The 72,089-nt window shown below is 45.5% G+C and overlaps 2 protein-coding genes and 1 pseudogene across 3 annotated transcripts in view; all 3 read left to right on the top strand.

The window, feature by feature from the left end:
* Positions 1-2,468, top strand: part of endou (endonuclease, polyU-specific) — a gene marked incomplete at both ends in the record, with an annotated part of 4,601 nt that extends 2,133 nt beyond the window's left edge. Inside the window, 6 exons of the mRNA XM_083661541.1 lie at positions 628-811; positions 1,235-1,440; positions 1,541-1,654; positions 1,746-1,852; positions 2,022-2,164; positions 2,354-2,468. Of these exons, the coding sequence (XP_083517667.1) occupies positions 628-811; positions 1,235-1,440; positions 1,541-1,654; positions 1,746-1,852; positions 2,022-2,164; positions 2,354-2,468 (869 nt within the window). The remainder of the gene's footprint in view (positions 1-627; positions 812-1,234; positions 1,441-1,540; positions 1,655-1,745; positions 1,853-2,021; positions 2,165-2,353) is intronic.
* Positions 2,469-10,847: 8,379 nt separating this feature from the next.
* On the top strand, positions 10,848-11,831 carry LOC310799182 (neurogenic differentiation factor 4 pseudogene; annotated as a pseudogene). Its single transcript has one exon. The product of its transcript is annotated as a neurogenic differentiation factor 4 pseudogene (transcript).
* A 1,643-nt stretch (positions 11,832-13,474) lies between these two features.
* On the top strand, positions 13,475-68,451 carry LOC310799353 (zinc finger protein 385A-like; the record flags this gene model as incomplete). The annotated part of the gene is made up of 9 exons (XM_083661945.1): positions 13,475-13,550; positions 22,259-22,315; positions 47,133-47,278; positions 51,137-51,247; positions 63,454-63,628; positions 65,475-65,801; positions 66,293-66,480; positions 66,809-66,895; positions 68,191-68,451. 9 exons carry the CDS (start codon positions 13,475-13,477, stop codon positions 68,449-68,451), a joined length of 1,428 nt encoding a protein of 475 aa, XP_083518071.1.
* Positions 68,452-72,089: the final 3,638 nt, after the last annotated feature.

The following is a 72,089-nucleotide window of genomic DNA, read 5'->3' as shown; positions in this document are numbered from 1 at the left end:
ACACTGTCCACAGCTGTGATTGTCAAATCCCCTTTCAGCATGTAGCCAGTGGGTGTCGCTGTTGTGCTGCATAATATATATTATTAAAGCCAGATAATACTACTTATTGGTTTTCTGTAGCACCATAGCTATTGCGCTCAGCCACATAGCACCTGCCCCCTCACTGTCTTACCAGCTCTGCTCCAGAGAGAAGCACAACAATCACTTCTATATCACATTTTAACAAATGTCTGTCAAATACTCTGTGTGTGTGTGTGTGTGTGTGTGTGTGTGTGTGTGTGTGTGTGTGTGTGTGTGTGTGTGTGTGAGTGTGTGTGTGTGTGTGTGTGTGCGTGTGCGTGTGCGTGTGTGTGTGTTATCTGTGTGTGTGTGTGTGTGTGTGTTATCTGTGTGTGTGTGTGTGTGTGTGTGTGTGTGTTATCTGTGTGTGTGTGTGTGTGTGTGTGTGTGTGTTATCTGTGTGTGTGTGTGTGTGTGTGTGTGTGTGCGTGCGTGCGTGCGTGCGTGCGTGCGTGTGTGTGTGTGTGTGTGTGTGTGTGTGTGTGTGCGTGCGTGCGTGCATGCGTTCATGCGTATGCATGTGTGCATGGCGTACATACATGATAATGTGTCTGTCTCTCTCTACAGGTGGGGGCAGTGGTGGTGGTGGTGGTGATGATAGTGTCATCAGTGATGCTGAGATCAAGGCCATCTCTGAGACTCTTTACGCTCTGGACTCAAACAAGGCTTCAGCCTCTGAGCTGGTCATCGACCCTCAGGCTCTGGTGGCCGACTCCCAGACGAGCTCCCAGACAGATCGCTCCCCTCTCCCGTGAGGACACACCCTTTATCGGCACATTATAGAGCTGAACAGTCACGTGACATCTGTTGCCCCGGAAGTGAGTTTCCCATTCATTTTCTCCATAGACATTTAAAAAAAAAAGTTTGAAAGCTGGAACCAAGCCAACCTGTAACTTACTGAATCGTGAGTGACCATAAAACATTTCAGTTGGAGCAAAAATAAAAACACATTTTCAAATGTTCAGTAGGTCACAGGGTGGCTTGGTTCCAGCCTTAAAACTTGTTATATAAGGTTTTTTTGAAATGTCTATGGAGAAAATGAATGGGAAATTCACTTCCGGGGCAAGAAATGTCACGTGACTCTTGAGCTCTATTGGCACATATTATACTGTTCTTTCATTCTGATTACAGCTGTTCATGTAACATGCCTCTCTGATCTTTTGTGTTGTCACAGCTTGTTCCGCTACCTGGACGAGGAGGCTCTGTTCACCAAGCCCACCTACGCTGCCTTCCTGGCTGTACTGGACAACTACCAGAGGATGACTGGCCAGGCGGAGGACTTCAGCCCCCAGCAGCTGGCCGAGCAGGAGGCCTTCCTCAGGGAGACCATGTCCAACACTGAGCTGGGCAGGGAGCTCTTCTCCTTCCTCTACACTAAGGGTAACGAGGCACACTTCTAACTGCTTCAGCACAACTCACAATAACATATAGGTTATCTGACATTATAGTGTTTGTACTGGATGGTGTGATGGGTTCTCAGGCCGCTATGCATCAGAGGAAGAGTTCATTCAGGACCTGAAGATGATGTGGTTTGGTCTCTACTCCCGCAACAACAACAAGATGGACTCCAGTGGCTTTGAGCACATCTTTGCAGGTTTGAGAGACCTAGATGTCTTTGAAACACAATATGTGTATATGTTGTATGTTTTTCTTTGTGTTTATGAAGATAACATATTCTATAATAGGAGAGGTGAAGGGTGGGAAGGTGTCTGGTTTCCACAACTGGATCCAGTTCTATCTTCTGGAGAAAAATGGCCTCCTGGATTACTACAGCCACAGCTTTGACGGGCCGGTAAGCATCCACAATCAACATGTTTGTTTATGTTGTGAGGTGCACTACTGCCTTCATTAACTTTCATCTTTCTTTCTTTCTTTCTTTCTTTCTTTCTTTCTTTCTTTCTTTCTTTCTTTCTTTCTTTCTTTCTTTCTTTCTTTCTTTCTTTCTTTCTTTCTTTCTTTAGTGGACTACCTACCCTGATGTTCTGGGAATGCAATTCAAGTGGGATGGCTACTACAAGCAGGTGGGCTCTGCTATCATTGGCTGCAGTCCTGAGTTTGATTTAGCCATGTACAGCCTCTGCTACATCACTCGCCCTGGAAAACGGTAAGTGTATTAGGCAGGCTATATACTGTATAGTGGCTGGTGTATTCTTAGCCTGCATTGTATTGATTGATTGATGGATTGATTGATTGATTGATTGATTGATTGATTGATTGGTTGGTTGATTGATTGATTGGTTGATTGATTGGTTGATTGACTTATTAATTTATTTAATGTCCTTCATTCTCTCAGGTGTCATCTAAGCCTGGGCGGAAAGGCGCTGCAAATCCAAACCTACACCTGGGATAAAACTTCCTATGGTGATGGGAAGAAGTTCATTGGCTCTGCTTTCCCCGCCACTCCCTGAAGCAGCCATCTGCTCAACAAACTACTAACAGGACACATGTATTACACGGATTATATCAATGGTTTTCAATAATGGTATCAATATAAACACTTATTTTGGTGATAAGTCAAAAGAATTATGCTGAAATTTAAGCAAAATGTTAAAAAGATGGGGTGGTTCACCTGGTGGAGCGCGTACCACAAAGGCTTAGTCCTTTGCGCGGCTGACTCGAATGTGACCTGTGGTCCTTTGCCGCATTTCATCCCCTCTCTCCCCCCACCCTTCCTGCCTGCCCAATGCCCCCCCCCCCCAAAAAATAATAAAATCAATAAATAATCTTAATTAAAAAAAAGTTAAACATTTATAAGGTATGGGATGACATAAATGTAAGGCACCTGTTTATTTTCATTATTGTAATAAAGCTGAGAGTGATATCATGACAAAATTATTATCTTCTATCATTTCCATTCAGAAGTGATCTGCCTATGTCTTTCAGAAAGTACATGCAAACTACTTGTATATAAATAAAACTCACCACCTCACTTGATGAAGTTGCAGTAAAATGCTCCTGAGCCCTGAGCAGAGCATGAGAATGCGATGCGCTCCCATAAGACTGACACCCAGCCATACACACCCAGAGAGAGAGGGCACAAGACTGACACCCAGCCATACACACCCAGAGAGAGAGGGCACAAGACTGACATCCAGCCATACATACCCAGAGAGGGCACAAGACTGACACCCAGCCATACACACCCAGAGAGAGAGGGCACAAGACTGACATCCAGCCATACACACCCAGAGAGAGAGGGCACAAGACTGACACCCAGCCATACATACCCAGAGAGGGCACAAGACTGACACCCAGCCATACACACCCAGAGAGAGAGGGCACAAGACTGACATCCAGCCATACACACCCAGAGAGAGAGGGCACAAGACTGACATCCAGCCATACACACCCAGAGAGAGAGGGCACAAGACTGACACCCAGCCATACACACCCAGAGAGAGAGGGCACAAGACTGACACCCAGTCATACACACCCAGAGAGAGAGGGCACAAGACTGACACCCAGTCATACACACCCAGAGAGAGAGGGCACAAGACTGACACCCAGCCATACACACCCAGAGAGGGCACAAGACTGACACCCAGCCATATACACCCAGAGAGAGAGGGCACAAGACTGACACCCAGCCATACACACCCAGAGAGAGAGGGCACAAGACTGACACCCAGCCATACACACAGAGAGGGCACAAGACTGACATCCAGCCATACACACCCAGAGAGGGCACAAGACTGACATCCAGCCATACACACCCAGAGAGAGAGGGCACAAGACTGACATCCAGCCATACACACCCAGAGAGAGAGGGCACAAGACTGACACCCAGCCATACACACCCAGAGAGAGAGGGCACAAGACTGACACCCAGCCATACACACCCAGAGAGAGAGAGGGCACAAGACTGACATCCAGCCATACACACCCAGAGAGAGAGGGCACAAGACTGACACCCAGCCATACACACCCAGAGAGAGAGAGGGCACAAGACTGACATCCAGCCATACACACCCAGAGAGAGAGAGGGCACAAGACTGACATCCAGCCATACACACCCAGAGAGAGAGAGGGCACAAGACTGACACCCAGCCATACACACCCAGAGAGGGCACAAGACTGACACCCAGCCATACACACCCAGAGAGAGAGGGCACAAGACTGACACCCAGCCATACACACCCAGAGAGAGAGGGCACAAGACTGACACCCAGCCATACACACCCAGAGAGAGAGAGGGCACAAGACTGACATCCAGCCATACACACCCAGAGAGAGAGAGGGCACAAGACTGACATCCAGCCATACACACCCAGAGAGAGAGAGGGCACAAGACTGACACCCAGCCATACACACCCAGAGAGAGAGGGCACAAGACTGACACCCAGCCAACCATCAGTAAGAGCATGGGTGCCTTTGACACAATCGCTTATTGTCTTTCAAAACAACAACACAAAAACTAAATGCAGCCTTTTTCAGTATGAACCATAGAAACAAAAAAGACATTAACAGATCCTGTTCTGCTTGACCTGCTCCAAACAGTAGCCACTAGCTAAACCCGTTCCTATCAGCTGTCCATAAAGCTGTGCGTGCCTCCCCAGTTGGGGTTAAGTGTGTGTGTGTGTGTGTGTGTGTGTGTGTGTGTGTGTGTGTGTGTGTGTGTGTGTGTGTGTGTGTGTGTGTCCAGCTGCGATGGGGGTTGAGTTTACTCTTTCACTCATCTAGGGTGACTAACAGGATAAATTCTGGGTCTGCCGAGAGAACAGGGGGACACACTTGCGCCCCTGTTTAAAGAAAGTATTACAGGAGATGGATCTGCCAGTGATCCCATTGTCCAGCGGTCTGTGTGCATTCATGCAAAATGAGAACATAAGACCAGTCACTTCATAGGGAAAGCCAGGCCTTTCAGTGATTCATCTGATGTGGGCCTCACGTATACTGACCGAGTAGAACATGACAATAAAGCTCGCCCAGGGAAGAATTTCTCCATTGCAATTTTGTCAGACCACATTAGGCGACATTTTCTGAGCCGGTGACTCTGGAAATGAGAAGAGTAAATCGCCTCTCCTTTCACACTCCCCTCTCTTTAAACCCCCAAACGGAATCAAATTAAATCACAGTGGGGCAAAATGAAAGAAAACAGATTCGATTGTTTCTTTTGTCGCTCGCACAACTTCATAATCGAATTATAGCTGGCCACCCGCCAGCGTGTCCTCGCATCTCCCCCGAACGTTCTCCTCCTGGCGGATCTTTGCCGGGCCACCTGACTTTTGTTTTGTAATTATATTATCCCGCTCTCCCTTTAGCGTGTTTGTGGCTAATGGCGGCGCGGGCTAGCCCAGCTGCACATGCAGAAACAAAGCTGCTTATGGCGCCAGACAATGGGCCCGTGGAAAAGGGACGCCTGAAGGCGGTCAGCCAATGAGCACGCACAACAGGGGGGCCAACAGAGGCTTTAGGGAAGGGTTAAGGGGGTTTAGTAGTTGAGGCAGAGGGGGGGGGGGGGTGCACCATGGAAGGGTCCGTCAATGAGATGGTTAGTAGGAGGAGGACACATGGTCAACATCACCCCTGTCTCCCCAGGGTCGGGCCTGGGCTGGAGGGAGGTTCAAGTTTGGCTTATAGATGCCGGCCATTTCTAAAGTTGATGGGGGACCATGAAACACAGGGCAACGTTCATTCTCCGTCGTTCAGTTTTGGTTTTTGCATGCCTTCTGCACAATCACATGGATCTATTGTCATTGCGGTTAGGGACAGAATATATTTTGAAGAAGATACAGAGACTATGCAGAGTGATAGATACAGTAGCCTACAGGTCTACTGATTCAAATTTATTAGAAGGATAAACCCCTTGATGAACCATCTCGTTTTCGAGGGGGTCCTTAGCACAAATATACATATGATAGCTGCACAATGCAATCTATCCACTTCCCCCCAAACACAAACAAACAAGCGCGTGCGCAGGCACTCATTCGTGCACGCACGCACGCACGCACACACACACACACACACACACACACACACACACACACACACACACACACACACACACACACACACACACACACACACACAACACACACACACACACACACACACACACAATGCACACACTCCTCATGCTGTGGTATTGGCATCTCTCCGAGGACTTCCAGTATGACAGATGGACAAAGCCCTGTTTCCCCCACTGTCACATACAGAAACGCTGGGGATGGAGGAGAAGGTCATGTTTGTATATGGATTCATCTGCTCCTCGTTTTTCATTCTAATAACTAAACCCTCATCTAACAAACATCCAAACACACTTAAATAGGGTGAGGGCTGTCTGAGCAATGTGAGGATGCTGAGCCAGGAGGAAATATCATCTGAGCATCTGAGCCACAGACGCGCTTAACGGGCGACCATCTGCGACAGACAGGACATTATAGTGGCAACACACATGAGGGACCTGGGGACATTATGGCATATATACCCTTCAGCACCACTTGTGGAACATGAAGATTAGACCGTCTAATTGGGTCAAACTGGAAAAAAGCTGAAAAAGAGTAGTTGTTTATCTTGCCATCATCCCTCCACGTCTGACTGCCATGATACAAGTGGTATTTAACAATTTGGGACATACCCCTCCAAACAAAATATTATACAATTTTTTTGTCTGATAATGGTTGTATAATATACTCTGATGCCACCCAGAATATGCAAAGCGTATTCCCCTGCTATCTCCACTGTGGGGATGCTAGGCCGGGCTAGTTGCTATTCCCATTCGGGGCTGCAGGTGTGGAATAGGAAAGGCAGAGCCTCCGAGGGAGGAGAGGGGGTACTGCAGGCAGCTGGGGAATGAGAAGCTCATCCTGTGGGTGCACAGGTTTGCATCCTCATCTACAATCCTACCTCAACACATGAGTGTATTTTAGCCTACTTCTGTTCCTCATGAAGAGAGGCGTCTTTTTTGTCTCTCTTTCTGATCCTCACTCAGTGGTGAAAAGACCATGAGAACATGAGACATAGGGGACAACGGATGGAAATTAGCCTCGTGCTAAATCCGGCAATTTTTACACTTTTACTATGTTCCAGGTTTTACTATCTGTTCTGTGGTTTCTGTGTTCATTAATTTTGCACTGTCCCGTCCAAATAAACAAATAAATAAATAAATAAATAAATAAACCCCCTGTTTCTACGCCTACAATACAAAGCTCCAAGTCACCCACCCACGTGTCATTGTGTCGTTGTACATCAGTGTGGTTCCATGGCAGATTAGGACCATTTATTATTTCTGGCATGAAGAAAAACAAGATTGGTGAGTCAATTTGGATCTCTTCAGACTCTTGGGAAGACAATAATTGTGTCAAACTTTTAGGCTGTTATGGTCAACCTGTTATGGTCATGTCAAATCTTTTGGTTGCTAAAAACTGATGACATGAATAAGATACAGAGATAACCTTGGTCACCAGTGCTATAATTAGTATAAGCATTCGAGCAGTGACACTTTCTTCAACTTTTACAGTGAGCTTCTATCAAGTCTTTCAGATACATTTTCCCCTTTGGTCCCACTTTGAAACCCTTCTGTTCCATTGACACAGAATTTGTGTCAACACTAAAGATAGATAGTGATTGCCACAAGATTGTAATAATGTGTTATCAAATAATGCTTAAGTAATGGAACCCTATGGAGGCCAAGTGGCACGAGGCTTGAGTGTCTGACTCTGTTTACATTTTAAAAACTGCGACAGTTCACACAACTTTAACACGACATGCATATATTAGACATCAGCTTGACCTACTTCTGCTCTCACTCAGAATGTCAAAATATAGGCGATGTGATGTATAGTTTTTGAGATATTAACATTTGTTTGGCACAAGTCATACTATGGGGTTCAGCATTTCTGGGTGGCAAGTGACGTCAGGCTGATTCGTCCTATACTCCGGAGCTGAAACATTCCAAGGTGTGTAGGCTATATGCTTTGAATTTATTTGCAACAGATGACTATAACAACAAACAAATATCTTCGATTTGGGTCCAAGAGACAAAGCCTAAATCTCATCCAGTCGTTGTCCGTGGACTAAATTGGGGTCTTTGATATGGGAAAGGTTGAGAACCACTGCACTAAAACATTCAAGAATGTGTTATTAACTTATTATTATTATTATTATTATTATTATGATGATTATGATTATGATTATGATTATTATGATTATTATTATGATTTAGGCTATTATGTAGGCTTAAGTATCCTGCAGAATGGAGGGGGAATGACTGGCCACTCTTGTAAACTAAATGAGGCTACTCGTCCTGAAACTCTAGCTATATGACTGACCATCCTCACCCCTGTACCTTCTGGTGAGGGTTGTCTCTTTTAGGTGATTTCAACTGAAATGAGCGCATGTCTAAAAGCCTATAGCTTGTGCGCACTGCGCAGCGTGCAGGGATAGATGTCTGGAAGGAAATGGCGCAAACACCTGCTCACATGCAACTTCAAGCTGTCACATATAGTTAAGCTCAGCCGACTGAGCGCGTCTCCACCGCTCAATGCAAAAGTGCGGATTTGGCGGCCGCCCTAGCAGAGCAACAAAGGCCGAGGCGAGGCCTAGACACGCACGCACGCACACACACACACGCACACGCACTCACGCACACACGCACGCGCACGCGCACGCGCACGCGCACGCGCACACGCACGCGCACACACACACACACACACACACACACACACACACACACACACACACACACACACACACACACACACACACACACACACACACACACACACACACACACACGCCGAGGGCTCGGGCCACGGGCCGGCCACGCGCAAGGATGCAAGCGGGAGGAGGAGGAGGAGCTATCTGTGGGTTAAAACGACGAGCCCCTGCAGAGTGACCCGCAGATCTGGGAGGGACACTGCACCGACACCGACGCAGGCAGCACGAGAGCACACAAGTTCTTAATTGGTTGATGGATAGAAAACAACTTGTAATCCGCTGAAAAAAGGAAAAGAAAGAAAGAAAAGAGAAAATATCTGCCAAACTATAGGAGGTCTTGGACACACCAATACGGGTATGTATCCAGATGAGTTTGACAAATTCCTAAAGTAGCCTAGTAGCCTATCATAGATTATTGTTATGACAAATTGTTGTCATTTCTCTGACGTCTGATTATATTTCAAGTAATTTGCGGAGTTGTATCGACAATGAAAACACACATTTCTTACATCAGGCATAATAATAATAATAATAACAATAATAACAACAGTAATAATAATTTAATAATGATGATGATGATGATTATGATAACATGTGATCATCATACCTGCAGTGGACCTGGATTTTCTAATAGTTTGTTCTCAAAACGCTTGCCTCTATACTGTAGCCTATATTCGACATGCAATGAAGGCTAGGCTACCTACCTCTAAAGAGAATGGTGGAAAACAGGCTTATAGTTTAATATGCTTCAGGTGACCTTTAGCAAATAGCTTCGTAAACACGCAATTTGTGGAGACATAGGCCTACGTGCATTTTGAAACGTCAGGCCTTATTTCAATTCAATCTGAGTTGTGTCACTGATCTGGGAGGTGGATCCTTGAGTTAATCCCATGGACTCCACAAGCAAATCCTGCAATGGCCCAGATTGAAGTCGCGTCCTGTCACTGTGACTTCATCTCGCTGGCATTAGCCTACTAACTACTGTAGTTCGCAAGTTCCCCGCCCGCCCGGGATTAGTCGTGTACTCACCCTGTGTGGCGGAGTGGGCCGATCGAGGCACAATAGAAACAATGTCGTTTAGAAAAAGCCACCATCTCTTTATTACTGCTGGGCTGTGCCTGTGCAGGTTTGATCCTGCGTGGACGTTCCCCTTTGCTTCAGCACCGACACCTGTGGCGCCAGCGTGCTGCGGGCGGCTGGGAGCTGTCCGGTGCTGAAAACATTGGTCCGTCTTGAAGTCTTCTCCAAACACTCACAGTTTACAACATGTTGTTGTTAGACTATTATTGTACAAGTATGATTCACCACCTCCGGGCTACATCCTATAAATAGCCTTTCTTTGATATAAAGATCATGAAAGATAAACCGATTCACTGACATGAACTCAGCTAGTCTACCCGAATGAAGCGCATAACACGCTTTGATTTGGCGAGACCTTGACAGAGAGTGTGGAGTGGGAGTTTAATACAAAGGTCGGTCCATTAGATTATAGAAGGGACAGGCAACCCAAACACTATACCAGGTGACCTGACTGATTATTTCCTTCCTCCTCTCTTAATGAAGGTGCACTAATCAGTTAATGAAGACCTGCATAGGCTACTCTTGACCACCCATGATACACGGTTGCCAATCCCTGGATTATGAGATAAGAAAGCAGTAACCTATATACTGTAGGCTCTCCTCACCAAGACAAGGGTGCCTTGGCCATGGGGGATTCCACGACATTGTCAAACCAAGTTGGCCTATATGGTGTCAGTTATACAGTATATATATATACAGTATATATATACAGTATATATATACAGTATATATATATATATATATATATATATATATATATATATATATATATATATATATATATATATATATATATATACAGTATATATATATATATATATATATATATATATATATATATATATATATATATATTGTTTTAATCAAATTTATTTATTCGATAAAATGCATTGTCTCTATTGATTTTCCCTGTGTCACACCATGCCCATGTCCTTTGTGAAGTCAAATATTACAGGCATTGTTGCCATGCAGACATTTAGAAAAACCTAGCAGGAAGTGCACCACAGTGTCAATGTTTGACAGAGATGTCCCCTTGTTTACAGAGTGCTATGATGGCCAAGCCATGCGTGAGACCAGGGGAGGGGGAAGAGGTGGTCAGCCCGCTGGAGTGGATGGACGGTGACATGAGCTCACCCGATGGGGACACGGCTACACGCTGCGGAAGTGGAATGAGCCGTCTGGGCAGGGAGATGGGGAGCGAGGATATGGAGGAAGACGAGGACGACGAAGAGGAAGGACTGGAGGATGAGAACGGGCCCAAGCGACGAGGGCCTAAGAGGAAGCGGATGACCAAGGCCCGGCAGGAGCGTTTCCGCGCCCGGCGCGTGAAGGCTAACGCCAGGGAGCGCTCGCGGATGCACGGTCTGAACGACGCGCTGGAGAACCTACGCACCATCATGCCCTGTCACTCCAAAACACAGAAACTGTCCAAGATCGAGACGCTGCGGCTGGCCCGCAACTACATCTGCGCTCTGTCTGAGGCCCTGGAGGGGGGCCAGTCCACTGAGAGCGGGGCTTTCATTGAGACCCTGTGCAAGGGCCTCTCCCAGCCCACCAGCAACCTGGTGGCCGGCAGCCTGCAGCTGGGCCCCACCGCTGCAGTGGGAGTGAGGCCCGAGGACAGACACGGCGTTCGGGGGCCTCCCGACACACTGGGGGTCGGCACCTTGAGCTACTCGTCCCCGGGCCTGCCCAGTCCCCCGTACGGCACTTTGGACTCGGCTCACCTGCTGCACCTGAGGGCGATGAAAGGCGGAGTGTACGAGAATCACTCCACGAATGAGTACAACGGCATGGGGACCCCTCCGTACGACGGCCCCCCCACACCGCCACTCAGCATCAGCAGTAACCTGGTACCCAAGCAGGAGCCGTCGCCCCACTACGTGCCCCCACACCACTACTCTCCCTCCGCTATGGACCAGACAGCAACACAGCAGGTCCTGTACCAGACAGCTGGCTATGACATTCACTTAGAGGTGCCGTATAACTCCTACCATCCACCCCGACAGATAACCTCACTCTATAGAGACTAGGGAGGATCAGGAGGAGAGACTCTGCTTTAGCCATCAATACAAGCTGAGCGGACATCTCTGCTGTCTGGTCCTGCTTTATACTGACTGACTTTGAGGTCCGATTGTTGGACTGAAATACAATGAAGGATCAATCTATCTCAGTGGACAGCCTGCTAGTGGAAGCTGTAGAATCTAATGGTTTGTTTACATATGTGTGTGTGTGTGTGTGTGTGTGTGTGTGTGTGGTGCACAGGCACTGTTTACAGTATGTAGTAGACTAGCACTGAACATTGTTAAGATCAGAAAATACTTGACTTAGAACTCTATTTTTTTTAATTGATTACCAAATAATGTAAAGCCCTTGCAGGTCCTAATGGCAAATCTTGGTTGGGCCAGGCAGTCCTGACAGATTATCTGCCATGTTCTATTATTGTAAGCACTTGTAATTTAGCTTTTGGTAACTTCAAACAGATATTACTAATAAATCCAAGTACTTTTATTTATTCTCTAATCTAATATATATGGACTTTTGTCTGTTAAAGATGTGCTGGTGCGTGTCTGGTTTTCCTTTTGTATAAATTTGTGGTCTGGTCTAGGCCTTCTCTCGGTTTACGACTTAGATTTATAGCCTATCTCTTATCTTTCTTTTGTGTCTAGTTTTCTTTGTTGTCTACTCTTTCATGTGTTTGCACTTAAAAACATTGGGATGTAGATTTGCTAGCATGATGTAGCTGCTCTTTGGGGCGTGAGATCTGCAGAGAGGAGATCCTTGTGGAGTCTAAGTAAACAAAGCGTCAAGGTAAAGAATCATGACATCACATTCTCAGGTGAAGCTTGTGAAAATGGATGTTACAATCATTGTTACATCCATTTTCACAGAAATAAAAATTGTCCAACAAATAATGGATAAATATCATTTATTATTTTGTATGTCCTCCTTTTTTGTTTAGGAAAATGGATGTCATTAAAAAAAACTCCAATCCAACTGATTCTGTGGTTGTTTGTGTTTTGTGTCTTATGAACATACTTAGTTATAGTGCCAATATATATATATATATATATATATATATATATATATATATATATATATATATATATATATATATATATATATATATATATATATATATATATATATATATATATATATATATATATATATTGGCACTATATATATATATATATATATATTGGCACTATATATATATATATATATATATATATATATATATATATATATATATATATATATATATATATATATATAGAGATATATAGATATATATAGATATAGATAGATAGATAGATAGATAGAAAGATAAATAGATGTCATTCTCAACCTATGGTACGCGTACCACCGGTGGTACTTGCGCCCCCTGCTGGTGGTACTTGGGAGGGATCCCTGGAATCTCAATGTTTTTTATGTGAAATAAACCCAACTTTAAAACATGTCGCCTACAGTAATACTATCAAAATACTAGGCTACTATTAATGAAAATAAGCTTGAGAATTTAAATGGGGTTTAAAATAACTTCCACATTGTTGTTTTTTAGATTTAGGAACAAAATAAAAAATTGTTTCTGACGGACACAACTACCTGTTGCGCGTACACAATTAGCTGCTAACGTTACAAGCAAGAAGCTATTGATTACAAGAAAGCAGGCATGTTGCAAAACTGGCTGAAAACGAACTGGAAAGAGACGTACAGCAATGAAGTTCAACAAGCGAAGAGGAGGACAGGTCAGTGAAACGAGCACAAGCCAGAAGCGCAAGAGCGGTTTGCAGCCACATGCCTTCCAGTGATAACGCTAATGGCGTTAGCAGCGCTGAACCGATTGCCACTATGCTGCTAGTGGCTCCGTCAGCAGCGCAAGTGGGGAATCCACAAACAAACGACGCAAATACAACTCCAGTTACATAGGATTCAGCTGCCCACTTGCTGTGGGAGAATGATACGGTTATGTTCTCGTTTACTGAGGTGCATTGTATGAGAATTGTGTGGAAGAGTTTGCTAGTTCTAGTGCTACCCCTTTGTACATTGTGGCTGTGGCTGACAAAAGTTAACAATAATAATGTTATTAGGAATAAATATGCCTCCTGCGTAAACTGTGCAGCTGAATAGACTGTATTTGAACGTCGGTCATATGGTGGTACTTGGAGAGCCAACTACTTTCTCAGGTGGTACTTGGTGTAAAAAGGTTGAGAACCACTGATAGATAGATAGATAGATAGATAGATAGATAGATAGATAGATAGATAGATAGCTCTTGACAGATTCAATAGACTAAATGTGCCCTGAACCCGAATAAAAGGTAGAGAGACATGGGATGTATGATACTTTATAATTGATCTTTCACCTCATGCAGTAGGCTACATCACCATAGACTCATTGGCATAGAGAACAGTCTCTAGCACCATGCGTTTACTCAGTACTTCCTCTCTGGTTTTTCTCTCTGGATCTAAAGGTTTAGCTGCACTAATCCTTTGGCCGTCTCTTAATGAAACAGTGGATGAAGGCAGGATTGCAGGATAAAGATTTGTGTGATGAACATGGTGGCATGGCCACAGGGTGCAGAGACTTGCTTCACTGACACTAGGATGGCATAATCCTGGCCTGACAGTCACTCAGACTGCAACATGACATGACACACCTACTGTATACACCTTTATGACCCTCACTATACACATGCAGGCAGTGTTGCAGTTGAGTCGAGTCTTTTGTAATAGGCCATAATAATTTTAGCCTGGTAAACCAGCCGGTCACATGAACTCACATTTCATTTCGTTCTACCAGACCGTCTGGCCTCCACCCCTGGTAGGGTGTTTTCAGAAATTACAAAGTGCTCTAGCCAATCAGGGACCCGCCTCGTATGTGAGATTATTTAGGTTAAAAAAAACAGGTCTCTCTTGAAAAAGAGATTTTTAATCTGACCTTCCATTCATTTCCCGCCAACTTTCTAGAGCTACTATGAGGAAGAGGATGAGTTGTGCTGAGAAAGAACTCTACCAATCAACATCATCATTGGTAAGTAGCAAATAGAGCTAGACTTTAAAAAATGTTGAACTATCCCTTTAATACCGTGACATTATTCAAGCTGCAACCAGGCACAAAGTGTTCCACCTAAATGTGGATTCACGCGCATGTTCAGTAACTCTGGATTTAAAACTCGGACTTTGACTCGGGTAATGACGACTTGACTCTGACTCTTTGGTGACTCGGACTTGGACTTGGGCTCGAACACTAGACTCGGGACTCGACTTGGACTCAAGATAGTGACTTGACTACAACACTTTGTTTGTTTGTTTATTTGCACATTTTAAAAACAAACAGGTTAAACAGAAAATAAAATGTATACAAAGAAATAAAATAAAAAAACATGTGCAGGTGAGATAGAAACCCACTGCATGCAGGCACATCCATAGATAAAGATGTATGAACAATACCTCCGTGGGGATTGATGGTAGTTGGAGTGGGGGGTTAAAAAAGCAGAAAACGGGCTGTGGGAGTGGGGTGGGTTCGCTCTGACCTTTCTGACCCTCTGTCCATTTGAAGAGAGGCTGAAATGGAGAAATGGAGTCAGGAAAGAGTGTGATAGATGGATCAGCAAGAAACGCAGACATAACAGACCAGGGAAAGAACTTGAAACACAAATGGGATAACACTATTATAACAACTGAATGAGTAAAAAAAAAAATCAGGCTGAAAATATATGCAAACTATGGAGAAGACAATGGGGAGCTGTGGTCCAAAAGTCGAGCATTATTTGGGTTGGTCCACGCTCCACACTGGTCTGAGTGAGGGCCACCCACTGAGAGGTCAGTTAGCATGGGTCACAAGGTCACTAGGGTCACGGCTCATTGGTGGGAATGGGAATGGTCTGAACCAGTCTTGGTGGCTAGTTGCTTGATCACCTTCTTGGCCAACTTGTCCTTGCTGTGTGTTTCTACATAATGTTTACGTCAACTTTCTGTCTATCATAGCGAGCATTGGATAAGTATTAGGCAATGTTCGAGGATAAATTCTGGATGAAACGTTCATAATCCTGATAAACATGCTGATGGACGGCCCATGCTCGACTCGCCATGGCTGGGGAGAAATATATTGCTTTGTTTTCACAAGGATTACTATAAGCCTGTGTGTGTGTGTGTGTGTGTGTGTGTGTGTGTGTGTGTGTGTGTGTGTGTGTGTGTGTGTGTGTGTGTGTGTGTGTGTGTGTGTGTGTGTGTGTGTGCGCGCGCGCACGCGCGTTTGCGTGGTATCAAGTTTGTCGTTCATAACTTATTCACCGGTATTTCCTTGAAACACAATTCAACATTTGTCCTGCTAACATTAGGTTGAGCTTGACCTTTCTGACAGTGACAGTGACCTGGATGTGGGGACATACTGGTGACTGTAAGTGCAGGGCATGATGGTACATGTAAAAAGGGGGTTTTGTTTTGTTTATTATGTGTCTCCCACTTGAGGATTATCAGAATATCAGCAATAGTCCAAAAATAAATGGAGTGTGTGTGTGTGTGTGTGTGTGTGTGTGTGTTTGTGTGCGCGTGCGTGTGTGTGTGTGTGTGTGTGTGTGTGTGTGCATGTAGCCTACAGTAGGCTATGTGTGTCTCTGGGTGCTCTCACATGCATGCATGCATGGCTGTTATTAGGGATTAAAGCGTATTAAGCAGCTGATCAGAGCTCATGTCTGAGTCGATGCATTAACTCACTAATCCTGAGGGAAGAGGGGCAGTGGAGGCTGCTGCAGTGTGTCATCTCCTCAGCTACACAACATGCCGTTTGTAAAGAGCTCTATTTCCCTTTTATTTTTCCATACTTATTCTTCATACCTCACTTCTTTTACGTCACTTTCCTCAGCTTTACTCCTCACTAATTGGTTCGTGTGTGTTCACACTTTGGCAACCTCAATTTCCTAATTGACTTCCCCTGATCACTCCTTAATAAGTGCACACTCCCTCTCGTTCCCATTCACACACCTTTGCATGGGGTGGCATCACTTAGGCAGCAGTGAGAATAGTAAGAATAGTTTATCTTACCCTTTAGTTTATAGGTCAATTTTAGTTTCAACAGAGAATATCCTACTGTACGTAACATAGATTTGACAGATTTGTTTGTTTTCTAAGTTCCAGACTTAAAGCAGCCTGTGTGTGTTTTTCTCCATGCTCCCATCATTTCTGCAATTCTTTGAGTTCTGTGAAATAAATCTTCATTTGAGAGAAGTTTCCCTGGCTTCATTCCCATGCCCATGCTGATAGTCAACCTTTTTCGGAACATTCTACTGTTTAGTTTAGTTTAGTTAATTAGGATCCCCGTTAGCCATTACACAAGGCAACAGCTACTCTTCCTGGGGTCCAATCCAAATCCTGTTATCGTGCTTAGTCAGCAACACAAAGCATCACACACTGCTCAGCGCCTACACAGGCACCCAGAATATCTCTGTAACACTTAGTTTCAATTTAGCTTAAGGTAATAAGCAATAGCCTACACTGTAAAATAGGTCATGAAAAGTGATTGGGCTATCTTGAACAAAATGCATTCGGTTGTAAATCCCTGAGGTAGGCTATATGACTTAGACATTTTTTATTTATAATTTGAATTTATTTGTTATCGCTATTGTTGATTTTTATTATTTAAAATGGTACTTTTTTTTTACCTTTATTTATACAGGGGGAGTCTCACTGAGAGCAACATAATTTGTATATTTTAATATTTTTGTTTTTTCTGATTTTATTGTTTTCTCTACTCTGTATCAAGATTTGTAATGTAGTATTCAACCTGCCTTGTTGTTTGTAAATGTATTTACCGTAAACAAATCTAATAGAGAGGAGAGTAGAATAACACTGCCACCAAGTGGCGAGTTTTGCTAAAATACTGTAAAACCTCAGCCTGGCAACCAGCCCAAATGATGGGCTGGATACCAGGCTACTGAGGCTAGTAAAACCCATCGGTAAAACCTTGTATCTGGGTGAGAAAGTAGCATTTGGCCACTAGGTGGCAACATTAGTCAGTCATGCTGAAATTGTGCACTGTGACTGAAGATTGGAGTCATCTGCAGATAGATACTGTGTCATGGAGCTGTTCCTTCCACTGTGGGAGTTGGTCATTATATATGGATTTAGGTTTAGTCATCTAAATAAGTTATGCTGAAAAACCTTATAGCCCACTGCTGTGTTGGTGTACAACGAATACACAATTAATGTTAATAATTTCACGCAGATTACAACATGCTGGTAGGCTACACTGAACTGAACCGAATGTACCAGGTGCACTGTTAAATACTGCATGCCAGCAGAGTGAGAATGGAGTGGGAATAGAGGTAACCTATTTACATGTAAACTGGTTGATTTGGTTCAGAATAATCAGGCTAATGAAGGTACCGGGGGACTCTCTGCTCTATCAGAAATCTGCATGCAGCATCTACTGTAGCTAGCCAGCTATCGTCAAAATCTCTATTTACTGTGGAAGGAAAGATTAATCAAGGAAATCTGCCTGATTAAATCTTCAAAGGCAACACTGGAATGTGGCGGCTAACAGGAACGAGGGAAGTGGCTGGTCTGCTTCTGTCCTTGAGGTGGAAAAATGAAGAGCAAACATGTACAGTGCCCTCCAGGAGTATTAGTGAAGATGAGCCGAAAAAAGACTACAGTAAAAACAACACAGCTGGCACCCTAGGGATTTAAAGGCCTCACCGGATTTAAATATAAAATGTTACTGATTCATTATGACGGATTCAGATATTTCTCATGAGTTATAGTGGATCTGATGCCGATGGGTCGTAGGCTACTTCAAGCATACTGAATCTGAAATCTATTGTCGGCAAACTTTAATTAGTTTCACAACTAAAGGCACAAAGCTTATCATACATAATAACTTCTTTCTTTTTCCTTTTTTCGTCTCCTTGAAGGGACAGCGTGGTATCGCCTGGAGACCATCCTCCCTACCATACCTATACCTATAAAGGCGTGCCCTGTGCACATCTATAAGAAATCACTTGATTTATGGACAGCTCATTGGCACACACACGCAAATATTATGCACACATACCTTTTTCTTTGGGGGGGAGGGGCTTTATTAGATAGGATCATAGGCAGATAGGAAAGTTGGGGAGAGAGAGAGAGGGGATGAAATGCGGCAAAATAATATACCCTTTTCACGGGGGCCATTTTGTGTCTAAAAGGCAGGTTAAACACAGGTGCAAGCAAAACCCTAATGATGGTTTCCAATTTCCATGAATGGAAGTATAGTGACAGGGGCGGAGCTAGGGAATAGGGCCTGTAGCTATAGGGATAGGAAGGGCCTAGACCTAGAGAGTCGCATTTCGAAGGGTGGGTAGGGGGGTGTGGTGAGGAAAGGGGGTGGCGCTAGTGGAAGGGGCCATAGATAGGGATAGGCAGGTCATAAAGAGTCCGGGTTCGAGGTGCGGGTAGGGGAAGTGGCTGGGTGAATCTGAGTGTTTTTTGGGGGTTAGGGTTAGGACCATTTCCCACGTTGAAAACAGTTAGCTGTGTTGTTGAGGTACGCCCAAAATATTGCCTAAAGTGCCATAAGGCTGTAGGGCCAGACCACTCCGCTGTGGCCTTCAAGGTATTTGCGCTTGCTTTGTGAAATACTCTCCTTGTACTGTGAGTCAGCAGAATTTAGTTGTGTCTATAGGTGAGGTTTTGCTGTACGCCTGGCTGGGTTCTCTATCTCACCCCCACCATTGGCCTTTTCCCTCTAAATGCCCTTCTTTTTCCCCTGTCCGATGTCTTTTTAATGTGTGAATAAACTAAGCTCAACTGAAATGGGACGTATATAGATCAGAGAGAGAGGGGAATGAGATGTCCTCCATTAAGTTGGCATAGGTAATGCCAAGTGGTCTTGTAAAAGTTTATTGCAGAGAGGGAGGGGGAGAGAACGGGAGGCGGAAGTGAGAGAGAAAGAGAGGGGGGAGAGAGAGAGAGAGAGAGAGAGAGAGAATAGTTTAGGGAGAGAGAGGGGTGGAGAGAGGGGGAGGGGCTGTAACTCTATCCCAATGATGAAATGTGCTTACTGGTCCAGTTTGGTGCCCTTCCTCACTGTCCCTTAACCTAACCCCCATGTGGCATGTTGCCAAAAAGTGGTGGAGCCTGTGTGTGTGTGTGTGTGTGTGTGTGTGTGTGTGTGTGTGTGTGTCCATGCGCGTGTGCGTGCAAGTGTGTGTGTGTGTGTGTGTGTGTGTGTGTGTGTGTGTGTGTCCATGCGCGCGTGCGTGTGTGTTTCAAGGCAAATGTGTTTCCTTGAATTAAGCTGGGATATGAATGTACACAGGCAGAACTGACACCCTGGGCCCTGGGGTGCTGCCAAGCCTGAGGGACAGTGACATTACTGCTTTTACTGCTAGCATTAAACACTTATATTAAAACACCCTATCTGATTCCCACAGATATGACAAGAACCCGGACACACTCATAATTTCATAACCATTATACTGTTAATATAGCCTACTAATAACTTCATAACCATTATACTGTTAATATAGCCTACTTTTAGGCTGTGCTTGAGCACACATCTGTTCTGTACAAGTGTCTTGTAGGCTAACGTACAACAAGACGACTTCTTCAAAGACACCACCGTATCAGAATTAGACTGACATTTGCTCGACATTGCGCCATGCGTCAATCTCACCTCACTCCTCCCCTCCTCCTCGTCCACCCGGCGCTCTCCTACCTCTCTTAAATGACACTTGCAAGCACATTTATGATATCCGATCTAAATTTACACCTTAACTGGCAAGTGGCGAGGAATCGACATAGAAAACAGGAGTCCTTCAGTATCAGGTTTGTATTTGTATCAGCATTCGTTAGTGTGTCTTCATCTAAAAAAAAACACACACCCACTGATCTCATTCAATTTCATCATCACAGCTTTTCCAGCTATCTCTTCTGGCGCTTCACTGAATGACAAGTTAAACGCAATAATGAATGACCCAACTAACAGCCGATAAGGCCGAGAGTGTTAAGTCTGGCAATGGATCCGGTTTTTCAAGATGGCCACTTACTGGACTAGTATAACTTAACCTGATATTTGCTTTCCCCTGTGGGATGGGTTTGAAAAAAGTACTGGCACCTGGGGCCGGTTGCACAAAACACTTTGAGTTAAGATTTTAGTCCGAGTTAAGGTTTCCTTAAAATGTTTAACTTAAGGGTGTTTTGTGCAAACAATTTTATTTTATGGGAACCTTAACTCGGACTTTAAGGAAAATCTTAACTGAAGGTGTTTTATGCAACCGGCGGTCCTTACGTACCTGGTCAAGTGGATGACGGCAGGTTGGAATACATGGGTGGGAAAATGTTACAGTGATGGAGTATGGGAGTATTCCCTCAAGATTCAGAAGGTTGCAGGAGTCAATGGCTGTGATAGTAAGGTAAATTTCTGTATCGTCGGCATAACAATGAAAGTGAAAATGTGCGCTAACACAGAAAAATATCGGACCAAGAACTGATCCTTGTGGGACACCATGTTTGACGAAGTGAAAATAAAGCCATGTGATCATCCATGAATAATTTCCAGTCTCCACTCTTACCCATAGTATTTGTGCTGGCTGTGTGGATGAGGCTTTATCAGAACCATAGGCTGTTCCTCTCCTGCACATCCAAAGCTCACTGGGAAAAGCCGTTTGTGAGTGAATTTACTTAGAAATCAAACAAACGCACACACAACAACATATCTGCCTGTCAGAGATCTGTTTAAATCTGCAAACCATATTTTGTTTTGCTCCCTGAATGCCAACCTTTTCTTCCTCTCCTTGATGTCTCTCAAGATTCAATGACCCCCCCCCCCCCCCTCAACACACACCCCATTCCTTGTTTCCTTTGATCCACCATCCGTAACTCAGTCCCCGCTCCTTTTCACACACACACACACACACACACACACACACACACACACACACACACACACACACACACACACACACACACACACACACACACACACTCTCTCTCCCTGTCTCCCCCTCCTACCAGTTGTCCTCACATATTGGGTTGCCTGTCTTAAGAAGCAGAATTAGCCTCTGGAATCTCGTGTACTTGTTGCCTTCTCTCCCAGGAGGTGGGAAATCAGCGAGAGGTGAGAAGAGGCAGAGAGAGAAGAGAAAGAGAAAGAGAAAGAGAGACAGAGACAGAGACAGAGACAGAGACAGAGACAGAGACAGAGACAGAGACAAAAGAGAGAAGCTGAACATCAAGGTATCTGCTGTTTGATCACACTGGGCATGTGGCTGCCTGCACTCTCCCTCTCTCTCTGCCCGCTCTCCAGCCGACCGGTGTGGGATCTATGCTCAAGCAGCTGAGCGATAGGGAATCTCTTCGCAGTAACGTGAGCTACTTTTATCCACTGCTATCGCTGCGTCAAAGGGGACGGTACCTCTGTGGGTTTTGGATGAAACACTGACCCCTGACCCCCGGAATCGCTGCTGTGGACTTAGGCTCTCTGGATCAGTTTGAGCCTCAAGAAGAAGACGGGCCGCCGATGTGGGGCTCAGGTAAGAACATATCGAGGAACGTCTTAACACCCACAGCTCTGAGACTCTTCTTTTCAGAGAGTACAAGGCGCACAAAGAGGGGTGTACAAGTCGTCGTCACAATGTTCAGTGCAGAAATCAAGCGAGCCAGCGGGCAGTTTGACATCAGGCTCTGAAGGGTTTCACTCCTTGACGAATCTCTGAGCGGTCTCCAGTGGATACCGGCAGCACTTAGACCCGACGTGACCTCTCTGACCCTTACATACATCATTCACCACCATGATGAAGGGAGGGAGAGTGAGGGATGAGAGAGAAAGAGGGTGAGCTCTGTCTTCAACAGAAAGGCTATAGGCTACCCGACATTCTCAACCACAATACAATGTAATAGAGGGATTAGATGTTAAGAAAGGGGGAGATGAAGTGGAGAGAAGAATGAGGAAGTGTGGAGGAGAATAAGTTGATTAAAATGACTGTCCAGTGTAGAGTTCTCAGTTTCAGGCAGAGCCCGACAGGACCTAGACCTTCTCAGGACGCTGGTATGAATCCAGCGTCCTTTATAAGACAACCAGTCTCAAGCCACAAAGAGGGGGGCGAGTAGGCTAGTCATTTTACATTTCTGTAAAACTACAATGTCAACGTACATTTGAAATACTCATCTCACTTCTGACATTTGTAAGGGAATCCATGAAAATCGGATGGCTTTGTGAGGGCATTGGTATACTTTTTGTAATATGTTTGAATACCCCCCTTTTCTCCCCTATAATCATGATTTATTTGGATATTTGCTGATCCTGGTACCAATTTTCTGATGGTTTTGAAATAGATTTTGTAATGAAATTCAGTTTGTTTTGATGCAGATTGTTATTTAGCCCATGCAGTTAGGTTTTTGTTCACCTAATTTACAAATAGACAGCTTTTTATCACCCACAGAGGGAAACTTGCTTGATGACTGATGTCAGGGATGTAGACCGGTGTTACAGCTTGTAGGCTATACTGGTGCTTCTCAAAGTGGGGTCCGGGGACCCCCAGGGGTCCTTGAGGGGGGTTCCAGGGGGTCCCCAGCAAAAAGGGTAATGTTTTATTTTTGCTAGAATTCCAACCATCAAAGGTGCATCAGTGAGGAGGGAGAGAGACTGAATAGTCTGAAGGTCTTCTTAAGCCCAATGAGTGCCCTGGCCTGGTGCACCCAATCAGCCTAATGACCCCATCAAAAGGCTCGTGCAAGGCAGGGCCAGGAGAGTGGGAGGGTCGTCACAAAAGCTAAAATCTTGGTCGGGAACCCTGGGACAAAATCTTATCAAATGGGGCTCTGTGATCTAATTTGTGTCAGTCCTTCATGTGAAAACGTTTGAGAACCACTGGGCCTATTATGTGGACAGTAATCACAGATTTATTTATGTCTCTGCAGCTGCAACTATTAATAAGATGTCTCAAAGAGTTGGAGCCCATTTACACCTGGTTTTAAAATGCAACCTGTATCTGGATTAGTTATCTGGATAATGGTCACATTTAAAAACCAGGACGTGAATGGGGTGTAAGAGAGCTGAACACAATGTGATCCAGACTACCTACAGATGTGGTCAGGAAGTTCTGATCACGATGCGTTTACATCTTGCATTAACATGCATTTTTCCTTATCCAGATCACATCCAGATAACTTGTCCAGATACAGGTCACATTTACAAACCAGGTGTAAATGGGTATCAACGAGTTGTTGATGTACCAGATCGCGCCCACGAGGCCCCTCCTACACCATGTTGATACGGAGTCGGATGATTTTCTATTTTTCCACTGGACGGAGGCAGATATGTTTAGTCCAGTGTGTATTTATTTACAGTGTGAGGTCAGTGCCAGTCTCCATTCAGACACCTATTTTAATCTCTTCTCTGCTTATAACCCCTAAGAGTAAACAGCCGTTTACTAACGGGAGTCTGCTCTGGCACTGCCACCAGGGGGGAAACACATTGCGTGTCACTGAGAGATTAACAGCCCAGTACAGTTGGCTGCTTCTCCTTCACTGGTGTTTGGAAGTCATCTTCTGCCAACTTCACCTCTGAACAAGTGTCTGACAACAACGTACAGATCCAAAGTTTAAAAAAAAAAGAAGAAGAAGTAATTAGTCATCAGGGTTTCTAAAGAGGTTCTCTCTGCTGGAATTATACAGCACACTTTGATTATGTGATGCTTGTTTTAAGTGTGTTTCTATATGTATGACGGAGAGGTGGATGAGAGGGGTTGAGGGTGAAGTGGAGTTGTACTTTCATCAGTCTGTCTGCCCACTTCAACCTGTAAGTGGCTGATTAGAGACATCCTTTAGGCTGTTGCATTGGTGTTACACATCAAATGAAGACTTCATTCAACGTTGGCAGGGCTCCTCGGGTCTCACTGTTAACGATCATGGCTAAAATTAGAGTTTAACAAGGCTGTCGACACAGCTATGTCCTCCTGGGGCAACTGAAGACAAGGGTAGGGTGGTAGGGGTCACAGACTGGTATCCTTATATTATACATTGCTTCCCTAACCTGCCATCCTAACCTTAAATACTAAATGAGTATTAGGAATAATCCTAACTATAAAAGAATGGTACAAATGGAGCCATAAGACAAAAAAAGCGACATAAATAGCTCTTTGTTTAACTTCATATTGTATAACATGAGGAATGTAGGAACTTCACCTCTCAGTATTATCTCAAACAGATGATTCTCTCTGCAAAAGTAAATAAAGGACGAATCAGAACTTTATTATTAAACCATGTGCTTTATAGGACGAATCAGTCACTGCCACCCAAAAATGCATAACCCCGCAGCAGCTAACTAGTATGAGTTGTGCCTCAAAAAGTATACATCACATCGCTTATATTTTTACATTCTGAGTGAGAGCAGAATTAGCTCAAGAGTTTGATGTATAATATATGCATGTCGTGTTAAAGTTGTGTGAACTGTTGCAGTTTTTAAATTGTAAACACGGTCAGCCGGCTAGAGTCACCATAGGGTTCCATTGCCGTTTGCCAGTTGCCACCCAGTGACGCGGTTTGTTTACCAAAATGCTGCTCGGCTGATCCCTCGTATAGAGTATAGTTTCACAGCAGAGAATGGATATAATTATTTTCAAAATCATTTTGGTTTGAAACTCTTCATGTCTACTGGAAAAACAGTGGTAAAGGTAAACTGATACAGTACCAACATGCTTGTCACACAATGCTAAGTGTTATATATGTTGTTATATATTATTAGTTCACATTTTGACGTTTTTATCACCCCGCCCCCCGCACGCACGTACGCACGCACGCACGCACGCACGCACGCACACACACACACACACACACACACACACACACACACACACACACACACACACACACACACACACACACACACACACACACACTCACACACACACACACACACACACACACAGAGAATGGTGTGACACCTGAGAGCAGCACTACGGTTTCACTGTCCCACAGTGACATCCATTAAAGTCATGCTGCACCTGCCTCATTAGCACCTGGCCCATTGGCCACAACAATAGCCACCTGCATTATTCAGCTCGCCTCTGCTAATGACGAAACCTTATATTACACACACACACACACACACACACACACACACACACACACACACAGAGGCGCACACAAACTCTCACACACATGCACATGCACATGCGCACACACACACACACATACACACACACACACACACACACACACACACACACACGCATGCACACATACGCACAAACTCACACACATGCACACGCACACATGCACGCGCGCGCACAGACACACACACACACACACACACATGCACACGCGCACACACACACACACACACACACAAACTCACACACACACATGCACACACATACACACACACACACACACACACACACACACACACGGAGGAAACAGACTTTAACAAATTTTGGAATGCACGTTCATACTGCGTTCCCCGTGGAATACATGATTGTGTTCAATGTTGATAGGAAGGTGTGTGCAGTGAGTGTGCTGTTTGACTCACTCAGCACTCGGCCTGTCATCCTGCTGTCAGCAGCCTCCTTTATCAGCTGCTCTGCACCTCATCTTCCACATCCCCTCACCTCACACTTTCATCCCTAGTCAGTTTGAGTTTACCTCAGTGTCTCCTCCCCTGCCTCGCACACACACACACACACATGCACGTACATCGCACACACGCGCACACACACACACACCTACACACGCGCACGCACACACCTACACACACGCGCGCGCACACACGCCTACACACACACACACACCTACACACACACGCGCACGCACGCGCGCGCGCACGCACGCACGCACACACACACACACACACACACACACACACACACACAGTCAGTCTCTCCTCCCCTGCCTCTACTGCTTCATCCAGTCTTTCAACCTGTCAGTATCCATCCCATCTCTGTGCCCGCGTCCTTTTTGTTCTGCTCTCTCACACACACACACACACACACACACACACACACACACACACACACACACACTCGCTCTGCGTTTTCAAAGTATATATAGCCTACTGCAGCTCTGTGTGTGGAGCACAGATGTCACAAGTCACAAGCAAAGTCTCAAGTCTTTGAGCTCGAGTCCAAGTCAAGTCTCAAGTCTCTTATGGATGAGCAATCATCTGGTGGATGTGATCTGGTCTGCTTAGAACCCTGCATAGCTGAGATTAAGGAATTCAAAGTGTGTACGTATCCTCACTCCTGTATCTATTAGCATACAATATCATCATTGATTATGACATTAGTAGACATTTCCTTAATGTTAATGCCCCCCCCCCCCCGCCCAAAAAAAAAAAAATTGTTCACGAGTCACAAATCACAAGTCCGAATTGAGTGTCAAGTCTTTTGAGGACGAGTCTCAAGTCAAGTCTCAAGTCACTGTGTGACGTGTGTGTGACTCCAGTCCAAGTCCCCATCCCAACATCCCATATGAACATTGGTAGGTAGGGAATGGAAATACAAATACAGAGCCTCATACAGGCTGAGGATATTGTGATGACAGAGAGGCAAACAAGACCCCCTTGCTGTGAAGCAGAGAGAAGAGAGAGACGAGAGAGAGAGAGAAAGTTACAATGACAGGCTGGAGGAATGACAGGAGGGGAGAGGGAGATGGAGAGAAGGGGAGAGCAGAGTCGACAGCAGCATTATCACCGTCTACGTCTGCCTCCTGATCCAAACACCCTGAGAAAACGCTCTGCACCGCAGGCTCTCATTGGCCGAGCCTCCCACCAATCAGGGCACGGGAATGTAAGGTGCCTTTAGGTTATACCCAACCCCAAAAAATGAGAGAGAGAGAGAGAGTGAGAGAGAGAGAGAGAGAGAGAGAGAGAGAGAGGGGGGCTGGCAGTAGCTGATAGGCATGCTGTGGTGCAGAGGTTTCTCCAGTGAGGAGAGGCTGGGTCTGAGCAGTGTTCTCTGGCGTTCCCTCTACCGGAGTGAATATATAACAGTGAATAAATTACAGGCGTCTTTGCAGTAGATTGTTGCAGTCAGGACTGCTGTGGTTCTACTCGAGCAACAACTGGCTGCAGACACACAACACAAGCGTTGTGTCAAGATCTGAAGAAGGATCTGAAGGGGACAGAGGAGCAGGAGAGGAGCTACAGCCATATAGAGATTCCAAGTAGAAGGTTGTAATGTTGGACATTTCTTCCTCGTTGCCGAGTTTTGAGAGCCAGAAGGTGGGCACTTGAGATTTGGAGTCCTCGTTTATCGTTGAAGGAGAAAGAGAAGACTTGAGCGAGAAGGGATAGAGAAGTTCAGAGTGGAAGGCTGCTACAGGATGATCCTGGGTAAGATAATCTCCAAATTGCTTTTGTCGGTTTCGGTTCTCGTGGATGCGACCGATTAATCTGTGGCCGGTTCATCGGCGACGACAATAATGACACTCCCGTCGAAGATGATCAGCTTCTGAGCACACACACTTTTTTTTGCAGGTGCTGCCCGCTCCAATTTAGATGTGTGATCTGTTTACTTGCTCATTAGGCTCATGATTACCTGCATGGTGTCCCAGTCAATGAGATGAAATATGAGTTAAGGTCCAGGGGGTGGGGGGGGGAAAGCTGTCGGACGATTCCCACAGTCTCACTGTTGTTGTTCTTGTGTGTTTATGAGATCTTCATAGCTTTTTGATCCTCATCTATTTAGGTGTTCGTGTAGGTAGGCTATCCCACTATGACCACAGTCATCGATAACAGGTTTACAATCGAACACAGCACAGGAGACCCACATAACACAAACACACACTCAACCCACACAGAGCAAGAGAGTTTCGACAAGACAAGAGGCAACAGAGACAACAAGGAAATGTTTGTTATTGAAACCTCTTCTTAACCGTTAAATCCCCACATGTTCTAATTTTCAGATGAATTATGCCAACAGTAACATACAGGCAGAAAATGGCAGATTTCAGTTGAAGTGTTCTCCTTGCCAAGCCGACGCATTACCTCTGTCTGTGCCGACCCCTGGGAAATGCACATATTGATTATAAAGTCTAACATGAGTGCATTGCATCATGACCTTTCATCTCAGTTTCTCACTGATTTACTCACTTCCTGGTCCTGTGGGCTATTCTCCGCTTACAGGATGCAAGGCTCCATGTCGTTCATTTTACAGCAAATAGCTTCAGGCAGATGGAGCCTCCCCTTAGACTCGCTCCCCTGACCACCAGGAAATCAGACACTGTCTCAATATGTAACTTCAGGACTCCAGGTCCCTTCAGTGTAGTCCATGACTGGCCTCAGCTCCCACCTCAATATTTAACTTCAGGACTCCAGGTCCCTTCAGTGTGGTCCATGACTGGCCTCAGCTCCCATCCTCAATATGTAACTTCAGGACTCCAGGTCCCTTAAGTGTAGTCCATGACTGGCCTCAGCTCCCACCTCAATATGGAACTTCAGGACTCCAGGTCCCTTCAGTGTAGTCCATGACTGGCCTCAGCTCCCACCTCAATATGTAACTTCAGGACTCCAGGTGCCTTCAGTGTAGTCCATGACTGGCCTCAGCCCCCATCTCAATATGTAACTTCAGGACTCCAGGTCCCTTCAGTGTGGTCCATGACTGGCCTCAGCCCCCATCTCAATATGTAACTTCAGGACTCCAGGTCCCTTCAGTGTAGTCCATGACTGGCCTCAGCCCCCACCTCAATATGTAACTTCAGGACTCCAGGTCCCTTCAGTGTAGTCCATGACTGGCCTCAGCTCCCATCTCAATATGTAACTTCATGACTCCAGGTCCCTTCAGTGTAGTCCATGACTGGCCTCAGCTCCCACCTCAATATGTAACTTCAGGACTCCAGGTCCCTTCAGTGTAGTCCATGACTGGCCTCAGCTCCCATCTCAATATGTAACTTCATGACTCCAGGTCCCTTCAGTGTAGTCCATGACTGGCCTCAGCCCCCATCTCAATATGTAACTTCAGGACTCCAGGTCCCTTCAGTGTGGTCCATGACTGGCCTCAGCCCCCACCTCAATATGTAACTTCAGGACTCCAGGTCCCTTCAGTGTAGTCCATGACTGGCCTCAGCTCCCACCTCAGTAACTTCAGGACTCCAGGTCCCTTCAGTGTAGTCCATGACTGGCCTCAGCTCCCACCTCAATATGTAACTTCAGGACTCCAGGTCCCTTCAGTGTAGTCCATGACTGGCCTCAGCTCCCACCTCAATATGTAACTTCAGGACTCCAGGTCCCTTCAGTGTAGTCCATGACTGGCCTCAGCTCCCACCTCAATATGTAACTTCAGGGCTCCAGGTCCCTTCAGTGTAGTCCATGACTGGCCTCATCTCCCACCTCAATATGTAACTTCAGGACTCCCTTCAGTGTAGTCCATGACTGGCCTCAGCTCCCACCTCAATATGTAACTTCAGGACTCCAGGTCCCTTCAGTGTAGTCCATGACTGGCCTCAGCTCCCACCTCAATATGTAACTTCATGACTCCAGGTCCCTTCAGTGTAGTCCATGACTGGCCTCATCTCCCACCTCAATATGTAACTTCAGGACTCCAGGTCCCTTCAGTGTAGTCCATGACTGGCCTCAGCTCCCACCTCAATATGTAACTTCAGGACTCCAGGTCCCTTCAGTGTGGTCCATGACTGGCCTCAGCTCCCACCTCAATATGTAACTTCATGACTCCAGGTCCCTTCAGTGTAGTCCATGACTGGCCTCATCTCCCACCTCAATATGTAACTTCAGGACTCCAGGTCCCTTCAGTGTAGTCCATGACTGGCCTCAGCTCCCACCTCAATATGTAACTTCAGGACTCCCTTCAGTGTAGTCCATGACTGGCCTCAGCTCCCATCCTCAATATGTAACTTCAGGACTCCCTTCAGTGTAGTCCATGACTGGCCTCAGCCCCCACCTCAATATGTAACTTCAGGACTCCAGGTCCCTTCAGTGTGGTCCATGACTGGCCTCAGCTCCCATCCTCAATATGTAACTTCAGGACTCCAGGTCCCTTCAGTGTAGTCCATGACTGGCCTCAGCTCCCATCTCAATATGTAACTTCAGGACTCCAGGTCCCTTCAGTGTAGTCCATGACTGGCCTCAGCTCCCACCTCAATATGTAACTTCAGGACTCCAGGTCCCTTCAGTGTGGTGTGGTCCATGACTGGCCTCAGCTCCCACCTCAATATGTAACTTCAGGACTCCAGGTCCCTTCAGTGTAGTCCATGACTGGCCTCAGCTCCCACCTCAATATGTAACTTCAGGACTCCAGGTCCCTTCAGTGTAGTCCATGACTGGCCTCAGCTCCCACCTCAATATGTAACTTCAGGACTCCAGGTCCCTTCAGTGTGGTGTGGTCCATGACTGGCCTCAGCTCCCACCTTGCCAGCCATTCCTTTCCTTTTGTCATTCACTCACCCTCAGACTTTAATGTCCACTCACAGATAAGTGAGTTTTTGTGTCCAGTTGAATATGAGCGAAATTGACTTTGCTTGCCTTGACTTAGTAGTCTTGAGATTGAGAGTACTACCTAGTATAAGCCAGTTCAATTACGTCAATGTTTTCCAAGCGTGTTCAATGTCTTAACACATTGTTGGAAAATGAACCTAGAAGATGCATGTCCTATATTTTATCAAAACATTAATGTGCAAATTATCCAATCAAAATTGCTCTATGTCTTATAGTCTTATCCTGTAGTGTGTGTGTGTGTGTGTGTGCGTGTGTGTGTGTGTGTGTGTGTGTGTGTGTGTGTGTGTGTGTGTGTGTGTGTGTGTGTTGATTGCATAACTAAAGACTTTATTTTTGTTTGTTTGCTTGTCTTGTTTGCTTGTCTTATCCATGCTTGAAACGTCCTACGATCTTTCCGTGCGCTTGAGCTGGTGTAATCCCTCTGCCGAGTGCAGAAGCTCAAACTCTATCTGACACACGATCCCAATAACATGACGAGGTGGTGGTGTTCTGTACGCTGTATTAGCTTCCCGTCGCTAAGTCACAGATGCAGAGCCACAGACCAAAAATAGTGTGATGATAGGGCGATGACAGTAATTGTGTTGACAAAGCAAAGAAGAGAAGGCAATAGGGAGACAGGGAGAGAGAGAGAGAGAGAGAGAGAGAGAGAGCTGAAGGAGATGCAGCAGGTCCTCTCCTCTCAGTCTTCATCAGCACCATCTCCTATCGCTCGACTGATATATCGGTCGGCGGTCGCACGATATTATCGGCCGATATTGGCCTGGCTATCACAGATATATCGGTATCGGCGTATATGTTGTCCGATATGCACAGATATTGATATTATTCATGTTTTTTTTAAGTTATATACACGCATTTTATGTATATTTGATCCATTTCCTTAATTCAAGTTATTTGTTCTATTTGTGTTTTTATTTACTTCTAGTTATTTATCATTATTAAATTCCCAGTGAAGTTTACTATTTCAGTTCACTGATGTCATTTTGGACAATAAGGTTTATTGTTAAACTGTAAAATATCCTGCCGGCGCCGCCATTTCACATCTTCGTCGTCACAAGTGTTTGAAATTTGAGGGATTATTGGAAACAAGAAGAAGAAAAAGTGTTTTTTTACGTATAATATAATTTATGTTTATAAAGAATATCGGGCAATATATCGATATCTCGGCCCTAAAAATCCAGTATTGGTAAGACCCTTATCATCCTCTAACAGTTACTGTCTTGATTCTGTCCATCACCAAGCAAATCTCTTCTTCCTTCCTCTGCCACTCCATGCAGCGCCACCTCCTTCCATCACGTGTAAATATCATTATGTTTCTCTTTGACTGAAAGGAAGAAAAAACATGTCGACACAATCAGCAGTGGGGTATGAAGCTTAATGTGCTAAAGCTAGGCTAGCTCCTCTCCCTGGGTGCAGGCCAGTGTGGAAAGCTTGAGAATCAACTGTTGGGTGATTCTCATGATGAATATTTAAAGGTTTGAGGTCTTTATTTATTTAGAAATGGGCCACAGCGTTTTCTACTCTGACGCAAAGAGCTCAGCACCATTTAGAAAAACACGTTCATGGCTCACATCACCATTCACTCAACCAATCAAAAGTAGTCCATACATTGATGCTGTGTGTAATGTGTGTGTGTGTGTGTGTCTCTGTGTGTGTCTACATATACACACAAAACAAAACACACACAAAAATCTCCCCTCACGTCAATGTCCTGCAAAGGAATGACAGGTGCATGTGTCCCTGATAAACAACATGACCTTTAAATGGGGGCGATGCAGTGAGGGATGAAAAGTATTGACATTTCAAATGGAGAAACCTGCCTGGCGTTTTGTATGTTTGACAAACTGACACACAGCTGGTGTGTCTGTGTGAGGCTTGATGCTCCATTACCCGTAACAAAGCCAGTGGCTGAGCACAGGGGGCAGAGAAGAGAAGGTCAAATATCACTTTAGTTTCAACATCTTTGTTTAGCCTCTATATACAGGTATATGTAAAAAGAAATAGAACTCGTTGGCTCTTAGAGCCTCAAAATAAGCACCATGCCTTTTATTTTCTGGTTTGAGGCAAGGAACTTATATAGAAGGAAGAGACATCACTCAAGTCACAGCATTTAAACTCTGCATTGGGGCCAAGCTTTGGGGCCAGTTCTACTGAAGTGAATGGGAGACCCCACTATAAATCTACATATTTGTGCCGTTTCAGCTTTGACTGAAAAATGCTTCCACCAAATTAAAGAAACACATTATGTGATATTGACTGATGTTTTATTATTGGTATCCAAACAAACCATGGCTCTGTCCAGCAGCTGCATATAGCTCAACTCAACCCCCTATTTGGTCCAAGATAGCTAGATTAGCTACAGTAACTATCATGATACATGACCAAACTGGCAGGTCTGACCTATCATGTAATGTGTTTTCTTTAATCTGGTGGAAGCATTTTTCAATCAAAGGTGAAACAACACAGATATGATGGTTTAGTGCCCCAATAGAACTGGCCCCAATGCAAACTTTGAATGATGTGATGGGTGATGTCTTTTCCTCCTTTATATGTTCCTTGGTTTCAGGGTTACTGAAGGACATGGATGGGGGGGGGGGGGGGGTTGGCATGCATCTCATTGTTATGAATCCCCCACCCCCAAAAAGAGACATAGGGTAAAACCATACATTGCCCCTCTGTGCTCCAACATACATACATCCTGTAAGTAACCATCCATGTTTGTTTCAGCAGAAAATGTATGTGCGACTTTTAACTTGACAACTTAACTTTGCTAATCACTGACAGCAAATAAGCTAGGTTTCAAACTGTTCCCTATAGCAACAGAATTCCGTGAAAACCGTCTATATAGGCCTATCTGTAGTTCAGCTGCATTGGCTTTTTCCATTATATTATATTTTATTGCAGATCAGGCCATGATTGCCTTTGTGTGTTTTCATTGTAAAGAGCCATACTGGGCAGTGCACCTGTCAATTATACATCAGGTGCCATTGTTTGTGTGTGTGTGTGTGTGTGTGTTTGTGTGTGTGTGTGTGTGTGTGTGTGTGTGTGTGTGTGTGTGTGTGTGTGTGTGTGTGTGTGTGTGTGCGCGCGCGTGTGTGTCTATACTTGATTATGCACATATGCTTTCTCCCACATACTGTATGTAATGTATGTGTGTTTTTGTGTGCTTGCCTGTGTACTGTACATGCCCGGGTTTCTGTGGGTTCAGATCTGCGGTGTTCTCCCAGCTCGCAGCAGGTGTGTAAACGCTTTGACAATAATAACGTGAGGCAGGGCCGGCGGTGCTGTTGATGTGGTGGATCCCTTTCATGGCTCCCGCTTGGCTTTGTGTGGTTTTGCATTGTGTTCTCTGTTTGCCGTCCACCTGTACTACATCATGACGACAGTATAATAGCAGAGAAAGTTGGCAGCCTGATTCGCACTGATCCAAGACTTCCCTGAAGAGCGACAGAAAAAGCCTTTATATGAAAGGAAACTATATGAAAGGACGTAGGTTAGCATTCACAGAACGGACATTACATTATTCTGTTGTTATTATTATTATTATTATTATTATTAGTATTATTATTATTATTATTATTATTATTATTATTATTAGTCTATTAGTTTATTTGTTATTTATTTATTTATTTATTCACTGCGGCCAGCAGCTCTATAAGTCACTCAGCTGGTTGGTCCATAAAAAGTGCATTTCGGAAATTCGCATATCGGGTCGTAGCTATTGCGAATTCACACTTGTTTATTTATTTATTTATTTTGGTTTTTATCCCATTTTCTCCCCAATTGTACTTGGCCAATTTCCCCCTGCTGCCCCGGTCGCTGCTCCACGCTCTGCCGATCTGGAGAGAGCCGTAGACTAGCACCGTGCTTCCTCCGACACATGCGCAGTTGCCAGCCGCTTCTTTTCACCTGACAGCACGGAGCTTCACCGGCAGGACGTAGCACGTGGGAGGATCACGCTATTCCCACCAGTTCAGTTGCATATCCAATGAATCTTGACTGTCTATCCTTGTTTGCCTCTTAGGATCAATACAAAGCATCATTGCTTCCTTTCTCTATTGCATGCAGAAATGTGTGCAAATAGGCACAATATACACAACGCTGCATATCACAGAGGGAAGCAAGCACAGACAAATCATACATTATTTATGCACATATTGACAGTACATGTGACCCCAACCAACACTCACATAGGTAAAAGCAGCTGTACTGACCAGACCTGCCTTTCCTTCACAATCACATCTTTGACAGTGTAAACATGAGATATTTTGTAGGTGTGAGTGGTCAGCTGTGGGGGTTGTCACTGCCTTCCCCAGTTAACAGATGGTATTTCTTCTGTACATTAACCTGCAGGTTAACATGGCTCTTTAGCCTCCTTTGGTCACCTTGGACTCACCTCAAAGCCTGCCGCCTGCCGGCTCCCTCCCCCCACCGTCGATGCTTTTCCCTCTCATTCCACCTCATCTCCCCACCTCTTCCAGCCCATTTTCCCCCCTCGCTCCAGCAGCCTCTCTCAGCCCCCTCGCTCCAGCAGCCTCTCTCAGCCCCCTGCCATTATCTCCCCACACCAACCCCCTCTTTGCTCCTCATCTTCCGTTCCTTTGCAGCCCTGGAGTGGGTGCTGCTTACCCCAATATCGCATGTCTAAAATCATAATCATCAGAAATCATGAAATATATACAACAGGAAGCTTAGAACCTGAATTGGGAAGTGCAGACCTCACATGGCTTCAGACATGTAATGAGGGTGTGTGAGTGGACAGGTCTGGGTCCATGTTGGCATTCCAAAACAGAGAAAAGATGCAGGGTTTTAAAAGTCCAAATAACAGAACTACCTTTTTTTATGATAGGGGTGCAATCTCTGCAGGGGCAAAAACACAAGGTTTCATTATGATACTGTATGAAATCAGAGAGCAGAGATGCAGAAAGAGTCACTGTCCTGATCTCAAGAGAAATGTATAAAAGCCTGCGCCCCCACACACACTTCACTTTCAGCGAGAGGTCTTGCGAGAGCTTGTTGCAAGGCATTTAAAAATGGCCACCGGGGTGCAGAACATCTATCATTAAAGCAGAGAGCAGACTGAAATCAACTGTGCCATGTCCTTCAACAGCACTCGGCTTTCCTCTTCACTCAGCTTTCCTCTCCAGGGGGATTTCCTCAGCGTCCACATCTCACACAGGCCACATCTCACACAGGCCACATGTCACACAGGCCACATGTCACACAGGCCGCATGTCACACAGGCCACATCTCACACAGGCCACATGTCACACAGGCCACATCTCACACAGGCCACATCTCACGCAGGCCACATCGCACACAGGCCACATCTCACACAGGCCACATCTCACACAGGCCACATGTCACACAGGCCACATCTCACACAGGCCACATCTCACACAGGCCACATGTCACACAGGCCACATCCCACACAGGCCACATGTCACACAGGCCACATCTCACACAGGCCACATCTCATACAGGCCACATGTCACACAGGCCACATCCCACACAGGCCACATCTCATACAGGCCACATGTCACACAGGCCACATCTCACACAGGCCACATCTCATACAGGCCACATGTCACACAGGCCACATCCCACACAGGCCACATCTCATACAGGCCACATCTCATACAGGCCACATGTCACACAGGCCACATCCCACACGGGCCACATGTCACACAGGCCACATCTCACACAGGCCACATCTCATACAGGCCACATCTCACACGGGCCACATCTCACACAGGCCACATCTCACACAGGCCACATGTCACACAGGCCACATCTCACACAGGCCACATCTCACACAGGCCACATGACACAGGCCACATCTCACACAGGCCAAATGTCACACAGGCCACATGTCACACAGGCCACATCTCACACAGGCCACATGTCACGCAGGCCACATCTCATGCAGGTCACATCTCACACAGGCCACATCTCACACAGGCCACATCTCATACAGGCCACATCTCACACAGGCCACATCTCACACAGGCCACATCTCATACAGGCCACATGTCACACATGCCACATCTCACACAGGCCACATCTCACACAGGCCACATCTCACACGGGCCACATCTCACACGGGCCACATCTCACACGGGCCACATCTCACACAGGACACATCTCACACAGGACACTATTGACTGAGAAGTGTAGCATTATTCATTCTGACTAGCGGAATCATGCAGTTTATCGATCTGCGCAGCCTTTGCGCAGCATCACAAGATCGGCCATTCAGAGGGTTTTGATAGTCCACTTGCAGATTCCAATTCCGCTCACCTGTGTGCTCGTTCACTCTGGAGCTCTCCATGGTGCTGAACCTGTGTTGAGTCATTTTAGTCACTAATTAGCCATTTTTGCCCATGTAGTAAGCTCTAATTACCTAATTAGCTTCAAAGATCTGTCTGTGTTAGGTCACCCGCAGGGGTGCTCTTTAATTCACACTTCCTGAAAGATTCAGCGCAATCGCACGTAAAATGGCATAGCTGTGGCCGAACACAATTTCTGCTCACACACACACACACACACGCACGCACGCACACACACACGCACGCACGCACGCACGCACGCAGGCACGCACACACACACACACACACACACACTTTGCATTCTTATTATAGGATGACAAATGTGTCTGTGTTTGCGTGTGTGTGTGTGTGTGTGTGTGTGCATGTGTGCGTGCGTGCGTGTGTGTGTGTGTGTGTGTGTGCGTGTGCATGTGCATGTGTGTGCATGTGTGTGTGTGCAGCGTGTGTGTGTGTGTGTCTGTGTGTTTGACTTGAGGGTAAGCTGGGCTGCAGTAAATTGGATTTCATGCTCAGTCCTTCACAGTAGCAGTATGCGACACTATATGACACTAAGACAGAACCATCTTCCCCCTGCAATGATGACAAAGTTAGCACTACTGCACATCTCTAAAGGCTACAAGAACCACCAAACACAACTCGATTGCTCTGCGTTTACACAACGTGCACTAAATGCCACTGCATTTGATTTAAAGCATTGCTTTTGCAGAGAACTTGCCACAATGTCAAACCTGCCTATAGCGCAAACTAACAACTCGGCATTCCTGCCACAGAAGTAAAAAGTCAGTCATAATAAATCACTGTGACAGATGATGCAGGCTTGTGATCATCGTCAAAGTAATGATGTCATCTTGTCACTGTTGGATCAACTTGACTCTTCATCATCATCACATCGCCCTACACACAGAAACCCGGGGCAAAGACAAAGCAGAACCCAGTGGCTGCAGCAGCAGCAGCAGCTGGCGGGCTAACAGACCTGCCTCATTGCTGTGTGTCTCTCTCTGGAGCTGCAGTGACAGTGAGGGGGGGTTGTCAGGGGAGGCTGCTGCTTAATCCAACACAGTAGCTCATTTCAGAGTGGTTTGTGCACAGCAGCCCATTTAGATGCAGATGTGAGCAGGCTGGCATCATGTGCTGAGCCAATAAGCCTCTGCGTGTGGAGTTGAGGGGTCTGGGACTAAAGCTGGTGGCATTTTTAACTGCGTCAGGCGGTCGGTTTGGTTGTTTGGTTGCTCAGTCAGTTGGTTGTTTGGTTGCTCAGTCAGTTGGTTGTTTGGTTGCTCAGTCAGTTGGTTGTTTGGTTGCTCAGTCAGTTGGTTGTTTGGTTGCTCAGTCAGTTGGTTGTTTGGTTGCTCAGTCAGTTGGTTGTTTGGTTGCTCAGTCAGTTGGTTGTTTGGTTGCTCAGTCAGTTGGTTGTTTGGTTGCTCAGTCAGTTGGTTGTTTGGTTGCTCAGTCAGTTGGTTGTTTGGTTGCTCAGTCAGTTGGTTGTTTGGTTGCTCAGTCAGTTGGTTGTTTGGTTGCTCAGTCAGTTGGTTGATCGGTCGACAAAAAGTTCACCACCCTTTAGCGGGCACAGTTTTCACCCTATGGAGGCTGAAATTTGGCATGGAGGTCAAGTGTGTGTGTGTGTGTGTGTGTGTGTGTGTGTGTGTGTGTGTGTGTGTGTGTGAAGGTGTGTGTGAAGGTGTGTGTGTGTTTTTGTTCATGCATTCCAATTGGCTAAAAAAGGGGGGTGATGGGGGGGATTTCGAAATGCAGGGTGGCAGAGGCAGAGTTGGGTGGGCTGCTCTTGCCATCCTGCATTTTCGGAAATTCTCATATATGTGGTCGCAGCTGTTGCAAATTTGCGCTTGTATTTAGTGGGACCCTGCAGTGCTGCTGCCTCTTATCACACTTCATTTTGGGGGGGGGGGGGGGGGGGGGGCGGCGTATCGCCAGACCCGCCACCCCACCCCCACCCCCCGTCCACCCTCCCTTTCCTCCTGGTCCCACGGAGCACCAAGATGGAGACAGCCCTGGAATACAGAGAGGCACCAGCTACGTCACTGACATTGACATTACCTCTGTGATCATCAAGTCTAAATTGGCTAAATGAATTGCCAATTTGGGAGGCCTTAGTCACAGCATACGGATGTGTGCGTGCCTGCGTGTGCACATTGGCTTTGTGAAATCTAGTGTGACGATAAGGTTCTCGTCTTGCTTTGTCTTCCGCCCCTCTGCATCTCTGGCCAACTAGCCCTCTGTCCTCTCTCTCTCTCTCTCTCTCTCTCTCTCTCTCTCTCTCTCTCTCTCTCTCTCTCTCTCTCTCTCTCTCTCTCTCTCTCTCTCTCTCTCACACACAATCTATGTAAAATTCAATAAGCTATTACACGAGCATTGATCTTTATCTGAGCCAAACATTTGCATTAGAAAAAAAAGGCCATACGGTGAGCGAGCGGGTGAGCCTGAGCTGTCTGTTCGTTTCAGTTTAGAGAGAAGGGCCGAGCGACGGGGGGCTCTGGATTTATAGAGTTTGGCAGCGATTTAACACTTTAACGCTCTTCAGAATGTGTCCGATCAATGCTCTCTCTCTCTCCTGCGTGGTAGCATCAATGCTCTCTCTCTCTCTCCTGCGTGGTAGATCAATGCTCTCTCTCTCTCTCTCCTGCGTGGTAGCATCAATGCTCTCTCTCTCCTGCATGCTAGCCGTCGTCGAGGAGTCCTGGTCTTCACTTATCTGATGTCATTGTAAATCAGTGTGGTGGGCCCGGGGAGGTTGCTGCTCCTCTCCCTGCAGCAGGCTGCTGTGGGATGGTGTGGATACAGCCAGGATACTGTGTCAACTTTAAGTACAGCAGTCTGTTACAGCATGAGTGACTGCACTGTGAATGCAGATTTATAAGTCGCAGCAGACAGGCCCTGCCCGCCCTGCCCTTTTAGGTTGTAATGTGGTGTAAAAATGAACTGCGGATTTACCAGAAAGCGTGAGAGGAATACGCCTCCCTCGCTCACCAAAGAGAAAGCGCCTTTGAGTGCTCACTGGCAAGTATTGTGTCCATTATTGAAACAGAGTGTTGCCCCAGTGCTTGCTCTGTTTACCAAGTGGCGATGCACCGAATCAAAGACATTTTTCACTCTGTGATCTTTATAGCTTTCGATAACAACCGAGATCACATCTAAACTTGAGATTTACATATATTTTTTGAGACTCCCCAAACAGCCCAACGCATTATTGTCGAATATTGTCGATTGAACCATCAACTGTTTATCGAGGTAATAAATCAACTTCTATACAATCTGACGTATTTTTGCAGACATAGACTGCATTAAAAGGTTGAGTTATATAAAAAATCATCCCCCCGGACAGTTGTCATAAACGGTGAAATAAGCTATATACAAAAAAAATTTTTTAACCAGGATGTAAGCCTGTTTATTTCTGCTGTAAAGTTGGGCATTTTAACATGGGGGTCTATGGGGAATGACTCCCTTTTGGAGCAAGCCTCCAGTGGCCATTCGAGGAACTGCAGTTTTTGGCACTCGGCTGCATTTTTCCACGACGGAGGTTGCCGCTTGGTGTGAACTAAGGTGTGCGGTTACCAATGGTTTTTCCAGTCTGCACAAATCTCGCTGCGGTTGGTTTAGAGAGGTGATTATGACTACCATGTGAGCTGCAGGATTACCGGCATGTCATAAACTGTGACCTCTAGTGCCATCATCTCTCCCATCCCCATCACAGGACGTTCCCCCTTATTTGCTGTCCTACCCTCCACCCTCCCTCCCTCCACCCTCCCTCCCTCCCTCCCAGCAGCATAATGCAAGAGCCACACGCACGAGAACAGCCTTCCGAGGCGAGGAAGACTCTGACAAAGCCAGAAGGAAAGACTTTCCCCTCAATCTATTTCTGATCCTGACAGCACATTCCCGATGTCTCCCCCGCTGTCACTGCAAAGGAGCTTCCTCCTTACCAAAATAGCTTTCTCCCTCCCCGGATTTGACAAGCGGCTGGTTTTTCTTTCCAAATGTAGCAGATTTGTTAAGCAGTCATCACACAGCAGTGGCAATAAGGGATGACAATAGCCGATAATCTCCGGAGAAAAGATTATACAAATTCTCTACAGACTGAGATGGGGCCTCCGGCGCCCTGCTGGTTTTACACTTAAAGAGGAGAAGAACCATGATGGCAAGCAGGAGAACGCAAGCAAAACAGGATGAGGAGGAACAAAACAGCCGGAAGGAGCTGTGGTGGTGTAGAGAGGAGCTGTGGTGGTGTAGAGAGGAGACGTGGTGGTGTAGAGAGGAGACGTGGTGGTGTAGAGAGGAGCTGTGGTGGTGTAGAGAGGAGCTGTGGTGGTGTAGAGAGGAGCTGTGGTGGTGTAGAGAGGATCTGTGGTGGTGTAGAGAGGAGACGTGGTGGTGTAGAGAGGAGCTGTGGTGGTGTAGAGAGGAGCTGTGGTGGTGTAGAGAGGAGCTGTGGTGGTGTAGAGAGGAGCTGTGGTGGTGTAGAGAGGAGACGTGGTGGTGTAGAGAGGAGCTGTGGTGGTGTAGAGAGGAGACGTGGTGGTGTAGAGAGGAGCTGTGGTGGTGTAGAGAGGAGACGTGGTGGTGTAGAGAGGAGCTGTGGTGGTGTAGAGAGGAGACGTGGTGGTGTAGAGAGGAGACGTGGTGGTGTAGAGAGGAGACGTGGTGGTGTAGAGAGGAGCTGTGGTGGTGTAGAGAGGAGACGTGGTGGTGTAGAGAGGAGCTGTGGTGGTGTAGAGAGGAGCTGTGGTGGTGTAGAGAGGAGCTGTGGTGGTGTAGAGAGGAGCTGTGGTGGTGTAGAGAGGAGCTGTGGTGGTGTAGAGAGGAGCTGTGGTGGTGTAGAGAGGAGCTGTGGTGGTGTAGAGAGGAGACGTGGTGGTGTAGAGAGGAGCTGTGGTGGTGTAGAGAGGAGCTGTGGTGGTGTAGAGAGGAGACGTGGTGGTGTAGAGAGGAGACGTGGTGGTGTAGAGAGGAGACGTGGTGGTGTAGAGAGGAGCTGTGGTGGTGTAGAGAGGAGCTGTGGTGGTGTAGAGAGGAGCTGTGGTGGTGTAGAGAGGAGCTGTGGTGGTGTAGAGAGGAGCTGTGGTGGTGTAGAGAGGAGACGTGGTGGTGTAGAGAGGAGACGTGCGGCTGAGGGATACAGAGGCAAGCGGACAGAAAAACACACCATGAAATAGGCAGAGACAGTAAGGCTTAGTGTGAGGGAGAGACAGTAAGGCTAAGGCTTGGTGAGGGAGAGAGAGAGACAGTAAGGCTAAGGCTTGGTGAGGGAGAGAGAGACAGTAATGCGGCTTGGTGTGAGGGAGAGAGCGACAGTAAGGCGAAGGTTTGGTGCGAGGGAGAGAGAGAGTAAGGATAAGGCTTGGTGCGAGGGAGAGAGAGAGTAAGGATAAGGCTTGGTGCGAGGGAGAGAGAGAGAGTAAGGATAAGGCTTGGTGTGAGGGAGAGAGAGAGAGTAAGGATAAGGCTTGGTGTGAGGGCAAGAGAGAGCGTAAGAATAAGGCTTGGTGCGAGGGAGAGAGAGAGTAAGGATAAGGCTTGGTGTGAGGGCAAGAGAGAGCGTAAGAATAAGGCTTGGTGCGAGGGAGAGCGAGAGAGAGAGTAAGGATAAGGCTTGGTGCGAGGGAGAGAGAGAGAGTAAGGATAAGGCTTGGTGTGAGGGAGAGAGAGAGTAAGGATAAGGCTTGGTGCGAGGGAGAGAGAGAGTAAGGATAAGGCTTGGTGCGAGGGCGAGAGAGAGAGTAAGGATAAGGCTTGGTGCGAGGGAGAGAGAGAGTAAGGCTAAGGCTTGGTGCGAGGGAGAGAGAGAGAGTAAGGATAAGGCTTGGTGCGAGGGAGAGAGAGAGAGTAAGGCTAAGGCTTGGTGCGAGGGAGAGAGAGAGAGTAAGGATAAGGCTTGGTGCGAGGGAGAGAGAGAGAGTAAGGCTAAGGCTTGGTGCGAGGGAGAGAGAGAGAGTAAGGATAAGGCTTGGTGCGAGGGAGAGAGAGAGTAAGGATAAGGCTTGGTGCGAGGGAGAGAGAGAGAGTAAGGATAAGGCTTGGTGCGAGGGAGAGAGAGAGTAAGGATAAGGCTTGGTGTGAGGGAGAGAGAGAGTAAGGATAAGGCTTGGTGCGAGGGAGAGAGAGAGAGTAAGGATAAGGCTTGGTGTGAGGGAGAGAGAGAGAGAGTAAGGATAAGGCTTGGTGCGAGGGAGAGAGAGAGTAAGGATAAGGCTTGGTGCGAGGGAGAGAGAGAGTAAGGATAAGGCTTGGTGCGAGGGAGAGAGAGAGAGTAAGGATAAGGCTTGGTGCGAGGGAGAGAGAGAGAGTAAGGATAAGGCTTGGTGCGAGGGAGAGAGAGAGTAAGGATAAGGCTTGGTGCGAGGGAGAGAGAGACGGGGGAATTGAGGAAAGGCTGATATCTGCAGCACCCAGCTGTGAGGCTTAAGGAGCTTAGCCTTCCTGCCCATCATAGAAGACTTCTCAAGTGCAGGCATTCACCAGCGCTTAGCTGCCAGTGAGAGAACAAGTGAGCAGGAGGGGGAGAGAGAGAGAGAGAGAGAGAGAGAGAGAGAGAGAGAGAGAGAGAGAGAGAGAGAGAGAGAGACAGAGAGAGAGAGAGAGAGAGAGAGAGATGAGGGGCTCAACATAAGGAAACTAATGCAGAAGATGATGGTGGTGCTGGTTGGATGTCTGTGCTTGTTCTGTCACTCAGGAGCCCAGAGGAGATGTTTTATTAAGAGAGGAGGCTGTCAGGTGTAATATCCTGTCTCACCCAACAACATCCTCATGAAACGGTTCCTATGATATCTCACGAAAAGTAGATTTCCTTCAGTCTCGTGCAAAATCCTACCCAAGAAAACTTACGGTTATGTTTAGGTATACATAAAACAACTTTTGGTACCACCTTATTTTTGGCGGCCATTTTTGCCTGATCTTGTTGCTGACAGCTTGTCACCCGTCTGGGCGAACGGAGCAAATCACTAATCAGGTCCAGCTTGGCAAAAATCTCGTCGATAAATATCCCTTTAAGAGCGCAGTGCATTCATGGGTAATTGCCTGCTGTTGCTAATATTAGCCGCTAGTTAGTTATGTAAAGGCCCAATTATACTCAACGTTAAAGACGGAGACGGAGACGGACAGAGCCTTCTGTCCGTACTCTGCGTTAATTTCGTGCGTTTTCTGTCCGTCATCTGAAAGCTTACGGATATGCATGAAACGGAGCAAAACCCCACACACACTCATACATTTGACTCTCTACTGCCCACTGGTGGATGTATTGCTTAACATGATACCAACGTGAAAGACAAGACGCATGGAAGTATGTGGGCAGTGACGATTACACCGTTTGAAACGGATGCCCTTATTTACGGATGAAAATGGAGTATAATTGGGCCTTTAGCGTTAGTTTGTTGTTTATAACGTGGCTATATTCATAACGTTTTATATCGCGGATGCGTTATTTCGAATCCCACATAGGTTACGCCAAACCCCACATAGGTTACGCTAAAACACACATAGGTTACGCCTCGAATCCCACATAGGTTACGCTAAAACCACCACCGCAAAGCGTGTGGGTTTCAGGACGAAACAGGCTCGAGCCACTATCGTCATCTTTAGAGCACAATATTCCTGGAATGCAAGTTTAACTAAACAGTTACATGTCCTCTGCATTCTACATAAAATTAAGATATTACGGGTTGTTTTATTTGGTATGTTACATACTTATTGGCCAAGTTATGTTCAATTCAGCCAGGGTACAAGGGACTGAGTGTACAGTAGGTGGCCATCTTTTCAAATCAAGTAGCCATTTAGGAAATGGCAAGCTGCAACAATAAGTCACGTTAAACCGGACCTTGTATGCACAATTATTTTTTACAGTGGGGCATTCAAAAATAAGGTGGATAGGGTTTGGTTTTGGTTTTACAGAACATAGTGACATCTTGGTAGGGTCAAAAATGAAATGCACTTTTTGGGTCTGTAGAATGTCCTGATTTGTTATGTCTGCTCATTGTAGACTTGAGTACCTGTTTACTGACATGTTTCACGTTGCTCAGTTTGTGTTAAAATGCCTGCCAACGAGGGTGCTGTATGCTTTATGTGTTTATGTGCCTTGTGGCCACACTGATTCATCAGAAAATGGACAGAATTATAAAACGGACAGATTTAAGTCTGTTGCATTGTTTTTGTACAGTATATTGGCATTAGCTAATTAGCGTGGGTAAACCCAGCCTTCAACGTGACGTCACAGGCTATCTTTGTGACTGATAGCACATAGAGGTCAGAAGAAGTACAGAAATACAGAAATTTGTATGATTCATCCACCCGAGACTACAAAGACCTACAGATGACACAGACCATCTCCTCCTGCGCGTTTGGCTTCTCTTTAACACAGCGCCAAACACGACTATTCTTCCTCCTCTTCATCATCAACCTCTTCTTCCGTGATCGCATCCATCAATGCATGGTCCATAATAAAAAAATAAAAAAAAGTCTGAATAGCCTACAATTTACTACGTCAATAAAAACTTGATTTGAGATCGAAAAAATTTAATGCAAAGCACAAAAACAAGAAGACAACAAACTTACTTGCTAAAAACAAACTGAAAATAGCCTACAATTGCACTAGGATTGATTATTCGCCGATATAAATCAGGATCACACACGGAAGAACTGATGTGACATTTGCATTCCTGCTAAAAACACAACGAGAGCCTGGAGGGGGATTCTCCGCTCTCTGCAGACACTGCACTGATACCGTATTTACCATAAAAAGATGTGCCTCTGCGGAGAGAACGGTCTTGCCGTGAACACCGCGGACACCGGACACTCCGCAGTCAGTATAAATTTGCTTTAAGTGTTCCGCAGGCTCAAAACGCCACCCATAATAACTTTTAATCAGTTTGAGTCACGCTCTTTCCATAAAGTCCACCAGCTTTGATATATGTTGGCTAGTTGTTGATATTAGAACAATATTGTGGCTCTAAAATAACATTTTCACAGACATCGCGGCCAACTGTCATGGCGGCGACTCTGTTGCCGGTATCTCCGCTCATGGTGACGAATCCATCCATCCCATACGTCCATCCAGAAAAGGTTCAGCTTCCTTGAACTTTCTGTCCGTCAAAACCTATGCAAACTTGCTGGAGACGTATGAATCATCACTCATCAGTGCTCCACAGACAGACGCACAGCTGTTTTTGAAAATGAATGGAAGTGAACAGAGAAATTAACACAGACAGACAGACACCTGCACCAGTGTGGCCATGGCCTAAGTTATGTTTTATAGCTGTAATGTCTAAGGATCAGGATTGTGCTCATAATTGATAATTTGATATGGGTTGACATTGTCTTAGAGTAGCCTATATTTGTTCTTTCGCTCTCACTATGTCATTGCTCTTGCTTGTTATGTTTGTAGTGTCTTGTAAGACCACGCGGGCTGGGCACCTTCTGCATGACACTTAGAAAAATAAATAACGACATACTTTCAGTCGGAATAATCTCTCTTTCCCTCCCCCCCTCTCTCTCTCCCTCCCTCCCTCTGCCCCCCCCCCCCCTCACTCTCTCTCTCTAATTTCCCTGTGTGTGCATGTACCCCAGGAAGTGTAAACCGACCAGGGCCGGTCCCTGCCTTCCTCAGGAGCCCGCCTGTCCTCCCACCCCCGCTGGACCTGAAGCCCTTCCTCCAGTTCCCCCTGGAGACGCCTCACCCCGCCAGCATCGGCCTCTTCCACAACTTCAACGCGGTGAGTGCTTACATGGAAACACGCACGCAGGCGCGCGTCTACATGTGCTCACACACACAGAATACAGCAGCCAGTTATGGTCGTCTTGTTTTGCTTGTAACAGTAGACAGTAACGGTATTCAGCTGCGGTTTGGACGTGTTTTCTTCTAAGACGGGCGATACTTCAGATTTGTTCTCATCTGAAATGATAAACTGATAAGTGTTTGCTTTTCAAACGGCGTGCTGAGTTTCAGCATCGTTGAAGGAAATGCCCGCGTGAGTGTTTTTTACGGCAATAAAATGAGTTACGGCTAATCAATTTTGATAAGAGGCACGTACAGGCTGTGTTCTCTACAGTCAGCATTTTCACTGGCCCCCGTCTCATTTCCAGATTGGGTTTCATCTGAAGGTCAATGTAGTGACAAACGGGGAGGCACGTGCACAACACACACACACACACACACACACACACACACACACACACACACATTCATCGACCTCATCTACATACGCCCTGGCAGACTGACCCTCCCACTAATTAATGATTCATTCTTCCTTCTTGAGGACGTGTGTGTTGAGGCCACCAATCTGCCAGAGTGCCTCAATCTCACTCTTTGTTTGTGCAGAAACATTGAAGCAAGTCCACAGCACTAACTGTGTGCGAGTCGTTGTAGAGCTGAACAGTCACGTGACACTTCTTGCCCCGGAAGTGAGTTTCCTATTCATTTTATCCATAGACATTAAAAAAAAACGTATATAACAAGTTTTAAGGCTGGAACCAAGCCAACCCGTGGCCTACTGAATCATGGGTGACCATAAAACATTTCAGTTGGAGCAAAAACAAAAAATTAAGACGGGGGGGGGAAATCGAAAATTATTTTTTTCCCCCCAATGTTATTTTTTATTTTTGCTCCAACTGAAATGTCTTATGCTCACTCATGATTCAGTAGGTCACGGGTTGGCTTGGTTCCAGCCTTAAAACTTGTTATATAAGGATTTTTAGGAAATGTCTATGGAGAAAATGAATGGGAAACTCACGTCCGGCGCAAAAGATGCAAAAGATCAGCTCTGTTGGAAACAGACGGTCGTGCTTAGCCTGCTCCTCTAGAGGTTGCTGGTACAGACAAATGGCCAGACCAGAAAGGGCAGACCGAGAAAAACACTTGATTATTTTGATTATTGTTTCACTTATGTTGCAGTTTCAGCTTTCAGGGGAACTTCTCTACAGATGATTATTAAAGTTATTTAGAGACCTTTATATCTGGCCTGCTGCCCCAGCAGGTTTACAGGTAATTTGCCAGACACTTGACATTCTCCAGAGTATAGGTCTGCATTAAGACAGAAGCACCACAGTGAAGCACCGCGTGGGCAGGAGGAGAGAGTGAACGTGTTCCTCTGTTCCTTTAGAACACTGGATACTACTGGTGGGAATAGCGTGATCCTCCCACGTGCTGCTACGTCCTGCCGGTGAAGCTCCCGCCGTCAGGTGAAAAGAAGCAGCTGGCAACTGCACATGTATCGGAGGAAGCATTTGTGTGTCTACTCTCTCCCCAGATCAGCAGAGGGGGTAGTGACCGGGGCATCAGGGGGAATTGGCCAAGTACAATTGAGGAGAAAATGGGGGAAATCTGACAAAAAAAGGACTTTGATTTTTATGGGAGTTTAAAATTTAATGATTAAGCTGCCACAAATCTCTGCTCTCTGTGTCATTCAGTCAGTCAATTCAGGAGTAAAAAACCGACTTTGAACCAATGAAATAAATCTAAAATCGTGGAATGATCTTGCACTATACAGCTGGTGATTAGAGATTGGTTTCTGTGAATAAAGCATTTAGCCAGCATGTGCATAATGAGACAGTGTCAATTGCTTGTGCAACAAAAGTGGCACTGTTTGAGGAAGGAGAGAGCGAAAGGATGGACAAAAGGTGGAGCTAATAGGTTAATGAGGTTCTACCTGCAGGGGGGTAGACGTGTAGAAGGTGCTCAGAAGCAGCCTGCTCAGAACAGGTGGTCAAACAGACGCAAAGCACAGAAAGATACAGGCACTCAGTGAAGGCAGGGAGCGAGATCGGCATCGCTAACCACAGCCAATAATAGGGGATGAATAGGTGAGCAGATGGATCTTGTTTCTATGTACCTTGTCTGCACGATGCACGTGCACGCACACGCGCACCTGCGCACGCGCACACACACACACACACACACACACTGAGAGAGACACATGCACTCACAAGCAAACAACATTATGTTGGCATGGAGATGCATACTGTACGTGTTGAAGGTCTGGAGGTGTTGAAGGTCTGGAGGTGTTGAAGGTCTGGAGGTGTTGAACGTCCCCATATGAAAGACACAAAACAGGAGAGGGCAAGAGGAAAAGCCGTCAAGGAGGGTAAAAGAAAGGGTGACAGGTGTTTTGGGTAACAAGTAGGCCAAGGTAAATTTTCAGTTTTTTACAGATTATGAAAGTGGAGATTGTCAGCTTTCAAACGATGTGTCATACATTGAAATCTGAAAATAGTTTAAGAAGGTAGCTATTTGAATGTGTCTACTCCTACTGTACAACCTTGGGTTTGCCTAGAACAAGCTTAGTTTTCCAACAAATTACAAGTATTTAAGTGATCCTAAAATGGTTGTTTGTTATATTGAGTGTGTTCTTCAACATCTAAACTTGTGTAATATGGAAAAAGTGGAAAAACTTTGTTTTAAACATGCCTTCTATGTTGATTATGCGGTTTTCAGGGTTGCCTACATGTTACCAGACCCTGTCACGGGAGCAACAATCAAATTAAAGCAGGAGTCTATAAATATTTCTAACAATGCATTCAAATTATAGCTTTGGTTTTCAGGCCAATTATACCTTTCCCGTGCTGATTGGAGCTTGAGAGCGTAAACAGTCTCTCATTGGCCAGTATGCGTTCACAGTGTAAGCCAGATGAGAGGCTGAGTTAAACCACAGGGTACTTCTGGCTGCTTGATCAGGGCAACACCCAGCATGCATTGTTGTTGCCAGTCGGGTCAGAAAGCTCACACAAGTTCATTTGAGTCTGGTGAAACAATGTAGTAAACATATATGAGTGACGTGGCATAATATAGCCGACATCTGTTCCTAAAGTATAAATGCATAACTTATCACAATCAAACACTTTGTTGTTTCTTGATGCTATTTACTGCAGCACGGCTGATATGTTGATCACAAAATTACAGAGGTTGATTAAAAATGAGCTATAGCCTCACTAACTAGCTAAAATCCGAAATATCTGTCCTCACTTCTCAGGTTCAATGATCGTTAAGTTATCGAACATTTATATATATATATATTACCAAGCTATTATTATTATTATTATTATTATTATTATTATTATTATTATTATTATTATTATTATTATTATTATTATTATTATTATTATTATTCTTTTCTCTGATTCTGTGGTTTGATCTTTTGCGCAGTGTAGCACAAAAAAAAGTACAGATCTTCGGAGATAGGGGAGTCTGTAATTAGGCCCCTCTAACCCCACCGTGAATCAAAGCGTTTGAACGGCACCCAAGAACCCGGGCCCAGACAGCATGCAGCAGCTGCTACTGAGGAAACATAAACCCACCTGTCCACATCAATCAGGACTCTCTCTTCAATTCTCTCTCTTCTCCCATCTTTATTTCCCCTCCTTCTAGCTTTCTCCCCTTTCCCCCGTCACTCACCTTATTTTATTCGGTACCACCTCTCACTCTCCCTCTAATTCCCAATCACTCTCCCACTTCAAGTATCCCCCTTTCAATAGATTGCCTGTGCAGGAAAACCTTGACTTCTGAGGTTTCCCTTATCAGACTAGCCCTCCATGTGGCTAACCTTCAAACGTGACCTCTGGCTTATCTCTCTCATCAGATGGACCCTGTCCAGAAGGCAGTGATGACTCACACCTTTGGCCCACCCATGGTGAGGACTAAGCGGCCGATCATCACCTGCAATGTCTGTCAAATACGTTTCAACTCGGAGGTACGGATGCATGAATAGTTCATATGAATAGGGCTACAGATGGTGCCGCGGCACTATTTGATTTTTCAATTAATATCCTTATAATTGGATGGCAAACGCATGAGTGGAATTCAAGGTCTGCGCCAGCACTGATAGATAGAAGCAAACACATTTCCTCTAGAGGATCGGAGCCTTGCACCTGCACTTTAATCACATCAAATCATGAGCTAAATTGCTGTAGACTATTTGTGTTGGTGATTGACTGCACTGCTGGAGCAGGTGAGAACTTGGTCTGCAGTTTCCCATCTCCACTTTTAGCCTCCTGGAGAAAGGAAGAGGGAGGGGGGGGGGGGGCGGGGGAGTGACAGACAGAGAGAAACCCCTTGCTTTTGGGGGGGGGGGGGGGGTCCTGACTTTGAATGGAATGGTGTGAGGTGTTTAAGGGTGTTTGTGAAGGAGGAGGATGAACCACGACTAATGCAAGCGTATCCTCAGAGCCAGCTTCAGGCTGATGAAGCACATTTTCAGCATGTCAGTCTTGACAGAGGGTACGATGGGCCCGCTTAGGCAGAGGGACTGAAATCCAAGAGCACAGAAGAGGTGAAACTTAAGAAGAGCGGTTTAAGTGTCACCATTAAAGACGCAGCAGTGTTAACTGAAGTTTCATGGTTGAAAAACAAATATACCTCATAACATGCACATCCAAGCCTAATGGATAATGATTGGCATATCTACTATTATCGGCAGCCGCTCAATACGGAGGAGGCGCTGGTTTTTATACCCATGAAGTGGATACTGACCGCTATCTTGCATTACAGTATAACTGTACTGTATACTATATCAACCTGCCATGTTATCATCCTGTGTGTTTCTTATGTGTATATGCATTATTGTGGTTGCCGTCTGGGCACTCATGTAACTGACTGACTCCCAGCAATTGACTGCACTATTACTGTTTATGTCCTTTGCATACTTGTATTCATGTGGACATAAATAAATATTTCAAATGTGTGTGTGTGTGTGTGTGTGTGTGTGTGTGTGTGTGTGTGTGTGTGTGTGTGTGTGTGTGTGTGTGTGTGTGTGTGTGTGTGTGTGTGTGTGTGTGTGTGTGTGTGTGTGTGTGTGTTAGCCGGGAGTCCAAGTTGTTTAAAGACGCACTGAGTGTATTTAGCCATATATTTGCCAGACAAACACTAGTGACTGATCGAAGGTATAAACAGTCTAGGCCAGTCATTCACAACCTGTGGGCCTCACCACTGTGTGACAGGTGTCAAGTGTCAGAGGGCACACTATCTCATGCCTTCTGGTTCTGCCCTTCAGTAACAGGATTCTGGGCAAAAATATTTGATTGGTACCCTAAGGCCTACAAGATAACCCTCCAGCCGGAGGCGGAACGAGTGGCCAGCTTCAGCTGCTCTGAGTCCTGTCTGAACTTCCCTGCAGCTGTGCAACAGTCTCTAACACAGGTGACAACTGTTGCAAAAAAAACTCATTCTGAAGGAATGGAAGTCCCACTCTTCACCTTCTTTTCAATTGTGGTTGACGGACATGACTTCTGTTATACGGATGGAGAGACCTAGGTTCCTGAGGACCAACTCATGAATGATGAAATTATCATTATGTATGAAAATGCATTTCTCCATTGTTGAACTCCATTAGTTAATTTGTAATACATTTTTTGTTAATTAGCCTATTAACAGGCCCTCATTTTTAGTTTCTGATTTCTATGTGGTGCTGATGGACAGCTCCTTTATCATTAAGGCATTATTTTTTGGCCTCCGTACTGTTTACAGTCGGATGTGGGCCACAAAATCTTTGAGGTTTTCAAGTGGGCCGTGAGTTGAAAACGTTTGGGAACTGCTGGTCTAGGCGTTTTATCTCTGATTATGTGTATGTGAGTGAGTGTATGTATGTATGTATGTATGTATGTCTTGTGTCTTAACAAAAAATAAAATAATTTGATTAGAAGGGGACACACCCCCTACATAACCTACTGGCTGCACAACAGACTGTTTTCATTCAGAGGGTCTGCCAACTCCCCTGCAGTAAAGACCGTTACAGGAGGTCTCACCGCAATAACCATACAATAACCCTCATATACAGTATGCAGAGAGAGGAGACTGATCCTTTCCCTCCCTCTCCCTCTCTCCTCCCCTCTCCTCCTAATTACACTATTAAACCCATGCACATTGCTCATACACAGTGCACACTTGTACAATTTTCTTGTACAATTTTCTTGTACAATACACACTTGTACAATCAATCACTGATGGCCACACAATTGCTTGAGTGACAACACTGATGACACTTGGTCACACCCAAAAACTTGTTTGCCCATTACATACATGGCACATCCTCTCCAGAGTCTCCACCTTGCGTGGATTTCGAGTCGATATAAAAAGTGCTTTTACACGGGGGCGGAAAAAAATCTGTGTTTATGGTCGGTGCTGTAATCTCTAAGCCTAAGACGTGTCCAATCAAACAAAAGTTAGATTTACAAGCCTGCCTAAAGATATAAATACATTCCAGTGTTGAAGTGTCGAGTGTGTTTTCCTGTAAATGCAGTAGGGTGTTAAGGACACAGGCAGGGGGTCATCCGAAACCTGTGTAACACGGCCCTGTTCTCTCTGCGGGAGGTCGCTGCTTACCCACCCGCTGTAACTCCACTCCCCAGACCTCCATGTTCTCACATGCCCTACATGTTGATGTGCAATTGGGGCCACAAATGTTTGTGTACTCTTTATATACGGTACATGTTTGCATAAATCTGTCTACTAGCGTCATTTATGTAATGTGAGCCAGTGCATGGAAATGTGTGCGCTTGCATATTGTGTGTATGTTTGTCAAAAGTATAGTAGTAGTAGTATCAATAATTAGACTATCGGGGCCTATAGGTTTTGGAGAAGCTCGCGTGCCCCGTGGTAAATGGTAGCTGTATAGAGTATCAATATTTTCCTGCATGGGTATCTGTATCGAAGTTAGATTATCTCGTGACAACCCTGCACACGTGTGAATGCATGCGTGCATGAATGTCTATTCTTATGGACACCCTGACATCACGCAAACCGGAAGTGGGGGTCAGATCGGTTGTATGGGGTTTATACAATCTAGTTATGGGTAAACAAACAAGTATATCAACACACGGAGGTGGTCTGAACTTCGGTTTTTAATCAGAATATTACATGTACAAACGACCCCATTGATTCATCAGAAGTCTAAAGCCATGTTCATAGTAGTCGGGCGCCCTTAGTGACAACAAGCAAGACGACACTAAAAACTGACAGGTTTTTGTACTGAGTTTGGCGTAATACATAGTAGAGCAACCCCCGTTCCCCCAGCGTCGTGTAGCAACAACATTGTCAACAGGCCGGAAGTTGACCGCAAGAATAGAAGATGGCTTGCCAGCATCATGCGTCATCTTCTGTGCCGCTTTCCCTCCCACTCATTGCCTTGAGGGTCCTTGTCTGCATCTGCAGCTCTACAGCAGCTCTACCATTTATTTCCACAGTAACCTGAGAGACTGGGAGCACGGTGGACATGGTTTAATAATGAAAGAATACTCTGCTTACAGTACAGTGCTTAGCTTACCCGCTCTGTTTGGCCAGCGCTGCAGTTAAACTGTTAAAGACTCACACTCGAGCACATCTATTTTTCATCGTCTCTTGCAGCAGGTCATAATCAAATAAAGTCTATTAATGACCCCCGACGGACCCCTTAACGTCCGTGTCCGTTTTACACTTAATTGTCAGCAAAAGACTTAGGCTGCACACAAAGTGAAGGGGAGCACATTGATTGATATCGGCCATGCAGAAGCAAGTGCTTTATACTGCTAGCAGAGTGCAGCCCCCCACATACACTGCTAGCAGAGTGCAGCCCCCCACATACACTGCTAACAGAGTGCAGCCCCCCACGTGTCGTAATGCTAGCAGAGTGCAGCCCCCCACATACACTGCTAGCAGAGTGCAGCCCCACACATGTCGTAATGCTAGCAGAGTGCAGCCCCCCACATACACTGCTAGCAGAGTGCAGCCCCCCACATACACTGCTAACAGAGTGCAGCCCCCCACGTGTCGTAATGCTAGCAGAGTGCAGCCCCCCACATACACTGCTAGCAGAGTGCAGCCCCACACATGTCGTAATGCTAGCAGAGTGCAGCCCCCCACATGTCGTAATGCTAGCAGAGTGCAGACCCCCACATGTCGTAATGCTAGCAGAGTGCAGCCCCCCACATGCTTTACACTGCTATCAGAGTGCAGCCCCCCACATGCTTTACACTGCTATCAGAGTGCAGCCCCCCACATGCTTTACACTGCTATCAGAGTGCAGCCCCCCACATGCTTTACACTGCTAACAGAGTGCAGCCCCCCACATGCTTTACACTGCTAACAGAGTGCAGCCCCCCACATGCTTTACACTGCTAACAGAGTGCAACCCCCCACATGCTTTACACTGCTAACAGAGTGCAGCCCCCCACATGCTTTACACTGCTAACAGAGTGCAGCCCCCCACATGCTTTACACTGCTAACAGAGTGCAGCCCCCCATGCTTTACACTGCTAACAGAGTGCAGCCCCCCACATGCTTTACACTGCTAATAGAGTGCAGCCCCCCACATGCTTTACACTGCTAGCAGAGTGCAGCCCCCCACATGCTTTACGCTGCTAGCAGAGTGCAGCCCCCCACATGCTTTACACTGCTAGCAGAGTGCAGCCCCCCATGCTTTACACTGCTAGCAGAGTGCAGCCCCCCACATGCTTTACGCTGCTAGCAGAGTGCAGCCCCCCACATGCTTTACACTGCTAGCAGAGTGCAGCCCCCCATGCTTTACACTGCTAACAGAGTGCAGCCCCCCACATGCTTTACACTGCTAATAGAGTGCAGCCCCCCACATGCTTTACACTGCTAACAGAGTGCAGCCCCCCACATGCTTTACACTGCTAGCAGAGTGCAGCCCCCCACATGCTTTACGCTGCTATCAGAGTGCAGCCCCCCACATGCTTTACACTGCTAACAGAGTGCAGCCCCCCACATGCTTTACACTGCTAACAGAGTGCAGCCCCCCACATGTCCTAATTATAAGATTGCAATTGATTTCAGGCCACAGAGGACAGATTAGCCTGCGTGTTGGGCTCAGCTCTGCTGCAAGGCTGACGTCACACCATGCTGCATTAGCCATCATCTCCACTGCAGTACCAGAATACTGGACACCTCTCTCTCTCTCTCTCTCTCTCTCTCTCTCTCTCTCTCTCTCTCTCCTCATGGTCAGGCCCACATCAGACCTTCATTACTGCTCCCCTCTGCTTGGCAAGTTACTCTGCTGTTTACCATTGCCCTCATCAATTTCTCCCTCTGTGGGGTAGGCTATATATCCTTAACCTCATCTCACCTCCTCATCGGATATACTGTATGTCCTCAACCTCATCCCACCTCCTCATCGGCTATGTCCTCAACCTCATCCCACCCGTCTTCCCTCTGTGGGGTAGGCTATATGTCCTCAACCTCATCCCACCTCCTCATCGGATATATGTCCTCAACCTCATCCCACCCCGCCTTCCCTCTGTGGGGTAGGCTATATGTCCTCAACCTCAATGTAGGCTATATGTCCTCAACCTCATCCCACCCGTCCCCTCTCTGCAGCCTGTGTAGCCTGTACACTAGATGTGGCTGCTAGACCAGCTCTCTCTCTGGTTTCTCTGCTTTTGTCGCTTTATAGATAAAACATCAAAGCACACATCCTGCTTTGATGTTCCTCCAAAAGCACATAGAGAGAAACGGATTTCAGGGACAAAATTGTCTTGCTCTCATTTTCTCCCTCTTAAATCGTTTCTCTGCTTCCTCATTCATCTTAATCCTCCTTTCCATAGGCTCTTTTCGCGCCTACTCTCAGTCCGTTTCACCTGCTATTCCCAACGATCATTATTCACTTTTCCTCTTAACTCCTGTGACTTCAAAGATCTCTCAAACCTTGGTTAATTTACTCTCTCTTCTCTCCTTTGTCTATGCTCGCTACCAGCCGCCTGCCCCCTAAACACATACAAAAATAAATATATAAAACACAGACTCTTCTCCCAGCCTGCCGTAGAGCCGTTTATGCTTCAATTGATAGTTGATCTTCATTGATTCCTGAAGACCTGAGATCGAAGGTCAGGAGGAGAGTAGAAGTATCAAAGCTCAGAGAGACGAGACTCACACAAAGGGAGAGGAAAACATCTCCCAATTCTGAATATAGCTGAATCGCTTGGTTTGACCAAGCAAACCTCTTTTCATAAGGATTTGGAGAAATGAATGGAGAATGAAAGACTTAGGTCCCGTGCCGAACCTGGAAGAGGGCGTGACTTAGGCACCCTATTGGCGCATTCCATTTGTATTGGGAACTAGGAATTTCCCAGGTCAAAGACGGGAAACGCACCCCTGTGATGTCACCTGACCTCGGATTTGTCTTACACGGCTCACGGGGGAGCCTCACCAGCCCTGACCTCAAAATCCAAGATGGCAGGTATGCGCTTCAACAGTAGTGAAAGCTGTAGTATACACTGTTTACTAGCATTTCTGTCTTTTTGTGTCTCATTAAAGGTCGTACACACACAGTACTGTCAAACTTCTATCTGTGGACATGTTGCTACGGTGTTTGTATGCGTCACATCCGACGGGTGTGATGTCACTAAACTGGGATATTCCTAGTTCCCAATACAAATGGAATGCATCATTTACAACAGAGAGGAGAGGCTGCGAAGAGAGGAAGCTACATTAGAGTGTTCAGTATTTGCGTGACGTCGATCGGAGCTGCTCGGTGTCATTTGTGTTGGTAGGCCGGGCCGGGGCCGGGCTTCCTCTCCTTCACGTCTAATGGCAGGGCTTTGGGGGGAACAGCGGCAGCCTGTGACCCTCAGAGGAGTTGGGTTACACAGGCAGAGCTATATCTGCTTCTGTCATCACCAATCAGGACCAGGGCTATATGGGTAACTCTGTCATCGGCAGTTAATGCCTGGGGCTTACAGAGGCATCCCTGACACGTCCCAGTGGCCCCCTTGCGTGGCTGAGGCACCGCGCCCCACCAAGCCCCCCTACCTACTGTGTCACGCGCCTCAGACGGGTCCCGCAGCCTTGTTACTGACACACCGATCCTATCTCATGCCAGCAGGCCTGCACACAGTTACACGTGCGCTATTACTGTATTAGTGAGGAGCTTTCATTCTATATTCATTCCCTAAGCCTTCAATCTGTCCTTTGGGTTTGATTTAATTTGATTTATTTAAAAGTATACAAATATCCATACACGTGCACATCTATTCTCAGAGGATAACACTCAATTCCCTTAACTCTCACCAACGCATGCTTAATCTTGGCACTTAAAGCAATATTCCACTTCGCTTTAAAATGGGGGTTATTCGGCAGTTGATCGCCATGAAAAACAGAATATAAACTATTCACCAAGATTTTGATGCCGCTGCGACTAGGGTTAACGGTAGCCAGCAGCAATAGGTAGCAATAGTCCGAAAAATGTCCCATTGGACAGAAAGCCCTTTTGTCCGACAGCTCCAGTCAGCGCCGCCTTGCAAGCGAGAGAATGCTTGTTCCACTCCCCAGTGAGGCACGTTATGTTTTTATTTTCGGTTTTAACCCTAACTGAACCTAAGTTCAGTTTAACCCTAACTGAACCAAATTCAGTTTAACCCTAACTGAACCTAAGTTCAGTTTAACCCTAACCTAAGTTCAGTTTAACCCTAACTGAACCTAAGTTCAGTTTAACCCTAACTGAACCTAAGTTCAGTTTAACCCTAACCTAAGTTCAGTTTAACCCTAACTGAACCTAAATTCAGTTTAACCCTAACTGAACCTAAGTTCAGTTTAACCCTAACTGAACCTAAGTTCAGTTGAACCCTAACTGAACCTAAGTTGCCTAAACTTAACCAAGTTGATTTGTTGCCTAAACCTAACCAAGTTGATTTGTTGCCTAAACTTAACCAACGGCATGACATGTTTACTTTTGTTTTTAACAGCAGAGGAATTAAATCGTGCAAAGTCGGTATAGTGGCCCAAGGGATCCTGACAATAGTCTCGTGTAAAGTAAAGTAAGGTCCCACTGATTGTCACACAATGTGTGAAATTTGTTCTCCGCATTTGACCCATCCCCTGGGGGAGCGGTGAGCAGCAGCAGCGCCGCGCTCGGGAATCATAGGGTGATCTAACCCCCCAATTCCAACCCTTTGATGCTGAGTGCCAAGCAGGGAGGCAAATTGGTCCCATTTTTATAGTCTTTGGTATGACTCAGCCGGGGATCGAACTCACAACCTCCCGGACACTCAGACCACAAGGCCACTGAGCTGGTAATGTGCTGGTATGTGGACGTGATGGGAATGAGAATGCACTGCCTATTATGCAGATGCTCCCAATCAACCAGGGAACACATAGGAGGCAGCGCCAACTGAGAGTTATTTCCGGCCTTCGGACCAATGAGTTTTTCATTTCCGGAATAACGAGATGTCCGGAGTGTCCGCCTCCCTGAGTTTGATTCCCAGCTGCGGGGGGCTACACGATGCAGGTTACACTAGTGTTTGTAGCTGCGGGGGACTACAGTACACGATGCAGGTTACACTAGTGTTTGTAGCTGCGGGGGACTACACGATGCAGGTTACACTAGTGTTTGTAGCTGCGGGGGACTACACGATGCAGGTTACACTAGTGTTTGTAGCTGCGGGGGACTACACGATGCAGGTTACACTAGTGTTTGTAGCTGTGGGGGACTACATGATGCAGGTTACACTAGTGTTTGTAGCTGCGGGGGACTACACGATGCAGGTTACACTAGTGTTTGTAGCTGCGGGGGACTACACCATGCAGGTTACACTAGTGTTTGTAGCTGCGGGGGACTACACCATGCAGGTTACACTAGTGTTTGCAGCGTTCAATTTGGGGCACGAAATTGCCTGGAAATTTACAATAACAAGTTTTTGAACAGATTCAATGACATATCCTGTTTATGAGAGAATAAAGCAGTCATTCGTCTGTTATAATTTTGCATTTCTATTTATGGTTTACTTTACATGGCACTTTCTCTCCTAAATAAAATCTCTCAGCTATTTCGTCTTCCATAAATACAAATGCTATTTGCTGAAAATGATGTTCTAAAAAGTTGGGCCATGTGATTTCCCACAGTCCATTGAAAATCACAGTGGGATCTGTTGTTGAATGTGTTCACTTCACAAACGTGTTAAATGTACATTTTCATTCTTTCCATGAATGCAAAGTAAAAATCAAAACATTACAAACTCCCAGCTCCGATCTCAATGATTATTTTTATTTATTTATTTATAGCTGGAAATACCGATTAACCCCCATGTTAAAACTATGAGTGGAATATTGCCCTACTAATATCTCAATGAGTTACACAAACTCTAAACACTGGCCCTAAAATGACCTCTAAAACAGTCTGCTGCAATGTCCACAGCTCTTCACACGCACTTCACAGATTCTCCGTCTGAAATGTCCACAGCTCTTCACTAGAGCCCGACCGATATATCGGTTCGCCGATATTATCGGCCGATATTGGCCGATTACCGATATATCGTATCGGCCGATATGGTGCGCCGATATTGCATATTTTTTTTATTTTTTTTATTTTTTAAGTTATAGACAGCATGTTGTGTATATTTTATATTTTTTCTTAACTATTTGTTCTATTGTGTTTTTGTATTTCTAGTTATTTATAATTATTAAATTCCCAGTTAAGTTGACTGTTTCATTGCATTGAGTTTATTAATAAGCTGTAAAATATCCTGCCTACATTACATATTTCAATTCATGTCAACTCATATCTTTGTCAAGTGTTTGATATTTGAGGGTTGCTGATGTGGTGCCTCCTCTGGTCATCAAGGGCGCCTGTTCGGAGGGAGGAGAACTCGTTGGAATAGCGTGATCCTCCCACGTGCTATGTCCTACCGGTGAAGCTTCCCCTGTCAGGTGAAAAGAAGCGGCTGGCTAACTGCCCATGTGGAAGCATGGAGCCAGTTTTCAGGTCTCCCCAGATCGGCAGAAGGTGGAGCAGCAACCAGGATAAATAAATTAAAAATAAGCACTAATGGGGGATAAAAATTTGATTAAAAAAAAAAAAAGAATATCGGCCGATATTATCGGTATCGGATTTTTTTTACTCCCTAATATCGGTATCGGCCTCGGCCTCAAAAATCCAGTATCGGTCGGGCTCTACTCTTCACATGCACTTCACAGATTCTCAACTCAAATTGGTCGTATAATGCAAGTGCACGCAGACAAACACTCACAAGCATGGGACATAAACTCCTTTTGATTTGCTGCATGTCCGTCTTGACTGCTGTCAACTGCCACTGGTCCACAGCCCCCCTCCCCGGAGTCCGGCCTATTTGAGATAATCCCACCACTCAATAATCCTCATCAGCTAAGCGGGCCAGTTCACTGATCACACCTCTAGTGAAGGAAGTCAAGAAGATTCTCGGGCCTAATCTTCTCTGACAGCCTCATCAGGACCTCAGAGCACCAAACCCAAATTTGATGGACCAAAAATGTAGTTGAGGTGATTAGGACATCTGGTAGGGATGCAATTGCCACCTGGTCGCCTCCATCGGGAGGCAGCTGGGAGGAGACCACAGGGCAGACCTGACCCCCGGATATGCGGTTGAAGATGGATGGATGAAAAATGTAGTGATGGAAGAATATATTCCATAGTTTGTGACTCATTATTGGATTATCTTTGGGGACAAGAAAAATGTTTAAAAAAATTGTTTAACCTTTATTTATGCAGGGAAAGTCAAGTATAGGACGAATCAGCGTAATATGAACAATAATCAGTTATTCGTATGAGTTGTGCCAAACAAACATTAATATCTCAAAAACTATACATCACATCGCTTATATTTTGACATTCTGAGTGAGAGCAGATGTAGCTCAAGAGTTTGATGTATAATATATGCATGTCGTGTTAAAGTTGTGTGAACTGTCGCAGTTTTTAAAATGTAAACAGAGTCAGCCGGCTAGAGTCAGACACTCAAACCTCCCAAAGCTCACGCTCCATAGGGTTCCATTGCCGTTGCCACCCAGTGATGCGGTTTGTTTAGCAAAATGCTGCTCGGCTGATCCCTCGTATACACTTTTTCAGAGAAACCCTGCTCACATTCACATTCACACAGTATCACACATTTGCACATGGGAACTGCTCCACCGCAGCATTTGGGGGTTGAATGCCTTGCTTAAGGGCACCACAACAGTAGTTATTGAGAGTGGAGAGCGTTATTCACTTTCCCACAAATTGTTGCTTGAATTTGAACCAATGACCTTCTGGTGAGAAACGCGCTTCTCTAACCTCCAGGCTGCCGGTTTTAAACACCACACGGCAAAGGTTTCACATTTTGAAGAATACATGTTGACACGTACTTGTTCTGCCAGAACATTTCTCAAATGCCCTTTACCAAGGGGATCGAGTGAAGTTCTGTGCAGGATGTGGGATGTGTTTCAGAGTTTTAGTAAATGCTTTGTTACAAAACAGAAAAGTCGACCCAAAATCCAGAGATCATGACATGTTTTTGGTACTCTGAATATGAGCATCATAGGTTTGACTATAGTTATATTTTAGGGTTTTCAGCATCATCTTTTCTTCTTCTTCTCCTTTACATTGTGTTCAGTAAGGAACCTCTGCTCTCATTAACAGTGTTAACGACAGCAACAAGCACAACTTGTGTGAAGTTAAAGATCTGAATGTATAATTGACCAGACAAGCATAAAACTGTCGGGCCTTCAGGGAAAGAAGGCTCGTAGTATGCGAGGGGAGCACTGGGCTCAGTTGACACTCCAGCGGAATCTGCTTAGACAAATCCAACCGGGCCCACGCGGCAGATTGGGTTCACTTCATCGGAGAACGTGTCGCTCTGACTGACACTGATGTGGTAGGCAACAGGAGACGTGTTGCTCTGACTGACACTGATGTGGTAGGCAACAGGAGATGGGGACTTAGGAGGACACAGCACGGTGTAAATATGGTGTAAAAACTGACAACAAGACTCATGATCAACAAGCACGCAACATGGTTCTCATTAGATTAGTTAGATTAGTCACGGTTTTAGTTGACTGAACGCATGCCTCCGTTTACTGTAGCCTAAGTAGATCCATGCGGTAACAACTGTGAAAGATTCAGTCTCATTCGAATTCGTACAGTGTAGATTACGTGCAAACCTCCGCTACCTCTTGTCCTCCTGCCAGAGCCAAGCGGAGGCCCACTACAAGGGGAACCGGCATGCTCGGAGGGTGAAGGGGATGGAAACATCCAAGACAGCTCGTCCTCAAGATGGTGACAAGCAACACCCTCCCCCTGCTGCCTCACCCTCCCCGCCAGGCCCCTCGCCCTCCAGCCCCGAGTCTGACCCCAGCAAACAGGGTGAGCATCACCTGTGCCACATGATATCATACACACTCGCACTCAGGTTTGGGGAGTAACGGATGACATGTAACGGGATTAGGTAATCAGATTACCCTTTTTTTTTTTTTTTACTGTAATCCCTTACAGTTACAGGAAATAAATAAGATGTAATCAAGATTACAGGTACATTTAGTAAAAAGTGGGATTACTAGCAGGATTACAATTTTAAAATGCATTAAAGAAAAACGATGCTCACACATTACAACACTCACACACCACTCTGGTCTGCTCACCGTGAAAAAATAGTCTGCAGTTGTTATTTTTCACTTTGTATTATTATTAATGAGAAATTAAAAATGAGCTGAACGCCTGCTGTAACCAACCCATAAAGTGTGAAAGAGCTTTATTTTCCCTCCTCCCTCTTAAGGAGTACTCTAGTAGTCAAACACAGGAAATGTATTCAAAAGTATTCCAAACGTAATGGAAAGTAATCCATTACATTATTTTAATATTCTGATACTTGGATTTCGTTACTGATTCCAATTAATTAATTAACAGGTAATTGTATTAGTAATTGTATCGGATTCCATTTGAAAGTAACCCTCCCAACCCTACGCGCGCACGCGCACACACACACACACACACACACACACACACACACACACACACACACACACACACACACACACACAGACACACACACACACACACACACACACACACACACACACACACACACACACACACACACAGGGACCTGTCACAAAATTGCACAGATGCTCCTTTCACTGAGGAAAGGGGAAGCATGCCCTCATGCTGAGGACAGCTGTTGTCTAAGAGGTTAGGACAGAAAGGCAGAGAGGAGTGTTGGTGTCCTGGTGTCCGCTAAGGTTCATCACTGTCAGCACTTACACCATCAGCTTCCTGCTGTTAGGCCCCCGTCATCAGGATTGGCAACCACAACAGCTACAGCACCATCTGACACACAGTGGTTCAATGGAAATACAGTATAACAAGTTATACTAATACAATTTGATCAAAAGTTGCACTTCAGCAGTCTCCACATTCAGAAATGGTGAGGTTAACAATGTTGCCTTACAGCAAGAAGGTTCCACTTCCAGGCCCTCTTGTGTGGAGTTTGCATGTTCTCCCCGTGTTCGTGTGGGTTCCTCCGGGTGCTCTGGTTTCCTCCCACCATCAAAGACATGTATGTTAGGGTTAATACTCCTGTCAGTGCCCCTGACCAAGGCACTGGCAATCAAACTGGAGTTGGTCCCCGGGCGCTGCCCCCTGCTCCTAGTTCTAGGAAGGTTCCAAGTAGAGGATTAGATCAACTGCAGAGGATGAATTTCCCCACAGAGCCAATAGAAGATCACGTATCTCAAAGATTTTCATCTAAAAGCATTTTCAGTACTGCAACATTTGGTGTCTGTGACTGTGGTGACACGGGGTGGGCGGAGCTAACACAATAGACTCCTGATAGTTCCTGAATCCCGACAACTCTTGTGTGAATTAAGTAGGATAACAAGCTACTTTTTTCCGGCCCCTGCTAGCATACGGGTGGTATTTAGCCGAACAAACTGAGTAATGTCACGAAAACAGTAGCAACACTGTTTGGATCTCACCTGGAATTACCACTCATCGCCATAGGTGTCACCCAAGAGACCAAAACTGAAATCTTAAAGATGATCACTTTAACTTAACTTATGTGACATTCAATTCAATATTGAATGAATACAACAGTAGGCCTATGGAGAGTACAGAACGGTGTGCCAGTGAGGGGCATCGAGTTCTACACAGTGTACGGTTGAGAACCTATTTCCCACAAATTATTTACTAACCCGGAACTTTGTGCCGTTTACAGATGACACCCAATCCTGTCCCAACTCTAACGAGTCACCTTTGACCCCTAGCCCCCTCCCAACAACACCCACACTGAACTCAGCAGACGCAGAGTGTCCCCTCCTGCCCGCTCTCAGCACGCCTTTGCCATCCTCTCCCTCCCCTTCCCCGGCCCTCGCTGTCCCCCCCGGCGATGTGACAATGGCTTCCTGTCTTCCCGACACGCCCTCCCCGACACCCAGCCCCTCTTCAGGAGAGTCTGAGGAAGAGAAAGCCAAGAAGCTTCTCTACTGCTCCTTGTGCAAAGTGGCTGTTAATTCCCTGTCTCAGCTGGAGGCACATAACAAAGGTAAGGCTCCCACTCGAATGGAGAACTACAGTGGCTATGAATCCTACACAGCACACCACAAGAGTATGGGAAATCCTGAGGGAAGCAGTTACAGAAACGTAGACCCGTGGCTCTCTATAGCAGGAATACAGCACTGGTTATGTACAGTAGGTGTGTTACTGCCACTCAGTGGTGAGAACGGTGGGTTGAATCTACATAACATGTATAGACCCAAAAGACAGGCTCTGCCTACGTTAAGATTTTCTCAAGCAGTTTATCATTAGCCTACACATGAATACACTCTCATCTTATCTTGATGTCTTTATGCTGTCATCACATCTAGAGCATTCTCTCTGCATAACGCTGTAATTGTTCTCTTATATTAGCACCCATTAGCTGAGAAGTAGCTTTCTCTTTACCTTTTTCAAAATGCGCATGCATTATATTGTAACACGGCCTAAGTTAACAACCTGGATTACACTTTTTTTTTTTTTTTTTTTTTTCCCCCCCAGGTACCAAACACAAAACAATTCTGGAGGCTCGGAGCGGATTGGGGCCTATTAAAGCGTACCCACGTCTGGGTCCTAAACCGAGCCCAGAGCAGGGAGGGGGGCTGACCTCTGACCCCGACACTCAGGAACGCACCTTCCACTGTGAGATCTGCAACGTTAGGGTCAACTCAGAGCTGCAGCTTAAACAGGTGCGGAGCCACAGTGACAGGATGATGCGTAACGGCAAAAGAGACAGCTGTTATTAGCCTATTTCACATTACACCCAAAGCAGCCATTTTGTGTCTAAAATGCAGGAAGTAACACAATATAAAAATTACTCGCCATGCACTGATATAAATGGTATGTTTCCCTGCAGCGGAGGAACAGCAAACTGGATCTTTGTTGTTTTACTTCCTGCATTTTAGACACAAAATGTCTGATTTGGGTGTAATGTGACATAGGCGTATTATTCATGAATTGAAAGCTTTGTATCAATTTCACAGCAATCTCATTATTATCTTCCCATTGGTTTTGCAGCATATATCCAGCCGGAGGCATCGGGATGGAGTTGCAGGGAAACCCAATCCTCTTCTCAGTCGGCACAAGAAGCGCACAGACTTTATGGTATGGAATCAGCTCTTTCCTCTCTAGGCTTCATATCCCATATTCCTCTATATTCCTTACTGTAGAATAGTTTTGCAGTCCGTTTGAGCTTCTCACCACCTACTGTGTGATTTTGACAAATGCAAGAATGTGGGCATGAAGAGCGGGGGAGAGGAGAGGGGCTTTGGGGTTAGGCCGGGTTCTACCATTATATGGGGGACGGGGGGGGGGGTTCACTAAAATTATGTATCTTGGAAGAATTATTCCATCTCCAACTGAACACCGGCTGCTCAGTTTAACCACTGGGGGGCGAACTGAACCAGGTTTAGCACCATTAGTGCTCGAATGTTGACATTTGCATTGGCTGTATTCCATGACTACATAGTACTAAATAACACTTTGCATAAAAGTATTTTAGTATAGACTTACTCTTACACCGTGATCATTTACCTTTTAGAGATGTTGGATATATCAAAAAAAGAATATTAGGGGTTAAAGCCCCCGAAGGGGGCTGGAAACCTTATTGTATTTGCTGTTTGTTTCTGTCTTTCTTTATTCTTATTCTCCTTCCGTAAAACCGTGTATATCTATATCTCAGAAACCCTAAGGCCCACAGTAACCACATTTTGCACTTAGGCTAGGAAACCCACCCACTACTCGGAAACAAAAAATCATCATTCTTATTCACTCAATCATTATTATTGTTGTTATTATTATTATTATTATTATTATTATTATTATTATTATTATTATTGTTATTATTATTATTATTATTATTATTATTATTAATAATAATAATAATAATAATTTGAATTTTTTCAGACTCCCCTTCCCCCCCCAATTGTACTTGGCCAATTTCCCCCTGCCCCTGCCGCTGCTCCACCCCCTTTGCCAATCCGGGGAGAGCCGTAGACTAGCACCATGCGTCCTCCGACACATGCGCAGTTGCCAGCCGCTTCTTTTCACCTGACAGCGGGGAGCCTCACCGGCAGGACGTAGCACGTGGGGAGGATCACGCTATTCCCACCAGTTCCCTTCCGCCCCAACCAGGCGCCCCGACCGACCAGAGGAGGTGCTAATACAGCGACCAGGACACATACCCTCAATCTGGCTTCCCACCCGCAGGCGCAGACACAGCCAATGGTGCCTGTATGGACGCCCGACCAAGCCGGAGGTAACACGGGGGGCGCAAACCTGCGACCCTTGTGTTGGTAGGCAGGGATTCTTAATATATCAAAAGTTAAGATGAATACTTTCTCCCTCTTTTCTCACCTCTGGCTTACATTTTCTTACAGTCTGCCCTGACTTTCTCAAAGGAACTTCCAAAGACTCTGGGGGCTGGACTCTTACCAAATCCTCTGGCTGTTGCTGCAGCGATGGCAGCTGCAGCCTCCTCCAATCATCTGGCACTACGTGCCGCTGGCCCTGCCTCCCACCCCCACCTCCACCATCACCACCACCTCCTGCAGGGCATGCACTCTTTTAATACATCCCTGGCCACGCACCTGAGCCTGCTCCGGCCCGCCCCGGGGCCCATTCGCACCGCACACGGGCCAATCCTCTTCGCCCCTTACTGAAGGTGACACAATGAGGACAAATCAGGACGAAGCACACTGTGAAGCAGCGGCCCGCAACCATGTTCCATCAAGAGCCAGACGGGCTAATGTAGCTGTTAGCTGAAAACCACGTGGTTCTCGATGGGGGCGTGGTTGCAGCCCACTGCTGTGTTGTGAACAGGGAGAACCAGTGATAATCAACAAATCTCAGACATTTTACAGAGGAGACTGTCTACCCTTCAACCTTTCCCGGACTCCCCTCCATCACTTAGCCATCTGCCAAGCGTTGGATGGACTCTCTGCAGTTGGTTGGAAGAGGACCTTAAGGTGCACAATAGACATGGTCCTCCTGGCAAGCGTGGACCTCCTCATGCCCCCTCCAATCTGCAACTGACTAAATATCTTCATCTACCCCACTGTAACTGATTCAAAGCCCTACCTCTCTTGTCTTTCTCCTGTGCCCAGCTCATCTCTGCAAGGGTTCATTGCATATCCTAAGTATCAACGTTAACATCATCAAGAACACACCCACTAGCTTAGACATATAGCTGCTCAGATGTTAACTGGTATCACACTGTAGCTGTCACAGTATAGTGGATCTTACAACTGCTTAGCTCTGTTTTTGTGGCCTGGATAAAACAAGGCACCAATAATTTCAGTATCCTTAAATTTGAGTTTCTAGACTTGCTGCTGTATTTTTGCAATTCCTGGCACAAGTTTCTCTGTAATGTACTGTACTGTACTGTACTGTACGTCTCAAGGTTCTCAGTAGGCCTATCTGGTCTAGAATTGTTGATGGTAGCTAGGCCTACTGGTCTATATTTATCGTGTGGCAGAGGAATTAAAATAATTATTAACTGATGTATGCACCAAAACATCCCCATTTGTTGTCCTAACTGGAATTGCAATGATGATATAATTGCCGCTGAAGCTCAATGCAGTTATCAGAGTTTGTTCTAATTGCCTATGGAAGATACAGTAGGGCTGGAGAGAAGAAGTGAAGAAGAGAGAGAGAGAGAGAGAGACAATATGCAGCAAGGGAATAGCTCGCACAGCTCCAGGTCTTAAGCAGCTCAATCGGTGCAGGTTGCAGGGAGATCACAGTAACAGAGGTAGGCAACAGCACTCGAATTAGAGTAAATCTTGAGTTTTTTTTATTAAGGGCAAATTTTGCCCTTAATAAAAAAACTCAAGATTTACTCTAATTTGAGTGCTGTTGCCTACTGTACCTCTGTTAGAGAGAGAGACAAGCCATGCTAAGTTAGTTTCCCCACTGATGGACAAGACGTTATGGGATGTCACCAGTCAATTGGTTCCCCTGAGCATTCCTCAAAATGTCTCCCTATATGGCCACTGGCAACAACGTGTGTATTTGAATATTCAAGGTCAAATCTGACAAAGCACACAAGTGAAAATAATGCTTCCGTTGTGATTATTCTACATGTTAGGGCTGGGCGATATGGACAAAATCAAATACCGTGATATTTTTCACCATATACCTCAATATCAATATTGTGACATATGTGAAGGGATGACTATTGGTGCTTTCACAAAATATTTACACAAGGAGATTTTTGATAAAGAATCATCAGCAATGTGAATATAATTACTAAGTAGAGGCAAAACACAACAACAGCTAGAACAGTCTGATAAGTTCAGAAATTAGTACATCACTTTAGGGTAATGCGGCCTTTAAAACCAGGAAAAGATGATCTAAAATCTAAGGCGGTATCGAGTCTCATATCACGATATTGTAATACCGGTAATATTGATATATTGCCCAGCCCTACTAATACTGTACATGTAAATGATTTCAAGACATTTAAAAGGATAAGCCATCACTGCACAGTTCAACAAAAGGGATTCGGTGTCTTAATGGACTCATTCCAACACTGTGAGACTGAGCACACTATTCACCTCATGTAGCCCCGCCCACTTGCCCCATTGTATCATGACTTCCTGTTCAAAACGCCGGCTGTTTTACCTGCTCAAACTAGTGTGACTCACCTGGTCAAACTAGTGTGACTCACCTGGTCAAACCTAGTTTGACTCACATATGAGTCAGACTAGGGTTTATGAGTCACAGGAAGTGTAAACACAATCAGAAAACTTCCGATTGTGTTTACACTTCCTGTTAGTCTCTTAAGCCAGACTGTCTCTTCTACATAAGGTGAATAGGACGATGGATGATCTGGGGCTATAGCAGCAGGTATTTGCCATGACGTAAATACACATTTGATTTTTCACCACAGTGACCCCATAGCAGGAGTGTGGAAGACACTGGGATGAAAGACACCAGCATAAGTTACAGGAAGGAAGAAAAAGGACCACGCACACCAACTTTTCACTTAATTGCATCACAAGTAGTGATGAATAGTTGTATGCAAAATAAGAAAGAAAGGGACAAAATGTTTATGGTATTGTAGGCCTCTAGTGGGACAAATGATGACTTTCCCAACAGGGAAATGACCCAACATTGTGGTGTTCTGCCTCATGTACTCCAGCCCTACCTGACCCTAAAGTAACCCAGTGAACACTGTTGTGACGGGTTGTGACAGCCTGATGTCAATTAACTCTTATAGTTTGTGAAACATTAGAGGGGAAATTGTAGCAATACTTACAGCACTCCTGTTATCTTCTCTTGGTAACTGCAATAAAAAAAAGAATATGTCTCAAATGTATTAACTGTTATTTAGGAGAAGTGTATTGAATCATTATTGTATTTATGTAGATTATTAAAAAAAAAAGTGAGAGTCAATGTTGGAGCTTCCTTATTGTTGAAAAAAGAATAAACAAAATAAATTATATATAAAACCAAACTGTGTTTATGGTTGTAAGCAATGTTAATTGGTAAAAAAAAAAAAAAAAAAAAGTTTTATTAAAATGTCAGGAGACATGACATTATAACAAATATCATTTTACAAATAGTACTGTGATACTGTATGTACAGAACACACACATACAACTTGTTTTACATGGTCAAAATATTTATAAAAACACTGTATCTAATGTTGTCAAGTTCACCTGCTGTTCAGACAATCCCAAGTTATGACATAACATGTAAAGGTAATAAGATAATAGCATATAATTGATATAGTATAAAAATGTACATGGTGTTTTAAAACAACTAACAATGCTTTAAAAGCTGATTCAATGCCCCTGTTTATTGTGCGTGTGTACATATGTATGTACGTATGTATGTATGTATGTACAGTATGTATGTATGTATGTATGTATGTACGTACGTACGTACGTACGTACGTACGTACGTACGTACGTACGTATGTATGCAAATCAGGAAGAAGAAAGAGTTTTTTCTTCCAGATTTGAGAGGCAGCTTACTCAAACAAGGGTTTAAAACCCTGTTTGAGTAAGTTTAGGAAAACCCACTTCATGAAATGACACTGTTTGACGAAGCAACATGGGCTCCATGAGGAAGTAGGCCTATACAGTATAAGATGAAATGCCAACAGGAAGCTACTACAGAGCATCACATCACTGCAGAGAGTAACCTGCTTTACAACTACAGTATATAGAGAAGAATTTGTGAATAGTTCAAATATAAGGTGAGAAGCGGACCAGCATTTCATTGTTTTTATTTTTATTTCTGGATATATCAGGATATATTTTAGTTTTTAACGTATCAGTCATGCCTATGT

Source organism: Poromitra crassiceps (genome assembly GCF_964638095.1).
Source record: "Poromitra crassiceps genome assembly, chromosome: 27".
In the NCBI taxonomy this organism is placed as follows: Eukaryota; Metazoa; Chordata; class Actinopteri; order Beryciformes; family Melamphaidae; genus Poromitra; species Poromitra crassiceps.
The sequence above is the reverse complement of the archived record's forward strand: the minus strand, read 5'-3'. Positions and strand labels throughout refer to the sequence as shown.